Source organism: Erinaceus europaeus, chromosome 6, assembly GCF_950295315.1.
Source record: "Erinaceus europaeus chromosome 6, mEriEur2.1, whole genome shotgun sequence".
Taxonomy (NCBI): Eukaryota; Metazoa; Chordata; class Mammalia; order Eulipotyphla; family Erinaceidae; genus Erinaceus; species Erinaceus europaeus.
In genome coordinates this window covers 28,266,426-28,338,514 of record NC_080167.1, presented here as the reverse complement: position 1 = coordinate 28,338,514, position 72,089 = coordinate 28,266,426, and positions in this window count along the sequence as shown.

The window sequence follows — 72,089 nt, the reverse complement described above, 5'->3', positions numbered from 1 at the left end:
GGCTGGAAAAAGGACCAGAAAGCTGGATCAGGGAAGAGAGTAGCTCCCAAATATGGGAAAGGTGTACAAATATTGTTATCTGTAAATCCCATCGATTTGATGTGATCTGAGGCCCATATTTAGCTTAGGAGCCTATGTGACCTCTGCATCCCTGTAGATCCAACCTCAGCTCCAAGAGTTTTGGTGTGGACATAGAGTTTAGTCACTGGATCAGTGGAGATAGAAAATAGGTGATGTAAGAGTACTAAAGAATGTGTTAGAAAGATAAGAGGTGGAGCCAAGATGACGACTTGGAGGCAGCTGCTGGCATGAGTTCCAACAAGCAGTGGACTCTGACCTAGGATTCGCTGGACAGGGTAGGATACCGGGCCACCAGCAGGATCGTGAATAAGGGGTCCTAAGTGTGACACAGAGGAGGTGTCCTATAGCTCACTTTTGGGTTAGAAAATGGAGGAAAAAGAAAGGAAATCTTTTGATTATTTCTGAAGCTCACCCCTCCCCTCCTCACAGAACCAAACCCTAGGGGCTGGACAGCTACTCTTAGCAGGCTTCCAGCTGAGCTATTTTCTTTACCAAGATTCCTGGCTCACCAGGATTGTCATTCCAATTGTTTTCCTTTTTGATTTCCTTCTCCCTTTTTTTCTCTAAGTGGCTGGAACTCTGTTTGAGTAACAAAATATCTGACCAATCAGATCCTCACCACTGCCTGAGAAAGACTACCTGGAGTTTTTTTCTTTGCTCAGGCTGCCTGAGCCAATCTGTAGCCATCAAAGCTGCAGACTGCTAGGGTTTTTTTACTCTATTCTATTTTATTATTACTATTATGTATAGACATGTCCGTTTTCCTCCCTCCTTCTTCAGGTTGACCAAAATTAACTGTTACTGTTTTTTTACATTGTTAGGTGACTTGGTGTCCTATCCATTATGAAAGGAACTTGTTTCACTCTACTACTTCCCTCCACTTGCCTCTCCTTTCCCCCTCATCCTATCTAATTAAAAAAAAAAAAAACTCTTTCTTTTCACTGTTCTTTTTTTTTCTTGTTCTTGTCTTCTTTTCTTCCTTCCTCCTTCTTTTGCTTTCTGAATTCACTGATACTCATTTGTGAATTATTCTGGGGAAGAAATCTGACTCAGAGTGGACTCTCTGTGAGTGTCCCTCTTCTCTACTTGCCTCCCTCCTCTTTATATCCCTATAATTTTCAGTGGACAGTAAATATGCATAATTGTCTATTCTTGCTTTCCCTTTTCTCCTTTCTCGTTCTTTTTCTTTTGGATTTAGTTGCTATTTTTTCTTGGACTGGAGGTGTTGTTTGGCTAACTGGTATTGTTTGAACTGCATCAATCCTTGCTTCAGTTACTATTGTTGTAATTTCTGAGGTTGGTGACTGCGTATGTCATAAAGGTGTTTAGTACAGAGTGGCTTGTACTCAAAACACAACAACCAAAGAATGACAGAACAGAAAAATAAAAAACATGTCAATAAAAAAATGGTTAAATTAAGAGCAAATAAAACTGCTACCACAATGAATCAAGACAGGATCCCAAAAGAAACTCAAAATCAGTCAGAAATAATCATAGATAAGAAAAGCATGCAAGCAATAGTAAACCTAATAATCACAGAAATGAAGACAACTATGGGCTCAGAATTAGGGAAACAACAGATGAGACTCTCAAGAAAAATACTAGCTACCTCGAGGCAGTTAGAGAACTGAAAGCCGAAATAGCTGAACTAAAAGGTCAATTAGCAGAACAAGCTAATACTATACCAGAACTGAAGAAAGAAGCTGAGGGAAGGGAAAGCAGACTAACAGAAGCAGAAAACAGAATTAGCCAGACAAAGGATGAGCTACAGAAAGCAAAGGAAGAAGTAAAAGAGCTCAAAAAGAGATTGAGATACACAGAAAACAACAGAGACATATGGAATGATCTCAAAAGAAGTAACATTCATATAACTGGCCTGCCAGAGGAAGAATGAGAGGAAGGGGAAGTAAACATTCTAGAGGAAATAAGAAAAGAAAACTTCCCAGACCTAAACAATAGAAAGGACTTTAAGATTCAAGAGTCCCAGAGGGTCCCAAACAAAATCAAACCAGACCTGAAGACACCAAGATACATCATAGTTACAATGAAAAGAAATAAGGATAAAGAAAGGATCCTACAGGCTGCAAAAGAAAAACAAAAAGTCACATACAGGGGAAAACCCACAAGATTATAAGCAGAATTCTCCACTCAAACTTAAAAGCCTGAAGAGAATGGCAAGATATCTATCGAGCCCTGAATGAAAAAGGGTTTCACCCAAGGATAATATATCCTGCTAGACTTTCATTCAAACTAGATGGAGGGATCAAAACCTTCTCAGACAGAGAACAGTTAAAGGAGGCAACCATCACCAAGCCTGCCCTGAAAGAGATTCTAAAAGATCTCTTATAAACAAGAACATCACCATAATACTTGCCATATATCAGAGCAAATAAAAAAATTGTTGAATAATGGCACTACAATACATTAAATCCATATCAATAAATGTCAATGGCTTAAACTCACCCATCAAAAGGCACAGAGTGGGAGTATGGATCAGAAAACACAACCCAAACCATATGCTGCCTTCAAGAATCCCATCTGACCCAACAAGACAAACACAGACTTAAAGTGAAAGGATGGAAAAGTACCATACAGGCTAATGGACCACAACAAAGGCAGGGACAGCCATTTTCATCTCTGACACAATAGATTTTAAATTAAATAAAGTAATAAAAGATATGCAAGGCCATTACATAATGATTAGAAGATCAATCAACCAAGAAGATTTAACTATTAACATCTATGCACCCCATGAGGGACCATATAAATACATCAAATACCTACTGAAAGAAATACAAAAATACATCAATAGTAATACAATAATAGTGGGAGACTTTAACACCCCACTCTTATACTTAGATCAACGAAGCAGAGAATCAATAAAGAAACAAGAGAATTAAATGAAGATATGGACAGACTAGAGCTCCTGGACATTTTCAGAGGTCTTCACCACAAAAAACTCGAATACATATTCTTTTCAAATCTACACAGCAAATACTTAAGGATAGACTACATGTTAGGCCACAAAGACAGCATCAAAAAATTCAAGAGCACTGAAATCAATTCGGGTATCTTCTCAGACCACACTGGAGTAAAGCTAACATTTAACAACAAACAGAAAGTTACTAAAAGTCACAGAATTTGGAAACTAAACAACACACTGCTTAGGAACCTCTGGGTCAGAGAGACACTCAAGCAAGAAATTCAAATGTTCCTGGAAACAAATGAAAATGAAGACACAAGCTATGAAAATATTTGAGACACAGCTAAAGCAATGTTGAGAGGGAAACTCATAGCCATACAATCACATATTAAAGAACAAAAAAAGCTCAAATAAACGACCTTACTGCACACCTTAAGGACTTAGAGGAAGAGGAACAAAGGAACCCTAAAGCAATCAGAAGGACAGAAATCACTAAAATTAGAGCAGAAATAAACAACATAGGAAAGCTATCATGGGAGGGGATGGCATACAGTGTTCTGGTGGTGGGAATTGTGCAAAGCTGTACCCCTCTTATCCTATGGTTTTGTCAATGTTTCCTTTTTATAAATAAAAAATTAAAGAAAGAAAAGAGACAAAAACACAAAAAAAGATACTTCATATTGAGATTAGACAGAAAATGCAAACATTAGGAATGGTATTTAGAGTATGTGAATGTGTGACTGCATGGGGTAGATCAGTGGTGAGGAGAACAGCCCTATGGGAAAAAAAGTTCAATAAATGGGAGGCCAGAGTATAGGAAAGACCAATCTATGTGGCATTGGTATTGCCAGGACTTATGACACAAGCAGAGGTGGTGAAACAATAGGTTGAGTCTAAAATCTCTGACAAATGGAAAGAGGTGGCAAGACAAGATTATCAAAGCAAAAGGGGTAGGCATGTTTTCTGTGATGTAATTTCCAAAATCAGAGTCATTTAGAGAGGAGAGAGGTAGAATGGTGTGAGAACCTCCAAGGGGAAGAAAGATAGCACACACACTGTTAATGGTTAAGCACACATATTACAGTGCATAAAGTACTCAGGTTCAAGCCATTAGGGGGAAAGCTTCATGAGTAGTGAAGCAGGCCTGCTGGTGTCTCTCTGTCTCTCTCCCTTTCTACCCTCCCCCCATTTCTTTCTGTCTCTATACAATAACAAATAAGTAAAAATTAGACCACTACAGTCATTTGGGAAATGTACCAAAGAAATGTGCAACCCTGACCCATTTCAATTCTTTCAGGAAATGTATAGATACCAGGTGAGAGGTAACGCTACCTGGAGTCTTACAGAGCTTAAGTTTCTTCCTTTCTCCCATAGTAGAAATGAAAGCAAGGGATGAGAGCAATGCCAGGATGGTCCAGGGCAGTAAGCCCTCTCAATTACCATTTATAGAAATGGAATTTAGGAACCTGTTTTGGGGAGAAACTTAAAAACATTACTGAGGACCTTGAAATTGTGTCTACCTTGTGTCAGTAATTTCTCTTCTAGGAAATTATCATAAATGTTTAAACAAATCTATTGAAAAAGATACAAGTATAGAACAAGCATTTTAATTTAATTAATATATCAAAATAAATGAAAATAAAAATGGGTGGTCCAGGAGGTAATGAAGTGGATAAAGCACTGGACTCTCAAGCATGAGGTCCTGAGTTCAATACCCAGTAGTACATGTAAAGAGCGATGTCTGGTTCTTTTTCTCTCTCCTATCTTTATCATGAATAAATAAATAAATTCTTTAAAAAAGAAAGAAAAGAAAAAAGGAACTTAAGCAATAACTTGTGGCACATTTATACTTTTTTTTTTAAATTTTTTATTTAAGAAAGGATTAATGAACAAAAACATAAGGTAGAAGGGGTACAACTCCACACAATTCCCACCACCCAATCTCCATAAACCCACCCCCTCCCATGATAGCTTTCCTATTCTCTAGCCCTCTGGGAGCATGGACCCAGGGTCGTTGAGGGTTGCAGAAGGTAGAAGGTCTGGTTTCTGTAATTGCTTCCCCGCTGAACATGGACGTTGACTGGTCGGTCCATATTCCCAGTCTGCCTCTCTCTTTCCCTAGTAAGGTGTGTCTCTGGGGAAGCGGAGCTCCAGGACATATTGGTGGGGTCTTCAATCCAGGGAAGCCTGGCCAGCATCCTGGTGGCATCTGGAACCTGGTGATTGAAAAGAGAGTTAACATACGAAGACAATTTGTTGAGCAATCATGGATCCCAAGCTTGGAATAGTGGAAAGGAAGTGTTAGGGAGGTACTCACTGCAAACTCTAGTGTACTTCTGCTTTCAGGTATATATTTTGCAGTAGTTTATGGATACGTGTGCATATAAGCTCTCTCTCACAGAAACTGGTGTATATCTAGGTTATGGGACTTTGTTAGAAAGTGAACTACCTGAGATGAAATTAGCGTGTACTATAAAAGGAAAGGTCTCACCCGAGTAATGAAGCTGAAGGGTTGTCATTCCACACGTGAAGTCTCTGGACACAGTCTGAGGTGAAGCATGTTGAGGTGGCAATCGTTGTGTTGGTTAGGTTGTGATCGGCGGATGCAATATTATTTGGTTTGGATTGGGAGATGCATATGGAAAAGTGGGCCCTATCCAAGGGTTCCAGGACTGGGGGAAGTAGGGGCTCTATAGTGGAGATGTGAGGTTCCTGCTGTCTTAGGGTTCAAAAAGACAATCGATAGTTAATGTTATCATCACATTATTTGTTAATTGGGTTAACTTTGAAAAGTCCCTTTGATATGGTTTGCTGTACAGTATCCAGTATCTTGTACATTTATACTTTGAAACGACATGAAGGTGTATAAAGATTGTGTTTTGCAAGAATGGCAATAAAATGGAAATTCTTGCTATACAGACTAAGAAAAAGCAAGATTTTAATTCTTTATATAAATCTATATTTCATACTTATTTAACTTAGAAAGTATACTTTACATATATTATGTATATTGAAATATAAACTTCAATGACAAATGCATAGAAAAATGAATACATTTTAAATTAATAAACTTTTTTGATATAGTAAACTTAGGGCTATTTTTCATTTCTTTATATCTTTCTGTACTTTCTATTAAATGATAACAGTCTATATATTACATGTTAAAAAAGAAAGCCAAGACTTTTTAAGTATTGGATACAAATTATTCCTGCAGGTTAGTCCAGGAGATGACTCAATGGTAGACTGTCTGTCACACAGGCAGGAGGCCCTGGGTTCCTTTCCAAGAACTGCATTAAAAAAAGTAATTATTCAAACAAATGTGCCTTTAAAAAATTGAATTGCAAATGATAAGCTGCACTGTCTCCACCTCATCCTGATGTGTAGTAGGGATTACAGTGTCCTTCCAGTCTAAATACTTTGTTCGATTGAATTAGGAATAAGCTGGAATTCTAGAAAGGCAAAGAAAAACAGAGATAACCTCCCCTTCCCTGGCCAAAAAAAAAAAAAAAGGAAGCAAAAGAAAAAGTGCATATCATTTGCAAGACAGAGATCAGTGTTTTGTTTTGTTCTGCATCTGCTTTGGGAAGAATGCCCAAAATTTTTTAGGGGAGTCAAAGCATTTCATGTCCTGTCCTCCCATTCCCACCCTGGTTAGCTTTATTCCCCCCAAAAGAATAAAGAATACTCAATGAAAACTATTAAAATGCTTGGCAAAACTACACAGATAAAAGCAGAGGCCAATTAAGTATAAATAGCACATACCAAAACTGTCTTTTTGACCCACCACTAATATCTACCCAGCCTCAGATTTAAATGTTTGGATGAAAATGACAGAGCAGGCAAAAGCTAGTCAGCCAGTTACAGAGGGGGAGACCACAAGAGCATTCACATCTGTCTGAAGAGTTGTATGTAGTTCGGAGAGATGGGAGAGATGAGAGCTAGTTGACCATCTCTCTAAACTTGGAGGTCATTTTTCTTTCCATTTGGTCTTTTCTTTGTCCACTGTCACTTTTTTCCTGCAAAAACAAGAAGGTTCACTTCTTTCTTTAGATTTTGAAGTCATTGGTCCTTTTTTCCTTTTTTCATTTGAAGTTTATCTGCTTTATATTTGGGGGGTGAATAAACCAATAACCATTAAGAAAAGGCAGCCTGACTATTTATGGAGAACAAATGCTGTGGGGTGATGTAAGCCCAAAGGCTCACATTCTGACCTTGGCATTTAGTATGAGAATCTTACTTTATTTTATCTTCCTAGGCTTCAGTCTCTCTGTCTGGGTAGTGCTGAAGTGTGGTAGTGTCTGATGAATACTCAATGAAATGTGTGGAGAGAAATAAATGAAAGAATGTGCTACTCTTCCTGTAGACTCTATGCAGTTAATAATGATGATCTCCCTTATTTGCTGTATACGCTACTCGAGGAAAAATTGGGCAAAATACTTTGCAATGTCCCTTGACACCATGCCGCCACCACCAAAATCATTGTATATACAAAGATGGTTAGGGTAGGAATGTACTTTGAGTTACTCTTGCTTTTCCACTAAGGGTGAGAGTAGTAGTTACTATAGTTCATTTATACAATGAAGGGATTTGGAGTCTAACAACATGTAGTTAATTTAAGATGATATTTGATTAGGAGATAGCCACTTGATAGAATATCTCCTTATTTATGAAAAAAAAAAAGGTTTTAAAAATGCATCTTAAAACCTCCATTTCACCCAAATAGTGTGGATTAGATTATCAGAAATCTCTTACTACATAACAGCACACACACAGAATACTGAGTACCCTATATTCCAATCATTCAGATGCAGAAGATTCCATCAATATTTTACAACATACATTTACTTTTCTTTCTTTAAAATTTGAATCTTTACCCTTGCTGAAATATTTTATTGTGTTCCAGATATTTTCATCACTTCATACTTCTTAGTCATATACGCATCTAAAATATGAATATTTTAAATGGCATATTAAAGATGTATACATTAAATAATTTAATTAAGAGATCTATAATGTTAACCTTAAATTGCAAATATTAACATGAATCATTAATTCATTTTTATCTCTTAGACAAAAAGGCCTAGGAAGAACACAAACCCAGTCCTATAGAAGAGATCCAAAAGGCCAACAAACATGAGAAAATGCTCCAAGTCATTGATTGTCAGAGAAATGCAAATAAAGACAACAATGAGATACCACTTCACTCCTGTAAGAATGTCATCAGAAAAGGTAGCAGCAACAAATGCTGGAGAGGTTGTGGGGACAAAGGAATCCTCCTGTACTGCTGGTGGGAATGTCAATTGGTCCAACTCTTGTGGAGAGCAGTCTGAAGAACTCTCAGAAGGCTAGAAATGGGCCTATTTTATGACCCTGTAATTTCTCTCCTGGGGATATATCACAAGGAACTAAATATACCCATCCAAAAATATTTGTGTATACCTATGTTCATAGCAGCACAATTTGTAATACCCAAAACCTGCAAGCAACACAAATCTTTATTTTCATTTTTTCTGGTGTTTGAAGATGTTCTAAGATTATCCTAGATAGTCCTTGTTTAGTACCTGTAAATCAGCTGTTTCTTTTTATATTATGTATTATATAATATGTAATATATATATATATATATATATATATATATATATATATATATATCCACCACCACAACCTGCCCAGCACTGTTAAACTCTGTCTTAGGTGGTGCAGAGGATTATACCTGGGACTTTGGAGCCTCAGGGTATGAAAGCCTCTTTGCATAACCACTATGCTACTTCTTCTGTGTTAAAAATGAGTAGATACGGGCCCTAGGTCAGATCAATGAGTTCACAGCTAACAGTATTGATATACTTTCCTCATATTTGGGAGTTACTTTCTGCCCTGATCCAGCTTTCTAGTCCTATTCTCAACTATGACACTATCTTCCTTTTTTTTTTTTTATTGATGTTGTTGTTGTTGGATAGGACTGGAGAGAGGAGGGGAAGAGAAAGATAGACACCTGCAGACCTGCTTCACCACTTATGAAGTGACTCCCTTGCAGTTAGGGAGCCAGGGGCTCGAACCGGGATCCTTACGCCAGTCCTTGTGCTTTGCACCACCTGTGTTTAACCCACTGCGCTACTGCCCGACTCACAAAGAGCTTTTTTTTTTTTTTCCCCAGTGAATCACCAGCTTCTGGGAAGGACAGGTTTTGAACCTGAAAATTCTGTCTGTCTGTCTCCAAGTCCACAGGCAGAGTCACTACTCCAGCCAGACCTTGTGCGACACTATCTTTTTAGGCAATACTTTTAGACTACCTGTGTTAGCGATCAGGCTCAGGGAAAAATTACTAATGTTATGGGTCCCTTGGAATAAACCGAAAATAGACTTCCTAGCTTCTTCTCACATGAAGATCCTTAGTTCCATCTGCTCTATTCTTACCTTTAGGTTCCTGATTATTAAACAACTTGGTCTGCTTTATGTCTCAATGCTTTTCAGCCACCAAGTTGCAGATGCTATCATGATGTCAGTCTGACTTCCGTGGGCAGACAGCCTCACCAGTGTGTCCTGTAACCTTACCTCCCTATCAGGGAAGTACAGAAACAGGGTAGGGGAATGAACAGACCTGCCAACGTCCACGTTCAGTGGAGAAACTATTACAGAAGTCAGACATTCCACCTTCTGTACCCCATAAGGAATTTTTGGTCCATACTCCCAGAGAGGAAACCTATGGGGAAACTTACAATCGAAGGAGTAGGATCTGGAACTCTGGTGGTGTGAACTGTATGGAATTGTGTCACTTATTTATTTTAATGTATTTATTTATAAAATGAAAACACTGACAAGACCATAGGATAAGAAGGATACAATTCCCACCACCAGAGTTCTGTATCCCCTCCCTTCCTCTGATAGCTTTCCTATTCTTTAACTCCATGAGAATATGGACACAGGGTCATTATGGAGTGCAGAAAGTGTAATTGCTTCCCCACTGAACATGGGAGTTGACAGGTCGATGCATAGTTCCAGTCTGTCTCTCTCTTTCCCTGGTGGTGCAGGGCTCTGAGGGAGCGGAGCGCCAGGACATATTGGTGGGATCATCTGTCCAGGGAAATCCAGTTGGCATCATGATAGCATCTGGAACCTGGTGGCTGAAAAAGAGTTAACATATAAAGCCATACAAATTGTGAATTGTATCACTTTTATCCTGCAATCTTTTCAATCATTATTAAATTACTAATAAAAATACTGTGTTAGATCTTGTTTGTTTATATCATTTAAGCTACTGTTTTTTAAGATATTTTTATTTATTTTCTCTTTTGTTGCTCCTTTTATTGTTGTAGTTATTATTGTTGTTGTTATTGATGTCATCGTTGTTATATAGGACAGAGAGAAATGGAGAGAGGAGGAGAAGGCAGAGAGGGGAAGAGAAAGACACCTGCAGACCTGCTTCACCGCCTGTGAAGCCACTCCACTGCAAGTGTGGAGCCGGGGCTCGAACCTGGATCCTAATGCCCATTCTTGGGCTTCGCGCCATGTTCGCTTAACTCGCTGCTCTACCACTCGACTCCCTGTTTTATTTTATTTTATTTTATTTTATTTTATTTTATTTTATTTTATTTTATTTTATTTTATTTTGTCTCAAGGGTCATCACTTGCTGAGGCTTGGTGCCTGCACAAATCCACTGCTCTTGGAGGCCATTTTTCCCATTTTGTTGTCTTTATTGTTGTTATTGCTGTTGTTGTTGTTGGACAGGACAGAGGCAAATGGAGAGAGGAAGGGAAGACAGAAAGGGGGAGAGAGAAAGATAAACAGCAGCAGATCTGTCCCACCACTTGTGAGGCGACACCCTTGCAGGTGGGAAGTGGGGGGCTGAAAGAGGAACCTTATGCCTGTCTTTGTGCTTCACGCCATACGCGCTTAACCCGCTATGTTACTGCCTTGCCCTCTTATTTAAAATTCTTAGTTTAACAATATGCAACAATTTAGTGAAGGTCTACCTTGCATTAGGTACTTCTATATGAGCACATAAGCACTTCGTGTATGTTTTAAACTTAAAAAAAAATTTTCTGGGAGTCGGGTGGTAGCACAGCGGGTTAAGCACAGGTGGCGCAAAACCCAAGAACCTCCATAAGGATCGTGGTTTGAGCCCCCGGCTCCCCTCACAGGCTCACATGCTGTGAAGCAGGTCTGCAGGTGTCTATCTTTCTCTCCTCCTCTCTGTCTTTCCCTTCTCTCTCCATTTCTCTCTGTCTTATCCAACAACAATAACTACAACAATAAAGCAGCAAGAGCAACAAAAAGGAAGAAATAAATAGATAAATATTTTTAAAAATTCTTTATGCTATATATTTGCATCTGTTTCTTACTGTAATTAATAGATATTATAAACATTAAGATTCAGCTATGCTGAGTGTACATGTGGACTGCTGCATAGTATTTCATCAGATACCCATGTTAATCCTCCCTACTATCTTGAACTTATCAATTTCTACTACCTTGAACTTATCAATTTCACTAATAATACTGGTATACTTATCATTCAGCATATCCCTTTATAATCAGAGTTTGTTAAGTGCCCAGATGTCGGACTCATGAGATAGTTACAAGTTGTTCATTTGACTCTTTTATACTCCTACCAGTATTTCTCCAGTTCACAACAATCATTGCTATTTTCAGCTTAGTATCCCCTCAATCTAAAAGATGAAAATGCTATCTCACTGTTGCTTTAGTTACTACTTCTCTGATTTCTTATGTGATTGGTTATTATTTGAATTTCCACTAGTGTGAATTGTATCTTCATGTCCATTACCTATTTTTCTATTAGGTCTCTTGCTTTTTATTATTTTTTGAAAATATCAATTAGCAAAATATATCCCAAATGAGTATATTCAATATAAGTCCAGTTAAGCACAGGTGGCGCAAAGCTCAAGGACCTGCACAAGGATCCTGGTTTGAGCCCATAGCTCCCCATCTGCAGGGGAGAAGCTAGAAGCTTCACAGGTGGTGAAGCAGGTCTACAGGTGTCTGTTTTTCTCTCCCCTCTCTGTCTTCTCCTCTTTTCTCCATTTCTCTCTGTCCTATCCAACAATGACAACATCAATAATAACTACAACAATAAAAAAACAACAAGGGCACCAAAAGGGAATAAATAAATAAATATTTAAAAAATTTAAAAATATAAGTCCAGTCTAAAGCCTCGTGTGAGTCTTTGCCTTTTTATAGAGAGATTCTATATGCTGTTTATTCTATTCAGAGTGCAAGCTGCTGGAGGGAAGAGGCTGCTATTGCTTTTCAATTTCCCATAGAACTTGACTGGGAACCCTAATCAGAGCAGATCTTCAGAAGTTGATTGAATCTGTGTGTGAGCCACAGCTTGGAGTAAGCAGGATGCCTGCTCACTGTGTAAAAGGCAGTGAGCAGGCATGCTGATGGTGTTGTACTGCCAAGGATAGAAGAGGAATGGATAGATAGCAAGAGTTTTATTTTGAAGGACTGGGGCAAGTACCTTTTGTATTCTCATTTCTAAAAATAGAAGTAAATGAGTAAGTAGGAGTAAGTATGTCCTGAAGTCACACCTCAGAGCCTTACCCCACTACGGAACATTAGATCCAAGTTGGGAGTATAGTCCGACCTGCCAATGCCCATGTCCAGAGGAGAAGCATTTACAGAAGTAAGAACTCCCGAAAAAGAATTCCAAAAAGAATTTTGGTCCATACTCTTAATGGGATAAAGAATAGGGAAGTTTCTGGTGGATGGGGATAATCACAGAACACTGGTGCTGGGAACTGTATGGAATTATACCCCCATCATCTTAAAATCTTATAAATCATGATTAAATCATGAATTATATATATATATATATATATATATATATATATATATATATATATATATTTACCTTTTTCAGTTAACACCTAGCATTGGCAAGATAACTCACCTGGATAGTGCTTTGCCATGCACAAGACCCAAGTTCAAATCTAGCCCCTGGGTTCAAATCACACTGGAGGAAACTTCAGTGCTGTGGTGCCTTTACCATTTTTCTCTGTCTCCCTCTGTCTACCTGAAAAACATCAGCTTGAAGCAGTGAAGTTCTAGCAATGACAAATTAATAAAAAGGAAATAATCCACCTGAATATTCTTCTTTCCCACGGTTCTGACTATTCATGCTAAGTTCAGTCTTGAAATTCCTGTGCACTGTAGTCAATGACTATCTTAGACATTCTTACTTGGAGTCTTCCTTGAGATAAAGAGGATGATATTTCCTCTTAGAAACAGCAGGCAGCAGGGAGAACACAGGAAGAGATTGTCCTTGCTCAGCACCTGCCACCCAGATTGTATGCTAACTTGTCTGAAGCTCCATCTTTATTCTACTTGTTGCTTAATTGGACTCAGCATGATTACAGAAGACTTCAAAGTTAAGTGCTGCAAAGAGGCAGCAATTCTGTTTGTGCTGAGTGAAGATATGGGTTTTCACTTAGCTAGCATGCCAGGCTGAATATGCTGGGCTGAATTTCTTTTATCACACTATTGGTAAAATCTACATAGCCCTGAGATAATAGGAGTCACTTTAAATTATATTTATTTACTTAAAGATATATGTCTGCATTTCCCAGCTAGACTGCAAATAGCTTAAGGATATAAACCCTAGATTATACTTCTTTATTTCTAGTGGAAAGCTATGGCTATAATTAAGCATTCAATTATTTGTTACATGTACAAATGGCTGAGCTAATTAGAATGAGTAATCAAAGTTGGGTAGTCAATCTCCTGTCCCAAACTCCTTAGAGTTGTATACAAACACCTGTTTTAGTAGGCATAATGACCTAGTATTTGGAGGATTGTTGAGTCAATCAGGAGCACAATAATTTTGGAGATATGCAGAAGAAGATAGAATACAGAAGAGAAAAGGATATTAAATTTCAAAAATATAAAAGAGCTCAGATTATTATTGATTGTGGTTTTGGGATACTCAGAACCCTTGGTTATCTCCATACTGGATAATTTGGCTCCACCTTTCCCAGGTCTAATGCTAATTCTTGCTATCTTAATTGGCAGCAAATATAACCCCTGGAGAGTCAGGTCCTGCAGGTTATAATTTATTACTCTCCTGAGGGATAGGAGATTGAACCAACCAGTTTATGGACTGGTCAGCAATCAAAAGTCTCTCATGGATTTTGACTGAAGAGACACAGAGGACAGAGTAAGCAGTCCTGAGGAGTTGATTATTATTGTAATATGGCACTCAACCAGGTGCGCTACCACCCAGTCTCTGAACAGACTTCTAATATTTGCCACCAAGTGAATAAAGCTAGAGCAAAGAGACCACTGCCCAGATAGCTGTGAGGAATGTAGCTGGAAAGTCATGGAGACATAAAAGTGACTGCCTTTTGGGTGGGTCATGAGAGCCGGGAAGTCATTCTGTAGAGGCCAAGAACAAGGGTTCTGGAAGTTATAGAAGAATCTATCAGACCCTATGAAAATTATGTAATGAGTTTCTAGTTTTCTTTTCTTTTCTTTTTTTTTTTTTTTTTTTTTTTACCAGAGCACTGCTCAGCTCTAGTTTATGGAGTATGGGGGATTGAACCTGGGACCTGAGAGCCTCAGGCATGAAAGTCTCTTTGCATAACCATTATGCTATATCCTCACCCTGAGTTTCTAGTTTTTATAAGTTTCCACTAGTCCTCTTTTAACTAGTTTCCATGAGGTTTCTATGTAAGAAAATTTTGTTAATTTTGTTAGCATGGATTTTGACTATGAACAGGGCTTAGGGCTTAATTTTCCTTATGGGTCTATTGTACAATAAACTCCTTTTTATTATATGGTTCACCACCTTCCTTGTCCCATTTTTCATGTGAGACAGTGTTAAAGATAAATCTCATCATGTTAAAGGTAAAGCTCATTGTGGTATCTGATATTCTTCCAAAACATCTCACATATTGGAATATGTTTGGACTTTTGATTATCAAATAGTATGCAGAAGAAAAAAAATGAAAGCAGTGACTTCACATATCTTCTTTATAATAAGTAATCTATGTGATTGTTATCTCTCAGATTGAATGAATTGTCTAGAAATTTCATTTACAGATGGCCTTGAAGCCCACTCATTCATTTAGTAGTGTCATCAGAAGTTAGTTGGGCGGTGGCACAGCAGGTTCAGCACATGTGGTGCAAAGCACAAGGACTGGTATAAGGATCCCAGTTCAAGCCCCCCTGGCTCCCCACCTGCAGGGGAGTCGCTTCACAGGCGGTGAAGCAGGTCTGTAGATGTCTGTCTTTCTCTCCCTGTCTCTGTCTTCCCTTCCTCTCTCCATTTCTTTCTGTCCTATCCAACAACGACGACATTAATAACAACAACAATAATAACTACAACAATAAAACAAGGGCAACAAAAGGAAATAAATAAATATTAAAAAAAAAGAAGTTAGTTGTAGATTATGAGTGTTTTTTCCAGGATCTGCAGAAAAATGGGCAGTTGGCACAAGAGTCTTGATTTATTGTTCTCTGTTATAGTAGCCATCTAACCTACAAGTTGTTCATGTATCAAAGGACACAAAGTCAACGACTGCCACCTCTCCAGATTCAAAGGAGGTCTCGAAACTTTACATCAGGCTCAACCTGACGCTGTTGACTGGCTACGGAAGAAGGGCAAACGCTAGAAGAAGAAAAGGACACACAAAAATGGACTCATATGTTTGACTGACTGAAACACTCAGGGACAACTGATCGTGCATGGTCAGACGTATTGCATGAAAAGCCAGTGGAAATTAGATTCCTCAGTTTGTTATTTGTTAGCAGCACAGACATAAGGTCTTGGTAGGAAAGGATGTAATAATTTTGGTTGAAATGAGTATTTGGCTTATATTTGGATTCTAATTATGCAAGACTATCCCTGTCCTTCATTACTACAGATAAACTATACATCAGCTTAGAGTTCAACTTGGTAACTGGGTGAAAACAAAGAATGAATCTTCAAGGAAATAATTTGGACTGAATGTATTCATAGTTTATCTATGCTTCAAAAAGACAGGAAGGTAGAAAGCAAGACTAAGTATTCCAGTCACATTGCTACATAGAAGGCAACAGGGACATGGGATAGATTTTTTTTTAATTTTTATTTATAAAAAGGAAACACTGACAAAACCATAGGATAAGAAGGGTATAACTCCACACAATTCCCACCACCAGAACTCCACATCCCATACCCTCCCCTGATAGCTTTCTTATTCTTTATATAGGCTATTTCTTATACACAACATGCTTTGAGGAAAATATACACTTCTGCACATGACACTCAGAGTAACAAGAAAAAAAAAAAGGAGCAGATATCTGTATAGCTGTGACCTTGTCACCTACTGCAACAACTCATTGAAAAATTTACAGCTTTTCAACCTGAGCATCTATAATGCACTTGTGAAAAGTCCCAGATCTTTGTGTCTGTTTTTTTTTTCCAACTACACTTACTCCAAATCCCCAATCTAAAATTTAAACATTCCTTGAACCCTCCACTTCTTCTCCATTCACCTCATTCTACTAGCTCCCGTGTGACTTTATTTTATTCCTTTCCCAACCATTTGCCATCAATCTGCTTCAGGTGATCAGCAAGTCCCCACCCCTGGAGGAATCCACCCATCCACTTCAGTTTCTTCTTTTGGAAAATGGGTCTGATTATCGCTCCCTTACCGGTTTGGTCTAAGGTTGCAGTGCATTGTGTGAGGCAAACGTCATAACCACTATACTATGGAAGCTGTTGTCATTGTGTGTGTTCAGTGTGTAGTGCAGTGTCTGTTAGTCATTCTCAATAAATGGAAACTACTATACTCTGCAATCTCTTCTCTACTGTGTCTTCTTTGCTACTTATAAATTTATTATTTTTGCTATGTTGTGGGGGACCTAACATAACCTAATCTATGTTGGGGGGAATCTCACTGTGATTCCCAGTGTTTCCTTCATTTCTGTCACTTGTACTCAATAGGCTACTAGATCTGGTTGATTCTGTCTCAGAAAGTTACCTTCTCAGCATATTCACAGCCTCAAAGCTAGTTTTCTTCCCCCCACTCACATCTCTAATCATGACCATCACATATTTGTCTATTGTCTTCTTTTTGGTTTCTTTTGATTCATCCTTTACATCTAATCTGCTTAAGTACCTTCAATGACTCTTTCACTTCAAGGACAATGTCTAAGTGCCTTAATCTGCAGATGGGGCACACCAGTGACCTTACACTTACTTCCTCACTGATGGCCAGGTCTATAACACACACGATGGATTTCTGACATCCAAACTGTGACCTATACATGACAGAGCCTTCAGGGCTCCTTGCCCTTGTCACCCTCCTTTTGATCATTGTCCTCTCATTAGTAACTTCTCATCATGCTTTAAGAGCTCATCAGATGTCACCACCCTCTTCCTCAGGGGCCCTCAGCACTATGACACACTCTGTGGCTTACTTGAAGGTGTGTCTGCCTCTCTCACAACAGCAGGCTCTGGTGGCAGTGATATTAACGATGACAGGCACCTTAGTACCTTGGCATGGAGCCAGACTCATGATAGGTGGCCAAATATTGCATGAGGTACAAGTAATTAAATGAGAGAAAAAAATGCTTTGTGAACCTCTGAACCCAGAAGCTAAAGAACCATCAGAGAAGAGAAGGACATTCCAGAGAAACAGGCCCATTCCCTTCCTGTGTTATGCTTCCAAATAGACTTGAGAGCTAGAGAAAGTCTAGAAGCTAAGTAATGAAATTGTATGCTGGAATGGAGCAGTGTTTTTGACCAGAGGCTGCAAATAAGGTGTAAGTTTTGTTTGGCTGGTGCTCCTGAGCTCACTAAAATGACAGACCTCATGCAGACGAAAGCTTTTGCCATAGTTTACAGTGAGTCACTGGTATGTTTTTATCACCAGGGCTATTCAGGGCAAAGTGAGACACACACACACACACACACACACACACACACACACACACACACACAGAGAGAGAGAGAGAGAGAGAGAGAGAGAGAGAGAGAAGAATGTCACACTAGACCTTGAGAGTGTTGCCAACTAAGAACAAGGGCAGGTTGGAAGAGAGAGGCACTGGCCTAAGAAATAGCCCATTCAGCTTTGCAGATACTTCTTGGTGGGCTAAGCCCTGAAGCCCTGATGGGTGGATGTTTCCCAAGACAAACCCATCTCAGAGCCTTTGGAAATCTAGACCACTGAGGTCTGACCCATAGGCAAGCTAGCAAAACAAAGCAGCACCAAAGAGCAAATGTTGTGACTTGCAGCAAAGACCAAAAGGAGGTATGGCAATGGTAATGATAATAAAGTTGGCTCCAGAAGCTCTGAGAGAAGGAGGCCCATCCACATGGAACAGGACAGATGGGCAATAAAGAAGGAGGGGTCACCCACATGGCTGTGGGGGAGGGAACACCAAAGGCTTGCAAGACCTCATCGGGGATTCTAGGTGACACTCTTAACTTGTGACAGCTGACCCAGAGGTGGCACCAACAGAAGCTAATGGATGACTCAGAGGCATTATTTATTATTATTTCTGCCCTCCCTCACAGTGGTTTATAGAAAGCACTTTGTCAAGACTTCCAGGCTCAGCCATGTACAAATGACATAAGGCAGATTCTCAGGGGAGCCTCTCTCTGACGCAGAGCTGCAGGCTAGAAGGCCACATGCCAGCAAGAGAGAGTGAAGGGTCAGCTGAGCAGCAAGAAAGCCAGAATGGTGCCTGACATTTTGGTTCCAATCAGATTAAGCAGGCAGCTCAGAAACTGGGTGACTGGAAAGGATTAAGTCAGTTGGACCCTGCAGCCCAACTGCTGAAAAGGAATAAGAATTATTCAAGGTGACTCAGTCTGGGTTGGTTTAAGAATATCAGTCTGCCCTCTATCCATTGATGGCTATCACCTATTGCCAGAGACAAGGCAAGAAAGGATGATGTGCACCAACAAATTCTAGCTTCTAGAATTTCTTTTCTTTCTAGAATATTTCCCTTTATTATGTATTTTTTCCTTTATTGTGTATTTGTTTTGTCTCATTAGCTCTTCTCTTTTTGTATTCCTGATGCTCAGAGCCTTTCAGACTTAGTACCCCCAAAGAATGAGCAGTCTTACTATGACTTAGGATTTTGTCTCCCTAAATTGAACATACATATTAATATGCTACTATAGTCCTATATTTCTTTTGCACAGAGTTTACTAAGACTTTCCAAGAACCAAGGAAGTCAGAAGAGGGGTTTTATGATAGCTTGTAAGCTGATTATGAATAAGACCATTGAGTAACCATGGGGTTTCTCAGGCTATAAATACCTCTGTGGTGAGTTTAATAGGTCAGTGAAATTCTGAGGACACAAATATCTTTAAGAGGACAAGTCCATGCTAAAGGAAGCTGAAGCCAGGACATGCTTTCCTTTCAGCACTGTTGATTAAGCTACTCATGGTATAGCTGACCCATTCTCTCTATGCCTATATGGTTTCACAATGACTAACAAATCATCTCTAGCAGTCATTCTGGAACATCTGGGACCTGAAGCAGCTACAACAGCAATGAATAAGGGTGTGTAGCTAAAATATGGAGATGTGAATGGAAGAGACAAAGTAATAGAAGCCAGAGTATCAAGGCCAATCTGAGATTGCTAGCATGATCCAACTACTTACTCTTCCTTCATTTTCTTCTTCCTCTTCTTCCTTTTCCTCCTTTTCTACCCCGTATCTTTCCCATTCCCCTTCCTTTTCTCCTTCTCTTCCTTCTCCTTTTCCTTCCCCCTCCCCTCCTCCTCCTTCTTTTGCCAAGTTCCTTCTTTAGAAACTATTTTCTTCTATATGAGCCAGATGCATATAGTGTCTTTCACAGCACTGATATTAGGACAGGAACTAAACACATGACTACTTGTGTTACGATAAACACTTTAGGAGCGGTCTTTGGGAGACAGAATCAAACTGATGTAGTCTGGTTGATATATTGCTGGTGTAGGGAAGTCTAGTAATCTCTCAGCAATAAGGCTTGAATAGAGACAAGGCCAGGAGGAAAGGGAACAGAACTTGAGCTCATGGTACCAAAGGGACACAGCCTTAAGGATAGCAGTGTTCCAAACACATGATAGCATAATAAAGAAAATAATAAGTAGGGAAACCAGTAAAAAAGTCCAAGAAACTTCTTTGGAAAAAAACTAATGAGCATCAGACAAGATTATACAAGGGCTATTCATACTTGGCTGGAGAGTTGGCTCTGGGGAGAGTTCATGTCAAACAGTCCCTGGATCTGTGCTCATAGAATGATGAAATATTTCTGATTCCGGAGCTACTCATGAGCCAAGCAGAACACCAAGGTCCCCTTGATCCAAGTAAACAGCAAAGAAGGACTCCTAAACTCCTGGCTCTTACATGCAAGAAAGTTGTTTGTTCATGACTTCATGTTGGCTAAATCACATTTCTCATGACATTTTGAATAGGTCTTCTGAATTTTCTAGGCAGTAGTCATCCCAGCTGGGTTAAGAGGAGGTAACAGAAAAAGTAGAGAATTCTGGACACTGGGAAGAATGAAAAGATAGGCTTCATCAGAGAAACCAGGACTTTCCTGTTTTGAGGGCATATAATCACAATGTCTGTATTCATATTGAAATCTAGCTTCCTGCCCTGACTCAACATCCCCTCCTCCCCTCTGTATTTTTACAGGACCATGTATGGCCTTGAATCATTTTTTAAATATTTCTTGTATATGCTACCAGTTTAAGAATCCAGTATGTCTTCTAGTGGAATTATAAGTTAAGCAAATAATTGTCAAACTCTGTTCTCAGGAAACTTTTAAGTCCAGTGGGGTCGGGGGAACAGGCAAGTAAATAGCAACATTACTATGAAAGAATCAGCTTTGGGGTAGATTTAGTCAGTAAGGTTTGTAAGAGTAGAAATGCAGTAGGGTATTTCTCCCAGAGATTATGGATATAGATTTACACTTAAAATCATAAAAGTCAAATGGAGAATTATTGTGGAAAAATCACACAGAAATCTGAAACTCTGAATTCAAAGTAGCTAGAAATGGAAAATCAAATGAGGGCACAGGACAGGAATGAGGAAGCAGGGAGCTAAGAACAATGAAATGGGGTCTGGAGATTTTGCTTAAAATAGCTGCTATTCACAGCTTTGGTAGGGGGCAGCTAGGACAAAGCATGTGTGTGTATGTGTGTGTGTGTATGTGTGTGTGTGTGTATACTGGACTTAAAGGATCAAGGACAAAGTGACAAGAGGGAAAAATTTAAAAGATTATTGAAAAAGTTACAATCAAATTCAAGTTATAATTAGGTATAAATTTAGATATAAAGCAGCTGAAATACTTCTGAGATTCTAGTGTAAAGCCTGCATGCATGATGATGACATAAGTTGTCATACAGATTAGAAGAGAAATAGGCTTGAGAAGGAACAGAATATATTCATTTGGGTGTGTTGAATTTAAAGGTCCAAGTGACAGCTAGGTAGACTCATTGCTTCCTACATAGTTAGAGTACAGTCTTTGTAAGCCAGGATTTGTTGCCAGGGAATGTAAAGGATCACCCATAGAAGGTGAGCAGTGGATCCCAAGAACAAAATTTCATCTACCTCCGAAGAGCAGGAATGGGTTTGAGAGTCATTGAACATCATGTTTGTTTGTTTTTGCAGAGCCTAAACTCCAGGGGTAGAGGAACAGTTGGGAGAGTGGGTGATGTAAGCAGTAAATACTACTTCTTTGAAAATGAATGTTGATGGCGAAGGAAAGGTATGATATAGAGCTCTAGTTTCAAAAGAATTTTTAAAGTGAAATATCTCTGACAGGTGTAAAGGACACATAAATAGAATCAAGAAGAAGACAAGATTGAAGCTTCAAAATAGAGAGAGAAACTCAGAGAGCTGAAGGTCTCAAAGGGAGGTAGAAAAGGGGGCAGGAAGAGGACAGCCTTTTCAGAGTCAGGACAATTCATCTGCTGAGGTAAAGGGGAATCTTTAAGAATACATAAGGAGCTAGATATAGTGATGTAGCTGTTGGAAAACAAAACATCATCCTGCTCTCAGGGTCTCAGCAGTGTGTGTGTGTGTGTGTGTGTGTGTATGTGTGTGTGTGTGTGTGTGTGTGTGTGTGTATGAGAGAGAGAGAGAGAGAGAGAGAGAGAGAGAGAGAGAGAGAGAGAGAATATATACTTTCCTGCTCTCAGGGTCTCAGCAGTGTGTGTGTGTGTGTGTGTGTGTGTGTGTGTGTGTGTGTGTGTGTGTGTGTGTGTATGTGTGTGTGTGTGTGTGTGTGTGTGAGAGAGAGAGAGAGAGAGAGAGAGAGAGAGAGAATATATACTTTCTTGCATAGTAGGCAGTTTTCTCTGCATATAACAAGCAAGCATTTTCCTCTCCATTATGTGTCTTTGAAAGCAAGGGCTCTGGTTTGACTTCTTTTGTCATCCCAGTAGCACCAAGTATAGAAATTAATTGAGTCTGGAATAAATCTGGCTCTGTCCACTGTTGACTACCTTTTTATCTCAGATTCTCTAGGCAAGATGCATGTTTCATTATTTGTTTGTTGCCACCAAGATTACTACTGGAGATCAGTGCCTGCACCACTCCACTGCTCCCACATCAAATCCTATGTTTCTAGCGAGCATAGTTCAGGACTCATTCATCTTTATATGAATAAAGCAACTAGAGTAGATACAGAGTATATATTTGTTCTTGAATGAATGATTAGATCCCTTTTTCATAGGTTATTTTTTAAATTAGTGATTTAATACTAGTTTATAAGATTGTAGTGGTATAGTTCCACATTGCACCCCACCACCCTAACAATAACCACCAAATTTTTCTCAAAGTCTTAGTGAAGATTTTGTCACTTTTTGTTGCAAGTTCTTGTGTTGAAATTCTCTAGATTCCATAATCTAAATGTCCATCAACAGATGGTAAGGAAGTTATGGGACATATGTATTCAATCAAATACCATATCAGAATAAAAAGAAGATGATACTGTGTCCTTTGAGAATTAATCATGGAACTGGAAGTGATTATGCTTAGTGAACCTAGTAAAGAAATGTTTGTTGGCTAGGCAGTGGTACACCTGGTTAAATGCTCACATTATAGTATGCAGGAACCCAGGTTCAAACCCCTGGTCCCCACCTGCAGGGGGAAATCTTCTCTGTCGCTATCCAATAATAAATAAATAAAATTTTTTTAAAAGTGTTTTGTTTTTGTCTTGATGACCCTTTTGTAATTTCCTTCTAAGGAAACTGGCTTTATTAATGAGCTTTTACCAGAAACAGTGTAAAGGGAGAGCAGGGCCCATGAGGTTCTGAATTCTTTACCAGAGCTAGACTTCAGGTACAGAAAGGCCCAGAAACCCTGTCCCAGCCCCACAGGGTGCTGCTGCCTGGTGGGGAGGAGGAGAAGTAGAGGCAGAAGGATGCAGGATGCCAGCAGCTTTCCCATGGGCTCAGTCTGTGCTTTCAGCTCAGCCCCAGGCAAGTTATGACTGCTTTAAGTCGCTGACAACATCAAGAAAGTGCCCTTGAATCTTGCCCTAGGGATTCACTCTAGAGGTTTAGCTCAAAGTGCTTAAGGAATAAAGCTTTTTCCTTTGTAGTTCATTCCCACAATGACTCAAATTCTCTTCAATTCTGCAAATATTTCAGTTTTGGTTGGGTCAACATGCACCCATATATTGAAGTCTTGAAGACTTAAGAGTCCCAGATTCAAGTGGTTTGCAATGTAAGTCAAGATAATACATGATTAAAATAGTGATAAATGTATGAGTAGTGTGTCACATATTCATTCAACATATTCTAGTCCTTGTCTTCACCATCCCCATCTTTTAGGAAGGAAGTAGAAAGAAGTGATGTGAATCAATGAATTAAGTAAAACAATGACTCACTAAGTACCGTCATGAAACAATGACTGGAACCTCTTAGAGAGGCATAAGGAATGGACATTTTGAGGAGGTGACCTCTCAGCTGAGACCTGGAAGATGAATAGTGAGAATTCCAGGGAAAGGCCATGAGTGCACTGTGTGAAGGCTCTGAGGTAAGAGGGAAGACCTCAGGCAGTTCCAAGAACTTGACCCATGGTGCCAGAAGGAAGGGGAGGGGTCACCAGTGAGTCAGCAGTATGTTAGAATCAGACTGTGAACTCCAAGGTATGTGATTTTCATTCTAGGCTCAGAGGCAAAGTGAAGTGGTGTCATACCATGAAATCTGTCTGGGGATAGTTGTTCTGGTCCTGTGTGGAGAATGGGTTGAAGGAAGCATAGAAGTTGCCAAATGAATGGGTTGTATGTCAGGAAAGATCATATTCAAAAAAGACAGTTTGTCTCAAGCTCACGTGTGACTAGTTTGCCAAGTGGCAAGAGAACAGAATACTAAAGTCAGCGTGATTGCAAATGCACAGTGGGGTGGAAGATGAGTGGCCATGGAGAGGGTCTGAGGAGCAAATAGAACAGGGCTCATCCTGGGGGGATAAGAAGGGGTTGAGTCATCAGGTCCAGGGAGGCCAGGGGCTGCTCTCAGGGTTTCTCAAATAGTGGCAGAAACTAAACAAAAAAGACTGAAGAGAGTGACTTTTGCCACTTGAATCTGGGAGAAACCAAGGGTCCATGGCAGACAGAAGGGGGAACAAATGACTCCACCCCCAGGCTACAGGGCTCTGGGGCTTCTGTCTCTTCAGCCTAGGCTCACTGTGGTCTTCTAACCTTTCTTCTGAACACCCATGTCCTATTTAAAAAATTTTTTATTTTATTTACTTATTTATTTTTGGATAGAGTCAGAAAGAAATTGAGAGGGAAGGGGGAGGTAAAGAGGGAGAAAGAGAGAGACCTGTAGCACTACTTTACCACTTGCAAAGCTTTTCCTCTGAGAGTGAGAACTGGAGACTTGAACCCAACTCTTTGAACATGGTAACATGAGCACTCTACTGGGTGCTCCACTACCCAACTTCATCATGTCCTATCTCAATGCAGATTTAAGAGTTAGTGTGTATTTGCTTTGGCTGTGATTTCTACCTTCTACCTTGCCAGCACCTGTGCTGTGTCAACATGGACCTTCAAGCAGTGGAGTCAGCCTGAGTCTAAACTGGGATCATGGAGTTTTCCCTTCTCAATCCCACACACCATCACCTATTTTCTCCCTGTGCTTTGTGTGCTGATAGCAGCTGGTTGCAGGAAATTTCCTGATATTGAAAGCTTTGCTGGCATAAGCCAACTACTCTGTTTTTCTGCAAAGTGTGAGTAGTAGCCTGTGGTTGAAAACCTGAATGTAATGTGCAGGTTAAAAAAAAAATGGCCGGGGGGAGAGGGGAGGACAGGATGGAACACAGTCTTTTGGTGGTAGGAATGGTGTTCATGTACACTTCTATTAATTCATAGTCATAAATCTATTTAGTTAATATGAAGAGAAAAATTGATTGGATGTCTCAAAATTTTTAAAGCACAGACTGAGTCTTTGATATGTTGACTCTCTTAAAAGCTTAGACCATGGAGAACAGAAGCAACTGGTGGCACAGCTATATACAAATAATGTCAAAGTACATAAATTATGCTAATGTTGTGTATGATACAGAAAATCCTAACAAAGAGATTTTTCAAAGTTAACCCAATTGCCTAATAATATGATTATAGCAATAACTATGTATTGCTTTCTTAAAAGACAGCAGGAACCTCCTGCTTCCTCTATATAGCCTATAGTTCCCCCAATCATGGAACCTCTAGGGGGGCTCACTTTCCTGCATGCTTCTCTCAAGTCATACCAAATGATGTTGCATCTGCCAATTCCAACCTAATCAAAGCAACAAGTACCACTTCAGCATGGTTCACTTCAGACTGTGTCTAGAGATGTCAGGCATGGATTGTCAGCCCTTCTGCCTCATTACTCAGGTGAGATCTTTCCTTTCATAGGATTCTCTAATTCCATTCCAGTTGGTTCACTTCCTAATAAAGTCCCAAAACCTAGATATAGACCAGGTCCCATGAGATAGAGCATATATTGATATGTATCCATAAATTAGGGCAAAATATATACCTGTAAGCAAAAGTACACAATAGTCTGCAGTGAGTTCATAATGAAATAGTGTCTGCTTAGACTTAGATACCCTCCTCACCTACTTCCTATTACACTTCCCTCACTTACTCCAAAGCTAACCTTATCAAAGCAAGTACTACAAAAGCTGAATAAGGGCAAGAGACTGGCATACTTTACTTTTTTCATATTTTTTCTATTTATTTATTTATTTTTATTTCTTTATTGGGGATTAATGTTTTACAGTTGACAGTAAGTACAATAGCTTGTACTTGCATAACATTTCTCAGTTTTCCACATAGCAATACAACCCCCACTAGGTCTTCTGCCATCATGTTCCAGGACCTAAACTCTCCATCTCCCACCACTCACCCCAGAGTCTTTTACTTTGGTGTAATACACCAACTCTAGTCAAAGTGCTGCTTATTGTTTTCTCTTCTTCATTTTTTTTCATACCTAAGACTGGCATACTTTACCAATGACTCGTTAGCCACTATCAGGCCACCCCATCAGCTGGGGCCCTATTCAAGGAGTCCTGAGATTCCCAAACAGACACGATGGGCCTACACCTTGAATGAATCCCTCTCTGCAATATTATCAGTTATCTCTATCAGGAACAACACAATAGACCCCTTTGTGGGCCCCCAAAGGATCTTGTCCTCAACTTGGATCAACAACGGTAGAGAATGCTCAATCTTCTGAAAGGAGGATGGGCAACATACTCTATGCTACACCTGAGGAAGATGGGTCCTGAAATTGGGGCAGCTTGGAATGTTCCTACTCATGACCACAGAATGTGACCTCAGATCTACAGGGATGCAGAGGTCACATAGGCTCCTAAACTGAATATGGGCCCCAGATCACATAAAATCAATGGAGTTGTCAACAATATTTATACACCTTTCCCATTTGGGGGAGCTACTTTCTTTTCTGATCCAGCTTTCTGGTCCTTTTTCTAGCTAGTGACATCTTCTCCCCAGACAATAACTTGGATCCACCTGCACATCAGATTTCAGGCTCAGGGAAAAAAACAAAAACAATAACAACAAACAACAACAACAAAACTAGCATAGTCATGGACCCTTTGGAATATAACTAAAATAGGTCTACTAGCTATCCACAAAATGGAGACCCCCCCCCTCCAACTCTTCATCTGCACTACCCCAGCCTTTAGGCTCATGATTATGCAACAACTTATTTAGTTTTATATGTTAACTCTCTTTTCAGCCACCAGGTTCCAGATGCTAGCATGATGCCAACCAGACTTCCCTGAACAGACAACCCCACCAGTGTGTCCTGGAGCCCCACTTCACCAGAGCCCACCCCACAAGGAAAGAGAGAGACAGGCTGGGAGTATGGATCGACCTGCCTGTCAATGTCATTGTTCAGCGGGAAGCAATTACAGAAGCCAGACCTTTCACCTTCTGCACCCCACAATGACCCTGGGTCCATATTCCCAGAAGGATAAATAATAAAAAAGCTATCAAGAGAGGGGATGGGATACGGAGTTCTGGTGGTGGAAATTGTGTGGAATTGTACCACTCTTACCCTGTGTTTTTTGTTGGCGTTTCCTTTTTATATAAAAAAATTAAATAAAAAGAAGTTATGGGACATAGGCTCAGTAAAGCATTGCTCAACAGTTTAAAAAAGAGGCTGCTGTGCCTTTTGGGACAGAATGAAGAGAACTAGAGGTGATTATGCTTAGTGAAGTTAGGGAAAACATGAAAGACAACTACGGGATGGTTTCATTCATATGTGGTATCAGAAAATTGAAACTCTTGCATCATCCTATCACTTGCCACCTTTGATTATCCTTTATACTTAAATAAAACCATGTTGCTATTTGAAAAAAAAAAAAAAAAAAGAATGGCCTCCTATGCTTGTGAGTAAAGCTCCAAGCCAGAGATGGAAAGGAAGAAGGTCACAGGCCCTGGGGAGGGTGGGGAGGGAATCACCGAGCTATAAGGCTGCCACTACTGCTCCACTGTGGTGACAGTGAGGTGTGGGACTATCAGAGTAAAAGACACCACCTTGAGGACCTGGAGCATTCACCCCGAACCTCTGAGGACCTCCCATCCAAGATGGACCAGAACAATAGCTCTCATTTCAAATGTCACATAGTGACTGTTTTGTGCTCACCATATTTGTTGGACATCATAGTCAATTTTCAGGCTGTATCCAGTGCCTATCAGGAGGCTGGGCAGTGGTGTACTTGGCTAAACACGTTACCATGAACAAGGACCTAGGTTCAATCCCCTAGTCCCCTCCTGCAACAGGGAAGCTTCACAAATGGTAAAACAGTGCTGCAGGTGTCTCTTTCCTTTTCTCTCTCTCTCTCTCTCTCTCTCCCCTTTACCTACCAATTTCTCTATCTTGGCCCAATAAATAAATAAATATTTTAAAAAGGACTACCATGCTGCCTTCTATTTGATTTTTTGCTAACTCCCAGCATTTTATCTTGTACAGAAAAGGTAAGTGATTACCTCCTGAGGGTGACTAACTGAATCATAGAATTATCTTTCTGGTGACTGAAAACCTGTGTTTCTAATGTTACTTTGTTACAGCTGGTTGAGGGTCACACCAGGGATTCAGCTTAACAGTAGGAGAAGAGCAGCATTTGACAAGGGGTGAGATGCCACTGTACCACAGAGCTGTCTCCAAATTGAGTCTGTGAAGCCAGGCCACAGCACATCTAGGACATCAAATTGGCACATACCCAACTGCATAGTTTTTTTTTTTGTGTGTGTGCTTTCAATTTCCAGGTCTGATTTAAAGACTGATTCTAATGAATAATAGTCATGGCAAAAGGCTAGGGAAAGAGTACAGTTGAGATCACACATTTTTAACAGTACCTGTCAAAGTTTTATCTCATCACTGGGTCCAGTTTAATCAATAGTTAGGAGTTTGGCTAATTACTAATGAATTATTTATAAGTTTTTGTAAGAAATATGGTATGAGATATAAATGGAAAGAATAAGGATGGAATGTTAAAGTAACTAATGAGACTTGAGACTCTTTCCCTCAGCTTATGGCAGCTCCATTTCCCAGTGATTAAAGCAATACTCTAAGTCTTTCTTGACTTCCTCTTCCTTTTCATCCTACCCCCTTTAGTTTCCTATTAAATTCTAATGATTTTAGCTTGGTTTCTTTCTTGTCTTCCTTCTCTTACTCCTTCTCTCCTGACCCCCTCCTCCTCCTTGTAAAGCTGAGGAAAGGATAGTACCTACCTCATGGAGTCGAGAAGAGGATGAAATTATATAGTAAACAGCACACTCAGTAAATGTTAGCAGTATTACCAGAGAAACTCAAGTATCCACCACTGGGTAGTGGAAAATTGAACTCTTCTAACATTAGGACAAGTGGAAAAACTTGTAGACTCAGAATCTTTCAGTCACTGAGTTCCAATGGGAAAAAAGCAAAGGGGGATGAGGGGCAGAGAAGGAGCAAACAAGCTGAGTTAGGAATTTGGAAATCCAAAGATAACAAAGACCTTCGAACTTTCTGGTTTGGAGCTTTCCAGAGCTAGATCAGGTGATGGGTAGGTTTGAGGAGAGACTTAATTCCCAAAACCTTGATCTTGGTATTCTTTAACTAGTAAAGAAGTGAGGAGACGACCATAAAGTACATCTCTGTGGACCACCTTCCTCTCCAGGAGATGGGGGACTAACACAGGTTGGAATACACTAGACTTGAAGTTTTTCATAAGTTCTATGTCAAATAATTGACTTAGAAAGACTTTTTTTCTTGCCATCAGGGTTACTGTTGGGACTGCATTCCTCAACTCTTAGGTTATGTTTTGTCTGTGTCTGTCTGTCTGCCTCTATCTCTTTCTCTCTCTGATAGAAGGTGGAAGATAGAGAGGAAAAGAAAGACATGAAGAGAAAGAGAGATACCACATCACTGTGTGATAGCAAGTGAAGTCTTTCCCGTGCAGGTGTTCTCATTTGGCAACCAGGGATTTGAACCCAGGACCTTATACATGGTAAAGTATGTGCTCTACTGGGTGAGCTATCTTCTAGCCTGAGAAAGATTTTCAAGTATAGTTTTATTTGAAGGAGCTCAAATATGAATTACTTAGAAAAATAAATGTAAACATTCTTTATCTCAATGTTATGGAAAATATACTTGTGTGTTGCTGATGTAATATTCCTCCATGAGGTTAGTTTCTGGAACCATCCGTTCCACCCCGGTTCCATGGCTGCCAGTTCTTAGCAACATCGCCCCGCCAGATATTCGTCGGGATGCGGCATCATCTAAGTTCATTTCCCACGTCTACGCTCGACTGGACCTGCCAATATATGTGGATATCTTCGCCCACCCTGTCCAACGCTTGACGTCTCGTCACCCAATCTGGTCCCCTATGCCTACACTGAACTTCTCTGTTCCAGACTCTTGGAAACAGAGCTGGCAGTCAGCTGAGGTAAAGAACAAACACCTCATCACAGACCCCTGCAAGCATCAACCCGGCTTTGACCTAGCACGTTATGATTGGGCCCTCCTCAATCGCTATCGAACAGGCCATGGCCGGTGCGCCGCTATGTTCCATCGCTGGGGAGCCAGAGACGACCCGAACTGCCCCTGCGGCTCCAGACAGACTATGACCCACATAGTCAACGGCTGCCACCTCTCCAGATTCAAAGGAGGTCTCGAAACTTTACATCAGGCTCAACCTGACGCTGTTGACTGGCTACGGAAGAAGGGCAAATGCTAGAAGAAGAATGAAAATTCTTAAGTAATAGGTTTTGTAGTGATATTTGTCCATACACAATTTTTTTTCAATCTGGTATAAAAGCTACTTACTCTGTGAAGTTCTGAGGTACATGTTTTCCTCATCAAACATGGGTCCTTATTCTTGAACCAGTTGAGAATGAATATATATCTCTCCCTTCCCTCTCAATTTCTCTCTGTCCTATCAAATAAAATAGCAAAAGAGAAGAAGAAGAAGAAGAAGAAGAAGAAGAAGAAGAAGAAGAAGAAGAAGAAGAAGAAGAAGAAGAAGAAGAAGAAGAAGAAGAAATGGGGAAAGAAAGAAGAAAATAACATAATAAGCAAATCAGGATGGTGGGCCCATTTGAATATAAGCCTCTTGGTTGTAAATAATGTATGGGTAAATTGTAATTAACATGTTACGAAATTCTATTCATGGCAGATCTCTTGGTAGCTTCCCAGCCTCTTGGCATCACTCATGCCCTTGAGAAGACAATACTCCCTCTTTCTTCCCTCTAATTCTGTTTTGGAACTGATAATACCTAATTCAGGAATGGGTTCTCAGGTAAAAAAAAAAAAAAAAGCAAAACCCAGAGAAATGTTCTTCTGAAAGTAACAATATGCGCCCCTGAAACGTCATGCAGCTTTGGCACCTGCATGTTCTGTTCTACAACATCCTGTTTCCCTCTCTCTGTCTGCACAGGGTTCCAGTAATTAAAACAAAGCATTCAGGCTTCCATCTTTGTGGGAAACATTTCAGTCTCTATTCTGTGCTCCTTGAATATGCCTCAATGCAAGACCAGCTGTTATGGAAACTATTATCAATCTGAACTCATCTGTATTTTACGCACTGATGTATTGTTAGGGTGCAAGCATAGAACCTTAATGCTATGTAGATTTGTTCAAACATGGACACACAGCTATCTCTTCTCCCAGAGTTATAGTCATTGATCCAGAGGTTCTCAATCCAGGCTGCACATTACAATCATCTGGGGAGCTTTATAGAAAGCACTATTGCTAACTTCCTTCTCTAAAGACTCTGATTTAACTGGCAGTGGGAGGAAGGGAGACAGGCATAGATATTATTTAAAAGCTCCCTAAGTGATGCCACTCAGTGTGTCAGAGGTATGAAAATAAAGACCAAATAATTTGGTCCTTCAGAAAGCTTCTGCAGCTTTCACAGGGATATTAGGGCATAAACTAGGCCATCAAGACAAAATAGAGATTCATAGTCATCTCACTACAAAGTACTTTTTATGGGGACTGGGTGGTGGTGCACTTGGTTGAGCACACATGTCACCAGAGTACTTCTTACAGCCTGAGTATAGTTTACAATAAGGGTTTTGGAAGCCAAGAGGCTGGTCTATTCTAAGGAACAAGAGTTGGTGATTGGTAACAGAGAGTGAGTCCACACAAACCAAGAGGACTGCCAGTGAGTGCTAGGAGCTCCCCACAATTGGCATTTAGCTAGCTATTTCCAAAATCTTTGTCATAGTTATCCCACCTCAAAGAAGAGAAACCCAGCATGCCACTCCAGAAGAACCTTAGTAAAGGGTGTGGAGAAAGAGTGTGGTTTGTGAACTGATAAAACCCTAATAGTTGTCCAGCATCTGCCCCTATCCATAGCAATTTGACTATATAGGGCATGTCTCTGTCATGACTTCCTACACAAAGTGATTCAGTCAAGTCATCTGAAGAACAGAGGAAAAGTATCTATTTCTAATGCCTCAAGGTTTTATCAACACGATTTTCCAGAAAAGGTGTCATGTAGTAGGATAATCAGTCACTGCTTAATTTCCACCAGCTTCCACAGGGACAAGGAAATTAGATGCTGGATCTTCTGATAAGATCAAGAACCCATATTTGACACACCAAAACCAAACTTCCAGGAGACAAAGCAGGCCAGTTTGTTTTTTTTAAAGAAACAATTAACAAGAAGTGTCCCAACTCCACACACAGAAGGTGTGCTCTATAATGCAGACCCTATACTATGAGTGAACAACCACAACAAAGTTTCCTATGTGTTTTTTTTTTCCTAGTCTCTTCTCCGTCTTTAGAAATATCTGTGGCATCCCCTTAAGCATTCACTAGTTTTAGTATTTTTTTTGTTCTTGTGTTACCTAGCTGCAATATTTCTTGCACATTCGAAGTCCATTTTAATTTTGTGTACTTACTTAGTGGTAAATAATGGTCTATAACCTGAAAGCAATACCTTCTTTACTTATGGATACTTAAAGGTTGACTCAGTCAACCTTTACTTCTTCAGACTAAACAATGTAGCTTTAATTTCCATATGATTCCTAGGTGGTTGCAAAAATACCCATTTCAGTGCCTTAGAAGTATACGAGCGGGAGTCAGTGGTAGCTCAATGGGTTAAGCGCACATGGCGCAAAGCACAGGGACCTGCGTAAGGATCCCAGTTCGAGCCCCAGGCTCCCCACCTGTAGGGGAGTCGCTTCACAAGCGGTGAAGCAGGTCTGCAGGTGTCTGTCTTTCTCTCCTCCTCTCTGTCTTCCCCTCCTCTCTCTATTTCTCTCTGTCCTATCCAACAATGATGATATTAATAACAACAACAATAATAACTACAACAATAAAACAAAGGCAACAAAGAGGGAATAAATAAATAAATTTATTTTAAAAAAAAGAAGTATACGAGCAGTGATCATTTTAAATCATAGTCAATTGCCTGATTTTTCACTTGAATAAAATTGAGGTACCATTTAGTTCCCAAATATAATTTGGCTTCAAGATTCATAGCAGCAGCTCTCATCAAAAGCAATCTTCCCCACCATCCCCCAGAACCTACTTCTTTTTTTAAAATTTTTTTATTAATTTTATTTTTGAGAGAGATGTAGAGAGAGACACACATAGAGAAACACCAGAGCACTGCTCAGCTCTGGCTTATGGTGGTGCAGGGGATTGAACCTGGGACTTAGGAGTCTCAGGCATGAGAGTCTGTTTGCATAACCATTATGCTGTCTCCTCTGCCCTACCTACTTCTTTCTTAAGTCCACAATTCTGTATTTTAAAGTGATGAGTCAAGAACAAAATATCACGAAACTTGCCATTATATTGGAAAACTGCACTGGGACTCTTTGGAAACTAGAGATAATAAACTATACATTTCTTTAATACTGTAAAAAAAAAAAGGTAGGGTACACATTAGAGTAGAACAGCAAGGGTACCTGATGCAGCAAGTATCTGTGGTGCCATGTTACACAGGCTGATACTTGACTCTTTCACTGCCCTAAACGCTCATCATCAACTGGAGCAGGTGTAGAAGTTTGGGCAAGTTAAATCATGTGAGCCCACTCTAGGAATGCGAAAAGCCCTAACACATACACCAAACCTCTTTGTTAAATTCAGTCATAAGAAACATTATCACCTAGGACAACCTTATCATATGAGACTAAATACAGATTTTGTAGATGACCCTCAGTAGCTGGAGTTCCATTCCCCTTGTTCTCCTATAACATAGTTTTTGTTATGGTTTCAGCTGGCCATTTTCAGGTGACACATGTGGAAAACACTGATGGTTATTCCTGCACCCACACTACATGATAGTAAGAAAGAAAATGGAATATGAATGAAATGTGGGGTATTCCAGGACAAGGAACATGGGGGTTATCTGCCAAGCTGACTGAGTAATAGAGCAAGAATACAGGGAAGAAAAAGTGTGTTTGGGTGAGTTTGTGAGTAGATCTTTAAAGGTTTGGATTTAGAGCTCTATAGGTGTGAATCAATATACTGAAGGAAGTGGGAGGAATTCATTCTCTGGCTTTTTCAAGAAATGATAAAAGAACCTCTGACCCAGTATGGAGGATTTTTTTTTAAAAAGCACATTCACATAGAAGATCCCATTTTACTCTTAATGTATTTTATTCGTTTATTTTAATGAAAGAAACACAGAGAGAAAAGTACAAGAAAAGACCAGATGACTGCTTAACCCTGGCTTATAGTAGAGCTGGGATCAAACCTGGAACCTCAGAGCATAGTAATAAAAGACTCTGTTATGCTGTCTCCACTATGTCAATACATTTTTCTTTTTATACAATTTCAAAACCAACAGTGAAGAATCCAGTGGCAAATTCAGCTGAATCAATATTATGACTTCAGTGAAGTCAGAAAACAGAAAAGAATGCACAGAGAAATGGAATCTCAAGGCCCTCAGTGTCCTCATTATGTGCCCACATGCCTGATTGTTAAGGAGAGGTGAGTGACAAAATGTGGCTCATAAAATGGAACTGTGGGTGACCATGCCTTTGAGAGGGTTACAGAGGAAGAGGGGGAAAAAAATCAGACAACCAAAGGGTTACAAAATAACACAGGCAGACTGAGTATGATGTTCAAATGGGACAGGAAGCAAAAGGGAAAACATTTTCAGCACTTCTGGAAAAGGTCAGAGAAACTTCATGAATGGAGAGAGAAATTTTGAAGAGCCAATTGAGACTGTGGGTGGACCAGGAAGTGGGTATGTGTGAACTGTAGGCATTTTAGTAAGACCGGAGCTCTGAGTCTGAGCTCACAGGTTCCTTTGTATTTTGTGCTGAGTTGTCTGTATGCTTGTGGTGGCTTAGATAGGAGTGACATGATCACATTGCTTAGCTCATATATCATATATGTAACAAAGGTATACCCAGGGACAATATGGAGGTCAGCTGGAGGTGAAGTGATGACCAAATTTGCTACAGACACTCTCGGAATACAATAACAAAAATAAATTAAGGATGGGAGATGATGACACACTGAGTTTCAAGGGACTGGAGGTTGTCCAAATGGAAATGCCCAACTGAGCTAGGGGAAAAAAATCCAAAGTTCTGTGAAGAGGTCTCTGCTGGAGACTCTACTGATCATTCAGATAGACATGGTGCTGAGAATGTTGGTTAGGTTAGGGTTATTAAGAAAGGACATGGAGCTGAAAGAAAAGAGAGGGCCTAAGAAACTGAGGGCACCAACATCACTGGGTACATGAGGGTTCTCTGAAAGAATGACAAGCAGTAGAGTGTTGCATCGTGGACAGCAGGAGAAGAAGAAAGTTTCAGTGTAAGTGGAATGCAGCAGTGTCAAATATTTCAGAAGAACAAAAAGAGACCCTTTCTAATGTAGGCATTTAGGTTTGCATTCATCATCTTTGTGGACAGCGGTCACAAAGAAACATTTTTAGGTAAGTGAAGAAGCCAGATTTCCCTGAAATAACAAAGGGATAAACAGAGACTGGGTGGTGAGAGTAAGAAATATATGACTTAAGAAAAAATAAAAGGTAAAATAGAAAGTATCAAGAACACTGTGTGGACATTTAGTTCTTTTATCTACAGGTTATAACACCTCAATCATGCAACAGATCTTAGAACTCCTTCAGTATGATGAACAGTTTGCTCAGCACTGGTAGTATAAGGGTTAATGAGACAAGAGTCTGAGCTTTCATGCATGAAATTTCTGGTTCAATACGCAGAAACTTACATACTGGGAGTTGTTCTATGGCTTGTCTCTCTCTACTTTGTGGGACATTCTCATTCATATATAACAAAGCATTTTTTAAAATTATGATAGAGACACAGAGAGAGAGAGAAGGAGGAGGAGGAGAAGGAAGAAGAGGGGAAGAAGGAGGAGGAGGAAGAGAAGGAGGAGAAAGAGGAGGAGGAGGAAGAGGAGGAGGAGGAACAGGAGGAGGAAGAGGAGGAGGAGGAAGAAGAGGAGGAGGAAGAGGAGGAGGAGAAAGAGGAGGAGGAGGAAGAGGAGGAGGAAGAGGAGGACGAGGAAGAAGAGGAGGAGGAAGAGGAGGAGGAAGAGGAGGAGGAGGAAGAAGAGGAGGAGGAAGAAGAGGAGAAGAAGGAGGAGGAGGAAGAGGAGGAGGAGGAAGAAGAGGAGAAGAAGGAGGAGGAGGAAGAGGAGGAGGAGGAAGAGGAGGAGGAGGAGAGGGAGAAGGAGAAGAAGGAGGAGGAGAAGGAGGAGGAGGAGGAGAAGAAGAAGAAAAAGCTGTTGCTCATTAAGATTTCCTCTGCAGGTGGCAACTGGGGGCTTAAAACTGGGCCTTTGCACACACAGTTTGCACTCCACCAAGCTCCAATAAAGTAAGTCTTTAAAATTCACATTTGGGAATGGCAAGACACTTTGCTTGGGTAGTGTTCTTTCTTTGTCATGTGTATGACCCATGTTCAAACCAGGAACTCATCATATCAAAGCAGGCACAAATGCTGTGGCCTCTTAGTCTCCCTCTTTGTCTTTTGATCTAAAAAACGTCAGTCTGGAGTAGTGAAGTACTGGTGAAAAAGAAATCCAGAGTCTGTGTGTTCATCTGTGCTTTCACAGAACCACACTTAACATGTGTCATGATCTGGAGGAAAAAGATACAGTCATCGTTCTCAAGGAGTTTAGTATATGTTGAGATGTAGTTTATGTTGAGACTATTATAGTCAAAGGGATTGACAGTTTAGTAGAAGGCCCTTGTACTTTGGACATCCAGAAAAAAGAAAAGAATTACAATTGAAGATTGAAGAAAGGTCTTCACTAGAAAGTGACATTTGATTCAAATCTAGGACAGCGGCAAAACAAGCTAATGGGATTTTAGAAATGATCATTCTAGGCAAAGGACGTGGTATTTTAAGGAGAAGCATTAGAGGAAACCTCTGGAGACACTACCTTAACATAAAGCAGTAAGCATAATGTGTGAAGTCAGATTTATTGGAAAATGTCCTTGGGCCTAGTCCTTTATGTCCTCTCAAATCACCCAGATCAAAACTCCTTTAACACTGTTGGGCAGATAGTAGGCACCACACCATGGAAACAGTAATCACATTTGATAGTCCTGATGGCTCCTTGATTAGGGTAGTTGAGCAAGCCAGCCCTTTGTTTTTGTGTATGTACATGTATATGTATTCTTGATGAGTCTGTATTTTTTTCCCACCAATGAGTCTTATTCTTATGACCTCTTTCTCAGTGCTTCTTCGGCAATGCTATTGTATTGGTATCAACGAAAACAAAGCAGACCCGTTAGCTCACATTAGTTAGAGATAATTGAGTTCACCTGCAGTGTACTCATGCTTTAGGGTCTTGTTGAGATTCTATCAGAAAGATCAAATATTCTCTCCTATGCCTTAATTTAGGTGTTCGTGTTTTGAAAGCTATGTATTGTGCAGAAACATTGTGTAAAGACCGTGTCTTGTTACAAAACATAGGAAAGCAAGGTTTAAACATAGTTAGATACATTTTTAAAAAAATCATACCCTAACTTTCAAGTAAGGAGAGGAAGTTTAATTTAAACAAATGAATGATTAGCATTGACTATCAAACATATAAGCAAAAATGCAATTTTAAAATGTAATCATTTTTCCCATTTCAAAACACTGAATCCCGAGCCCCACTCTCTATACAAAAGTAGCAGTGAGTTAAGATTCTGGCCTATTTTTGCAGCCACTTTTTTGGCAAAGAACAGGACAGAACGTGCAGTAATCAAATCAGCCCCTTAGCTGGTCTAAAACATCAAATGGGCCTGGACATGATGGTGAATTTTCAGGGACATACAAACTTGGCCTGTATTCTTCAGAGCATGAGGCTGGCATCTCTTTGCATCAGTAAATACGCTTTTGAAAAGCCCAAATAAACCATAAGGAAATCCTGCATTCTAAAACAAAAAGGTATACAAGCAACTAAAGACACACACATACACACCACCACTGTCCTGCTGGCCAGGATATAAGCCGTTGCCTTGGGAGAAAGATAACATAAAAGATGCCACAATTGTAGGGCCAAGACTGCAAGTTCCATGAAAACAATACAAAAAAATAAATAAAAAGTAAGAAGTAAAAAAGAAATGTTCTGTGTGCTTTCAGTTAAGCTTGGGGGTTGGAGGCGTATCAAAAGAACAACTACTTATTCAAGAAAAGGAGGCACAAGGGAGGAAAATGAGAAAGTACACCAGGACTAAGTTAAGGTTTTCAGGAAAAACTTGAGGATGAGATGTGGGGGCTGGGGTAATGGGGTCTAGCTGAAAGACAAGGCAGAATGATTTAATGCCAGTCAGAGAAGCTAAGGAGAATAGGGTGTGCTATTATTATTATTATTATTTTAATTTATTTTTTCCCTTTTGTTGCCCTTGTTTTATTGTTGTAGTTATTGTTGTTATTGATGTTGTTTTTGTTGGATAGGACAGAGAGAAATGGAGAGAGGAGGGAAGACAGAGAGGGGGAGAGAAAGACACCTGCAGACCTGCTTCACTGCTTGTGAAGTGACTTCCCTGTAGTTGGGGAGCTGGGGACTTGAACTGAGATCCTTACACCAATCCTTGAGCTTTGTGCCACCTGAGCTTAACCCGCTGTGCTACCGCCTGACTCCCAGGGTGTAATTTTTATAAATATAGTTGCTCTTTATTGTTGTACAGGGAGGAGGCATGTGGATAAAGAAAAAGACCATCGAATGAATGAGGGCAGAGTTGAAAGCTAAAGGACTCCAAATTGTTGAGCTTTTAAAAGGCATTTTAAAAATTATCTCAAATGAGAAAAAGAGAGATAAGGGGCAAAGACTATAGAGAAATAATGATGTTGTCAAGAAACTATTGATACGAAGGGGCTAAGGTAGTATTTAGGTAAATTAAATATATGCAGAGAAAAGGTAGGAATCACACACATCCCAGGGTATTTAGTAGAATCAACTAAAAAATTTGCAACATTGAAAAGGCAACTATTCTTTTAATGCCATCCAACATATGCAGAGTACTAAGAACAGGTGAATTCACATTATATTTTATCTCATCCTAATCCCATGCATAATCAATGCATTAAAAGTTCTCAGAGTCACATATTAGTTTCATCTGATCTTTAACTCTCCTACTAGCAACAAATGTCTTTTAGGGATTAAATAGAAATAGAATCACATCTCCAATTTAAAAAAAAAAAAAAAGAAGAAAGTAAGCATTGGGTTATCACAGGAATTGTCGAAGATCAAATACCAAGTTGATGACTAAGTGTATGACCTATTTTCTAGACTTCAGACATCTTTCAAAAGAAGAAAGAGCACAGAAGGTGACCTGGGTCTCAAAGGTTAATGGACACTTGCCTTTGGGGGCACAGGCTAGGGGCAGGGGATATCTCATAGTTTAGTTGTAACCACTCACACTGGGAGCCATTTCAGAAACAGATTTTATCTGCATTCATTCTGTGACCATAGCCTTGACTGGCTTTTATTCCAACCATATTCCTGTTCTGAGACAGCACTAAAATTACTCCCCCCCCACCCCCAAACAACAACAACAACAACATTCTTTCACTCACTGCCCTTAGAAAATTTTCAGAAGTACTCCTACTATCCTTTGTGGATTACAAAATAGGCCTGAACCTTTGCATGGCCAGAGCTGCATAGTCAAGCAAGAGGACCAATATGCATTTACCAGTTTCTACACCTAGATCAGAACAAGGGAGAAGCTGACTTCAGCAAGCAGTAACCAAAGACATATTTTGGGAAGGCAAAGGAAGTGGAGGTGGTTAGTAGACACCTCTATATACTTTTTCAGTGTCTCTTGCCAAATCATCCTGTCCTGAGCTGATAGGCAACAGATACAGGACTATTTTATATTCTAGTCTGTCTCCAGGGGCACCTTTTTTCTTTTCTTTTTTCCCCTCAGATAAATACAAAGGAGTGGGGGTGGGGGTGGGGGTGGGGGCACAGCACCAAAGCCTCCTTCAGGATGCTGGGGTTCTGCTTAAACTTGTGTCTTGCACATGGCAAAGTAGATGCACTACACAAATGTGTCATTTCACTGGCCTTTCCTTCATCTTCTGCCTCTTTAAATTGGACAGCACACCCAAGGCCTCCATACCTGCCCACACCTGTTCCTCTGTCTCAGGCACCTGATCTCAAGTGTTGTCAGGGTCATTGTTTTGATTTTGCCTGCTTGGTTGTGCTGCTGGATCAGTGATTGTGAGCACAGAACACACTGTGCCAAAGAACAGCCTTTCCTAGACTGACTCAGCTGGAGATAGGAAGACAAGGGGTATGTGGCATTTGGTGGAGCCTTTAGTTGTCCCTCACATAATATTAACTGAAAATGGATCTGTGTTGACCTGGTTCGAAGGAGGTCACCCAGGCTAAATTTGAAAGACAGAGGCACTGTGTCAACAAAGGGAAGTGATAAGCGGTGTGCCATTTCTCTGAGCTAATGTGCCCGTTTGTGTACCACAGGGCTCAGTCTGCTATCTCTCAGCAGATCTGTGTTTTTATGACAGCCATCTCCATAGCAACCAGGTGTCCAGACACTAAATGGCTTGAAAGGATATTAAATCTCAGTCTGGTGAGAGAAGCCCACTCTGACTGTTGTTTCCTGGGAGTCATTGCATGTTTAAGGCTGGGGGGTTGGGCCTGGGAGATGAGTGGAGGTCTTCCTTAGGGCCCATTTAGGTGTGAAGGATAGCTGTGTCAAGAGAGGAGATATTTTTTATATAATATTAATACCTCAGAAGAAAGAGTAAATAGCTGATAGATTCAACTTGCATGGCATGAGTGGAAAAGTGCTGCAAAATGTTTGTGACTGTGGGAGAAATAACTGAGTAAGGATTGTTCTGGAAAACCCCGGAAAGTTGGTACATCCGGAAACCAATATCCCAAAAGGGGAAAATAGAAGAGATTTATAACACAGGAAGTGTTGAAAGAGATTGAACAGAGACAGACTATGATTAAGGGGGCATGGGGGTGGGTGGTAGCACACCCCTTCCCAGGTTCTCATTCCCACTTAGAGGGGGTAAGCTTTACAAGTGGTGAAACAGTGCTGCAGATCTCTCTCTCTCTCTGTATTTCCAACCCCCTAAATCTCTATCCTATATAATATGATAAAAATAAAATAAAATAATATAAGACTTTAAAAAATATCATGATTAAGATTAACACAGATGAAACCCCCATGGATTGTACAAATGAGACCAGAGAGCTGATTCAAGGAAGAACAACAGGGAGATGGTAATACAGCATTTTCTCATGGTAGCTCTTGGTTGCCACATACAGCACAGTCCCAAGTCACATGGGGTTCTGCCCCAAGGTGAGCCTGGCCAATTCTAAAGCCTGCTGTACCTGGAGCTGTTGTTGATTTGAAGTGAGGCCAAGGAGAGTAGGATCATTACGTTCCAGGCAGAACCTGAAGGAAGGCACAGATGATGAAATGGAACAATGAGAAATTGCACTTGGCACTCCAGAGAGAAATCTCTCAAGTGACATCTAAATAGTGGCAAATGGCCTTTTGGAGGGAACTCCCATGGGCATCATAATCCAAAATTTACTAGGTAGGATGGACTGTTTGGAAGGTAACACATGGGTATAAAAAAGAAGGCTGCCACCACCCCTATTCTTTTATCTGTAATCATTCCAAAAACTCTCTGGCCATGGAGTTGAATTTTAAATGTGTAACCTGACTATTGCATGAAGATCCTTGGCTCCCCCAAGGCTAGTGTTGCCTGCTGTATACAGCTGCCTTTTCCCCAAGGAAAGCTAGGGGTTAAGTGTGTAACTGTCAGCTTGTCTGGCAATGAAAGGAAAGGAAACCACATTCTCTGTGAATGAAGGAAGAAGCAGGAGGAAGGTAGGTTTTTCTTTTGCATTTTTTTAAAACCATGAGTAAGATCCACAATATGTTTGAGATTATTTAGCAAATTCTCTGAAGGGTCCTGGAGTCACTACCAACAGATGCTGGATGTAGAAACCACATTCTTCCCACTCCCTTCTCCCCTTGACCCCAGAGATAGCAGGACGGGCATTGTGAGGGTCTCTTGTTTAGTTAACCATTAACAATTCAGAAAAGTCCAGACAGACCCCTACACAATGAATCTAGTCCCCAGAATGCTATTAGAAAATCCTATTTCTGGTCTGTTATGAAACAGAGGTTTTGATGTGCTGCCAGGTTTATGGGAAACTCTGGAAACAGAACACTTGCTGCTCTGAGAAGCTGAGGCCAGTGGGTGTTACATAAAGCTTTCTTAGCAACTCAGGTTTATCACAGAATGTGAGGCTGCAGTGGAAAAAAAAAAATCAAACAAGTTAATGCAAAACATGAGCCAACCCACTATCCCCATTTGCTCTGAGGTCAGCTAACAGATTCACTGGAGGGAGTTTAACCCCTAGTGCCCCAGCAGCCCTGCACTGTGGTGGGGCTTGAGCAGCTCAAGTTTTGAAAGGCACCTTCACACAGACCTCATGGATGCCAAGCAGCTCTTTTGCCTCCGAACCAATTGCTCATTGAAATTCACACAGACACATCTTCCCCCCTTCTCTGGCCTGCTCCCAGATTCTCTGGGCACTGCAGGAATAAAAGGGAATAAGGTCACATCGTGGAGTTGCTGCCAAGTTGAAATGCATCTAATGGCGCGACTGTGTGTCTGAAGTAAATGGATAAGAATCTTATTTCTAAACTCTTGGATCCAAAATTATGCAGATTAAGATTGAAATCATTTCTGATGGTGGCTGCCAACTTTCATGGGGTTTCTGAAAAGCATATGTTCAGTCAATTGTTTCGAATTTTGCAGGGCTGGGGTGAGGGGGTTAAGCTGGAAGAGGAGACTTGATATCAGAAACCTCACAGAATACTATTTTGAAGCTGCAAAACGAGGCTAACAGCCTATCAGGATCTACTTACACATAATAGACCAAACTGCAGGGCTACAACTAAGAGGAGAAAAAGATTGCTAGGCCCCCAGAGGATGAGTCTAACATATTGGTCTGAGCTAGGATAGGGGGATGTGTTTTGAAGGAAGAGGTTTGAGTTTGAACTCACTTGGAGAAAGAAAAGGCAATTGGAAGCTGGGTTTCCTGGTGGACAGTCCTTGACAAACCAGCCTGGGAAGTGTGTGTGTGTGTGTGTGTGTGTGTGTGTGTGTGTGTCGTAGGGGGTCTCTTTGTGAAGCTATTGGGCTTCACATCACCAGTAATCTGAGGGAGGATGATTATTTCATTTGGGAAGGAAAAGAATGGTAGTTGGGAATTTTGTTATTGTTGCTGTTTGTTTTTTTTTTTGTTTATTTTTTACCAGAACACTTTTCAGTTCTGGCTTATGGTTGTGCTGGTGATTGAACCTTGGAGTCTCGGGCATGATAGTCTTTTGCATAACCAATATGCTCCCCCCAGCCTTATAAGAATGGTTTTTATAAGGTCCCAGAGTCCCATGCCCATGCCAAAGCACCCATCCTGCTGGTGAATAGCTTCTTCCAGCAATCAGATGGCACTGGCCTATCTTTAATGAAGAGAGTGCAAGGCTGTGAAAAAGATAAGAGTTTCCTGTTTGCCTTAAAACAAACTCCAAGGCATCAGTTGAATCTGAAGTTGACTTCACCCTGTAGGAGGTGAATTTCTACTCAGCTGTCCTTGAGAAGTCACAAAAATTCGGGGTAAGATTTGCCTTGAAAAGATACCACTTTTATTAAAAACGAAAGCTAAAGAGAAGGAGTACACAAAAGAAGGCAACAGACAAGCTCAAGAACAACAGCAGATCTTATTCTGCCACAAGAAGGGGAGTCTTTTGCAGAAAACTTTCCCCCACCCCAGGATTCCTGCACCATCCAAAGGGGTGCCTGCTTGGAAATGTCAAATGCTGGCGAGCAGCTGGTTGTGGAAGGCCGTCTGCAGCCAGCATGGCTACAGGAGCCAATTTCAATTGAAACGAGATCAATACTATTCCTTCTTCTCTTGCTGGCTCCCGAGTGATTCATGAATCTGAAAACTAGTTCATGAATCAGAGTGAGGTGTGTGTAGGGGGGTGGGTGGGGAGGTGGCAGGGGGAACATTTGTGCAGTCGGCAAACCTCGATTCCTTTCATGAACCCAGCCATTAGTTGCATAATGCTTGCCTGCCTGCTAGTTTAAACCAGTCCTGTCGGAAGCAGCTTTCAGCATCTACTTATTCACCTATTTTCCTTCTGGAAGGGGAAAGAATGACACTGTGTCCTGATTGTATGTCTGTGTCAATGGGAATTTTCATGTCCTTTGTCTTTGTGGCTGTGGGTATGTATGCATGTGTCTGCATGCGTATAATGGTCTTTGTAGGCATATCTTGTGTTTGTGTGTGTGTGTGTGTGTGTGTGTCTGTGTGTGTGTGTGTGTGTGTGTGTGTGTGTGTGTGTGTGTGTGTGTGTCTGTGAGTGTACAGACAACATGTGACCAGCTGCGGGCCCTTTAAACCTGAATGGGGGCCAGGTTTATTTCTCAGTGGAGCTTCATAAGGAAGCACGAGATGGAACAGTTGGAAACCACAGCCCTTTGAGTGCTGATTACAGCCTGCTAAGGAAAATGAGATTTTTATCTCACAGGAATTCAGTTATAAAAATAAAATACAACGTCTGGCTTGATTCAGCTAAATGCACAAGCACCAGGGCGTTTTTAATTGAACAGAGAAGGATGGACAAGAAGAATGACCTAAAACATTGCATTTAAAGAAAGTCAGGCAGAGAGGGGGGCGGCTACAGGAAGGAAGTAGGAGTGGAGATTTTGTGTGTGTGTGTGTGTGTGTGTGAGAGAGAGAGAGAGAGAGAGAGAGAGAGAGAGAGAAGGGACAAGAACAGAGGGGGTGAGGGAGGTGGAGAGGGAGAGAGAGAGGAAAAGGGGGGAGAACAGAGAGGGGGTGAGGGTGGTGGAAGGGGGGGGAGAAGAGAAAAAAAAAACACCCTGCTGGCAAATGAATGCAGCAGGGATGATGTCATTGGAACAGTTGGAGGAGAGAGGAGAAAAACAACTCAGAGCTGTGCTAATCCTGTTTGCTGCCCTGAAGGGAATGGAAGGCAGCCAAGGCAGGGAGTTCTGGGAAACCATATAAGGGTGCCAAACAAGCTTTGCCGCCAACATTAGGAACTGACAGCTTTGTTCTTTGTAGCTTGGCTGCCCGCCAGAGGCCTCATTTCAGCTCTGCGGCATGATTACCCTGGACAGACGCCAGCCCCGCGCTGAGAGCTCCTTTTCTTCTCTCCCAGCTTTTTTCCCCCCCTTTCCCTTTGCCAAACATGCAGCAGTTACCATGGCAGTCGAAAGTAAAGTTTAAAAAAAACACAGCCAAGTAGAGAGGCACGCCTTGATCCAGATGTGCCACATGAGCAGATATAAAAAAAGGCAGGGAACCTATTCATCAGGCCTTTGACTGAAGAAGAAAACACTGGAGTGCTGGCTGTCGAGCTGGAGCTCAGAGAGGTGACTCCAGGATAAACAGAGAGGACCGTGACAGGGACATGGCCTGGCTTGTTTACAGAGGGCCTCTGAGGCAGGCCGGCTCCCAGGCCTTGTTTTCCTCCCTGCTCTCTCTTTTCCTGAGGCATTGTGCAGTGTGTAATGTGAAACGGAAAATGTCATGATTTCCACTGGGAATGTGGCCACAGTTTAGAGAAAGCTCCAGAAACCTGGGTCCAGAAAGCACCAAAGGGAACAGGAAGGAGAAAAGTGCTGGTGGACTATCACAGCAGTGCCTGGTCGAACACAGTGAGCAAGGGCTGAACTTGGCTAAGGCTGAAGGACTCTAACTGCCAAGCCAAGCAATGGTTCTGGGGTGCAACCCTGGAGTTTTTGCTGCCATATGAACCTAACTTGGAGGTTCTGGAACCCAAGGGGTAGGGGCAATCTTTCTGCTGTTTACAGGAGCATCAGTGGTTTCCCTTTATAAAGGGACTCGAAGATGAGTCCTTTCTGCTATTTTTGATCAGGTTCATTTTTCACCTGCTTGGAAAGTGGAACATCTCCTGGGAGGTGACACGTGGTGATCAAAGGCAAGTCTTGCTGGCAGGTTTCTGAGGCAAAGGTTACTTAGAAATGGAGACTCAGTTGCCAGCTTTCTGCCCCCCCCCCCCTGCAAAATCTGACACTCCTGACCCTCAGGGTTCAGCAAGATTCTCAGAAAGGCCTCTCCTGGTTCTAGAAATTGCTGCAGCAGGGCTGACTTGGCTGTTTCCTGGCCCCTCAAGTTGGAAGATGAAAAGGCCAAAGCAAGGGTTGCTCAGATGAGACCTGTGGAGATCTTCCTGTAGAACAAACTGACTGATGGCTACCTTCAGACAGACCACAGTCTGAAAGGGACCACTTTGTCCTTAAAGAGCCTCCTGTGTCCAGACACAGAAATGAGGTTGCTGGGGAGGAAAGAGTATAGTGGTGGAGAGAAACATTGGCAGCAGAAGATGGATTCTGCCTCTGACTTTTTTTATTTTTATTTTTTACTTTTTTATTTATAAAAAAGAAGCATTGACCAAACCACAGGCCTCTGCCTTTTATCACAGGTCTGCCTGCCTTTCTTCAGAAATCTCAGGCCCCATTGAAGATGGAGTTCATTCACCTCTTTGGGGATATTTCTGAGACAGAGAGCTGCCCATTCCAAGGGCTGTTGTCCTGGTCCATCCCTGCAGGCAGACCCCCTGGTATCTCACTGCTTCCCTGTACACATCCTCTCTCCAATGTCCCAAATACCTGGGATGTCACCCCCCCAACACCCCCTCACACACACACACACACACACACTAAAGATATGGCCTTGAGCTGGAGTGAGGAGGAAAGTTCTTTTCCACGGTACCCCTTCAGACTTGGGGCCCCAAAAGGATTGCAGAGCCCAGGTGAGTGGGAAGGGAAGGCTAGCAAAGCACTCAGTTCTGCCTCTGGTCAGGAAGACAGAGCAAATGGGAACATGTTGCTAGACAGAATTGCTCTGAGTTCACTTCAGTTTCTTAAGGGTTAGAGAAAAGGGAGGCTTGGGTTTGGGAGTGGAACTGTGATGATGCTGTTTCTTCTCAGTTGGTGACTCAAAACCAGAGGCAAGCAGAGCTGGGACCCAGGTCCTGGGGTCAGCTAGGAAGTGTATGTGTGTTTGAGTGTGTGTAGTGGAAGGTAGGTGGTATGGAGGGAGGTGCCCACTGTGGAGCTCATACTCCATTCAAGGTTTGGCTGAGCCACATCCCCAGGTCCTGAGTTGAGTCCAGTGATGGAAAGGCTTAAGGGTGACTTTCTAGAAATAGCACTGAGCCCCATAGACATGTATCTGTTTTGACATGTTGGAGACCTGGCATCACAGCATGTCTGAGCTTCTGAAGCCCCTTGGCCTTTGGTTCCTGTTTGCTCAGCAACTGCCTGGAAACCAAGCTCTGCCTTTTCCTCCTTGGATAAGGTGGAAATCTGACCCTGGGGGCCTTGTTTTCAAAGCTCCTGTGTTCTCCAGCAGCTTGTAAATAGAGATGGGTAAATGGGAAGAAGAACAGACTATTTCCTTGGGGGAAGCATCAGCTCTTGCTGGTTTTGTGGGCCACATGGCTGGTCACCTGACCCAACAGAGGTGAATCTGCTTCCCTCATGGGGATCCTCTTTCCCCAGGATCCATGAATGTGACGTAGCATGTATGAAACAGCAGAAAAACCATTCCCCCTCACTTACAGATTAATGTAGGTTTCCTATTAGGTTTGTCAGGCAGACAGAAAAGGAATATCCTATGGGACTTTTCTTTCCTGAGAAACTCAGAGAAAGCAAAACCAGATCTGTTTGGAGATGGGGAATGGGGGAGTGGTAAATGGTTTTCAGCAGCACCGGAGACCAAAAGCAAGAAAATAGGTTACCTGCACAAGTTCTTCTGTCACCTTCCATTTCTGGTGCTGGTTTTTCCCCTTCATTAAGAAGTTCAATTTAATTTCTTGCTTCACCTGCATGGTGAAAATAATTACATGCAGACATTAAACCTGCACTAAAAAATCAATATACAGAGAGACTCTGTCTTTGCTTTGGTCATCACAAGACTTTACAGCCATAAATAGAAAGCATTTAAAAGACTTCTCTTTGTAGACAGACTAATGAAACTCCCCACTAATCCTACAGATGGAGAGAAGTTTTTCTGAACATCAGTGAAAGTCAAGGATCTAAGATTCACATAAGGAGGGTGGTCTGAATGATGGCACACTTAATAGACCACACATGCTATCATGCTCAAGGACCCCAGTTTAAGCCCCTGATATCCACCTGCAGCAGGTAAGCCTCATGAGTGGTGCAGCAGCACTGCAAGTGTCTCTCCTTCTCTAGGTCTCTCCTTTTTTTATCTGTCTCTCACATTCTATAAAAAATAAAATAAAATAAAAGACTGCCAGAGCCACGCAGGTATCAAGTCCCAGTGATAACCCTGGTGAAAAAAAAAAAAAAAAAAGGAAGGAAGAAGGAAAGAAAGGAAGGGAGAGTGAGAGAGAGAGAAATTCAGATAAGTTTTCAACATGAATTTGATGGAGTCAAGGACTTACTTGCTTAAAGACAGTGATCACCATAATAAAATACTCTAAGGTTGGCAAGTCTGAAAGTCTGAACTAGAGAGAGACATAAATATAATGTGTGGCATTACCAGATCCAGTGTCCTGCAGCCCACTGCCCCTCCATCCCCACACTTCCAGCCCCCTCTATACAGCTGCTTCCTATAGGTAGTGTTCTCTGGAATCCAGGACTCTGGGGGATCAGGATAGGAAGGTTTGCATGTGGATGGAAATACAATGTTCATCCTCATAAATGGCTTCATAGCTCTACCTGGAGAAGTTTGGAGAGTTAGAAGACTGACCCAGGAGTGGAGAGGTGCTAGCAAAATCAGTCCCTTCATGTGTTTGTAAGTCCCCAGATCATTTTGCAAAATCAGCTGACCCTAAGAAGCCTTCTCTAATTTATTCCTAGCTGGAATAATAAGAAAAACTACATTCAGGAAGTCAGTCTTGAGCCTTTTAAAATAAAACCTGGAGGTTAGCACAGTGTTCAGATGTTTGTGACAGCACTTACTAAGGTCTCTCATCTCCCTGGTATAGGTATCACAAGGTAGACTAGTGGACACACACACACACACACACACACACACACACACGAGTCTTTGGGGAGTCATATTTAAAATTGTGCCATACAGTCATCTCTGAGATTAGTCAACAGGTTTATCAATTTTTTTATCTCTAAATCTTGTTTGGCTAGTGCAACCAGTCTTCCCATTGCAAGATGGAAAGAGGAAGGGCTCTATCACCTTTGTGTGCAAGGTCACACGACACTTATCCTGAGCATGTAAACTCACAATATCCTGCAAGGACACAAGGCCAGTTTCAGACATTCCCACCTCTGGGATGAGGACCACTCATATAGGATGATGGAGTCCTTCAGGTTCTTGACAGTTCTCTTGCAGGCCCTGGAGGCTGCTTCTGGAGAATGCCCTACTGAAGCTACAGTGCACATTTCAAACAACGCCAGGCTCCAGCTCCTTCCTGGAGGCAGAATGCCAGTAGAAATATCTCATGTGATCACAAGTCTAGAGTGGATTCTCAGACTGTTTCCTGGTCCTCTCATACTGATTCGAGAAGGTGTCAGTTAAAGCAGGAATGTTCTTTCTTTCCATCTTGTCATTTTATCAGTACATGAATCTTTGATGATGTCACACAGAGTGTTTCTCTCTGGGACAAGGGCTAAGGGAAGGAGTGATGTTGCCCTGACTTATCTGCAGAGGGGAACCCTAAGGATCTGGAGACTTAGATGCAAGGCCCAGGAGCCTTACAGGATTCTCTCCCAGGAGCTGGGACTGCTAGTTTGGTACCAGGGTCTGAGTCTTCCAGGTCCAGGACCAACAGGAATATGGTGGCCTTGGCCAAGTCACATCCTTCTCCAATAGTTTCAGTTTCCCCATTTGGGATAGTTAGGTAAATAATATATCTATAGCTTTCAATGTTTCTACAACTGAGTGGAAGCTATGAGAAACAAAATTATAAAAAAAACCAATTTGAGCCAGATAAATACTGATGATGGCAGATCAATACTGCCAGATAAATAGTGATGATGGCAGATTTCAGTTTTGGTCAAGTTCTAGACATGTGCAGAGATATCTCAAGTTACAATCAATCAATCATCATCATCATAATGCATAAGTTCTCTGCATGTCTTGTTCTGTAAGACAAGGGCTGCATGTCAGACTTCTCCTCTATCCTCTGGAGAACTTTGCAGGACATAATCTCTTTCTGGAAGTACCAAAAAAAAATCCCTTCTTAGTGGGCTGAACATTAAGGAAAAAATGAAATTCAAGAGGTACATGGCCTTAGCTGCACTTTATAGGAACTCTGGGAAATATGTTTAATTAGGAATTCCAGCTCCTTGGGCAAATCAAAGCTCAACTTTAAAGATGACAGAAACTGCAGGTGGTCCAGGTTCCCTTGGATCCATCCAAATAGTTGTGATCCAATGGCTCACCTCATCACCCACCATCCCAGCAAGGAATGGGGGGGGGCATGAAAGCAGACAAGAAAATAACCATTCGGTCATGTTGCTTAACCATAGCGATAATCTGGAGTATTTTATTCTGCTTAGTGTGGCTTTTCTTATAGTGGCATGTGCATTCACATCACTCAAGTGCAGTAACAGTGGAGAGCCTTTTGTTTTGTTTTGTTTCTTAAGATAGTGGGGAAAATCTCTAACATTCAGCCAGAATGTATCTTTGTGACTGGTGTAGATGTTTAGCCAAGCGATACTGAATATAATCAAGCAAAGGTAAACATGTTTATTATCTACATCTTATAACTATATGAGATAACATAAAACTGCAGGAAGTCTCAAGCAGGAAGAATGAAAGCGGCCTATTCAGCCATGGCCTGCCCTCTCCTGCCTGCTCCAGGAACACCCTTCCACAGAGGAGAAAAGGCCAGTTGTGAAACACACACTCTGTCCCTACACCTTGTCAGCGCTGAGCTGGGCTGTGCTCCTGCTTCCTAAGTCACATATCACCTTCACGTCTGTGCTGGCTCAGCTGGATTCTAAGTCAGGCAGGGGAAGTGGTTCCAGTGGAAATCACAAGCTGGTGTTGACTACAAGGATTTGCTCCAACTGGTGCATGTTTGTTGAACATTAACTTTGCACAGAACCTTTTGGAGGAGAAGGTGACCATAGGGAGGTCACAAGTGAGCAGAAGTCAAGAAAAGTGATGATGACAGCATAGCTTGATTCTGATTTGTGGGTAGTCTATGATGAAGGAGGAGGTGGCCTAGTCTCCTGGGGAGGATTCTGACTGGGATCCATCAGACTCAAATGAGCAGAGCCCTAGAATCTGTCAACAGCACCCTGAAAGGTGTTGTCTGTGTGTTCTGCATGACTGTCTTTGTAAGTCTTCTCTGCCTGATTCCACGTTCCTGTGACTCAGCTCCCCAAGAAAGCAATGGAGTGAGGAGGAAGAGGAGGGAATGTCCATGACACATTCAAACCCATAGATAGTGGTCCAGGGCTCATAGGGAACAAGCCATATTCCCTTCCTATGGGAGGGAATGGAGGAGTTAGCTAAGTGAGGTCTGGGAGTGAGAGTCAATCTGAAGGTAAGAGAAACTATCTCACACAAGAAGCTGTGGGCCTCTACAGATCATGGAAAATGGTCTTCTTCACATATGCAACCTTGGGAGAATTGCTATAATTTACAGTGGAGGGACTGAGGATCCAGAACTCTGGTGGTAGGAATGATGTGAAGTTGTACCTCTGTTATTTTGCAATTTTGTAATTTTGTATATCAATATTAAATAATTAATTTAAAAGGTGGGGGGGTTCTTGTCACTGGGAGATGAACTGAAGCATGGTTCTCCCAACGGGGCAGTTCTCCTAGCAAGACAGACTCAATAATTACCAAACAGCATGCCTCTTAGAGCCCAGTATACAACCCCAGAGAGCTCAGAGGTGTTCTTCTCAGAAAGGGCATGGAAAGCCAGACTTGCTTCTCTTGGAGATGAACAGGCTCTGGAATTGATATTTAGGAAAAGTCAGGGTCTTTATAAAGCAATGAAGAAATGATATATTTCAAAGCAAGCAACTACCTGGAGCAAAGAACAAATCATGAAACCTTTGCAACATATACACATTTCCAGAACACTCTCTCAACTACCATCTCAATCAAAGGAAGGACATTTCACCACACACTGTTCCTCATATTCAAAACCAGGAACGTGAAGATGAAAAAGAAGGAATCTCCAGAAATAGTGTTAGTAGCATAGCTCACCTGGATAGTGCATCTGCTTTGTGAGACACACAACCTGGCTTCAAGCCCAGGGGAAACTTCCTGTGCTATAATTTCTTTCCCTCTCTTCCTCTGTATGTTTGTCATTGTATCTCTCTTCTCTTTATAGCTGAAAAAGTTGACCTGGAGCAGTGAAGCCTCCGCGGCAAGGAAAAACAAAGAAAGAAAAAGAAGGAGGAGAAGGAAGGTGGGGTAGGAGGAGGAGAAGGAAGGAGGGGGGTAGGAGGAGGAGAAGATGGAGAAAAGAAGAGAAGAGAACAGAAGAGGAGGGGAGGAAAGGGAAGGGGAGGGGAGGGGAAGGGAAGGGAAGGGAAGGGAAGGGAAGGGAAGGGAAGGGAAGGGAAGGGAAGGGAAGGGAAGGGAAGGGAAGGGGGAAGGGGAAGGGGAAGGGGAAGGGGAGAGGAGAGGAGAGGAGAGGAGAGGAGAGGAGAGGAGAGGAGAGGAGAGGAGAGGAGAGGAGAGGAAAGGAAAGGAAAGGAAAGGAAAGGAAAGGAAAGGAAAGGAAAGGAAAGGAAAGGAAAGGAAAGGAAAGGAAAGGAAAGGAAGAAACTGGACAGAACCAAAAGAAAAAAAAAGCCTTCAGTTTTTCACTTCAGACCTAGCTCTGATGGTTGGTAATGAAGGCAAAAAGACTCTGGTAAGTAAATCCTTTGACAGCCTCACTGGTCTGATTCTTTGACCATCACAGGGGAGCAGAGAACAAGAGCAGCTAGGAAAAACTAGTGCAGTATTCCACTGGCACTGACTCATGCTTTTATAGTGACCCAGGCCTGCAGCCTTAACTGGTGACAAATAATGAACAGTCAACACTCATTCTTTCTGGCATGTTTTCCAAGGAAGAAGAGTAAGAACCAATGTATATGTATTTTAAACTGCATGATTCATCCAGCGCCTTAGACCGCTCGGCCACGCTACCAGGACACGAAACTGCATGATTCATTAGGACTCACACAAATATTTCAAAACTCAACTGATAATTAGAATCAACAGTCACAAAGTCAGAAGAGCAGTGACACAGACATGAATTTCACACTGTAAATGGAAAGGCGGGAAATAGTTCAGTGAGTAGAGTGTAGGACTTGCACAAGTGAGACTCCTAGTTCAATACCCAGAATTATGTGTGCCAAATGCTCTGGCTTCTCTCTCTCTCTTTCTCATGTGGCATTGCCTTTCTCTATTGCACATGAAATGAATAAAATGTTTTTTTTTTTTACTTTTTTATTTCTCTGTTGGGTAATTAATGGTTTACAGTCAACAGTAAAATACAGCAGTTTGTACATGTGTAACATGTACATTTTTCAGTTTTCCACATAAAAATTCAACCCCCTGTAGGTCCTCCTCTGCCATCATGTTCCAGGATCTGAACCCTCCCCTCCACCCCAGAGCCTTTTACTTTGGTACAATATACCAGCTATTTTTATTATTATTATTATTATTATTATTATTATTGATTTAATCATGATTGACAAAGTTGTGGGATAAGAAGGGTACAATTTCCACCACCAGAGTCCTGTATCCTATCCCTTCCATTGGAAGCTTCCCTATTCTTTATCTTTCTGGGAGTATGGACCAAAATCTTCAAAATCTTTATGGGGTACAAAAGGTGGGAGGTCTGGCTTCAGTAATTGCTTCTCTGCATGGGCATTGATTGACAGGAAGATCCATAACCTCAGCCTATTTCTATAACAAATGTTCTTTTTAAAATATTTTTATTATATTTATTTTCCCTTTTGTTTTTTTATTGTTGTTGTAGTTATTATTGTTGTTATTGATCTCATCGTTGTTGGATAGGACAGAGAGAAATGGAGAGAGGAGGGGAAGACAGAGAGGAGGAGAGAAAGATAGACACCTGCTGACCTGCTTCACCGCCTGTGAAGCAACTCCCCTGCAGATGGGGAGCCAGGGGCTCGAACTGGGATCCTTAGGCCGGTCCTTGCGCTTGGCACCACTTGCACTTAACCCGCTGCGCTACTGCCCAGCTCTCCAGTAAATGGTTTGTTTTTTTTTTAATAAAAAAATAGGGCCCAGGAAATAGAAAAACAGTGGCACAAATGATTTTGATGCCTGAGGCTTGGAGATTCTAGGTTCAGTCCCCAGCACCACCATAAGCCAGAGTTGAGCAGTGCTCTGGTCCAAAAATAAATAGATAATAAATAAATAAATATGAGAAAGCAATCTCTAGGTTCCTGTTGAGAAGTTGGAATGTGTATGTATGAGGATGTCAGGACAGGAAGAGACTCTGACTTGCACTTGATCCCAGCATCCTACCTAGTCATGTGCAGGAGTTTGGCAGTGCTGGGCTGAGGCTTTGTTGGGTGTCACCTCTCAAGTTGTTCTCTTCTCTACTCTGATTTATCCCTTTCCATTGTGTTCCTGCACCGTTAGGTTTCTTGATCTCTCAGACTATTTCTTAGTTCCAGGCCTCCCTGTGGAACTCAGCTTCTCTGAGTCCTGGAATACATGGAAGAGATAATTCCAAAGATGACCTCCCTGGGATCTCTACCCCTCTGTACCTGAATAATCTGGGGCTACAGCTCCTCTAGCAGTATGGCAGGCTTCACCTGACAGGCTTTAATCAGCACCCACCCCATTCTACACATCTCTTCTGGCTCAGGGACAATGGAGAATACAGACAGCCTGCTCCCAAGTGACTCCTAGTCTAGCAGTCAGAGACCGAGAATAAAATCATAGCCACCTGCCATCTCTGCTGCCTCCTCAGGCCATACACAGATCCTGGCTGCCTTCTGGCTCCTGACTGAGGGCTCTACTTTTTGACTTCTTTCAGCCCCTCCCCCAACACAGTGGTACCAACACCTGGCGCTGGCCCTGCAACCAGATCTCAGCCAGGCCTGACATGCTTGGTGGGCAACTAGGCTGACCCAAGCCAGAAGAGCTCTAGGTTAACACTAGAAATAAAGACTCACCATGTAAAGGAAGAGGCAACAGAATGTGCTTTTCTGTGTGGATTTCAAGAGGCTGAAACTTTTTACATTTTTAAAATAAGTCAATGCTGCCACTTAGTGAGCACCCATTTTGTGCTCACACTGGAAAGGACTTAGCATCCTCTGATCTGACCACTGTCAGGAGGTATGGGAGTTACTCCCATCTTACAAATGAGGATGTTGAGCTCAGGTAAACATAGAATCACATCAGGAGGACACCTCTAGTATTGTGTCTACAAAGCCCAGATCCTCTCTCTTACTGTTGTAGCTTGAGCAAGTGACTGCCTGTGTAGCTGGAGGATGTGTGACTATTTCAGAATATTTTAGCTCTCTGCTCCAAAAAAAGGAATTAAGGCACCCTGGGAGATGATACAATGGATAAGGTGTTGGGCTTTCAAGTCTGAGATTCTGAGTTTGATCCCCAGCACTGCATATGCAAGAGTGGTGCTCTGTTTTCTCTCTCTCTCTCTCTCTCCCTCCACACACATAATCAAATAAATCTTTGAAAAAAAGAGAAAGACTAAGAGAAGGAAATTTCCCTTCAGCATGGCCTGGAAATCAGCCATTATAAGCCTGGTGCATTCATTTGTCCTGGTTTCTGTGTTGGTGGGCTTTTGAATCTGTGGTAGTGGTGGTGGGAGTGTATCTCTTTTTTTTTTTTTCACATTTCCCTTAGATTCTCCTCATCTCAGGGGAAGGACTGAACTGTTTATTTCTTATTTCCGGTTCCAGAGCTTAGCTGGCTCTGTGCTTTGTACCCAGGGAACGCTCAATGAATGTTATTGACGGGCTGACTCAGGCTCCGTCTGCCCACATGAGCCATTTTGAGCAGCTTTGACTGAAATACGGATGGAGTCAATTAAAGCCAAATAAGCAGTCTGGTTGATTCTCTCCTCCCTCCCTACCCCCGATCCATTCCACATGCTGCCTGGAAAGACTGGTCCTCCTCCCCTACTGATTTTCTCCACCAAGGAAGACAAGAAGCTGCGGAGCACCCCAGTTCTCTTGAGCCAGCACTCCTTCCACCTTTGGAAGCTGTCAGACAGATTCCTGATTCTGCACAGTGAGCTGCTTGAGGCTCAGGAGGGGTGTTTTTTCCTTCCACTCTTACTGTCTTCACCTGACAAATATATTGAACGCCTGCTTCTTGCTGGGCAGAAAGTGACAAGCACAACCTAGCTTCCATTCTCTCATCCTTGCAAATGACAGGGGAGAAAATGATCTCTAAAATAAAAAGAAAAGGGGTCTGTGATTATTTATTCTATATATAGACATTTAAAAAAAGTATAGGCAGTCATTGGTAAAGTAAACTAAGAAATAAATAGCTTAAAGTATCCTGGCAAGTGCCTTCTAAGTCCAGAAGACCTACTTTTTTAAGGCTGGCCTCAAATGGCTGCTTGTGATACACAGAATTCAACAAAAGCAGAGCTGGAGGCAGGAGCAAAGAAGCAGAATGGTTCCTCCCTGGACTGGCCTCTTCTTAGTCCACCTGAGCACACTTATCCTTTGCCCATATGTTCAATGACCCATTTGGGCCTTGAGGTAGAAGACGAGGGACAAGTTACAAAAAAGAAAGGAGAAGATGGTGAAAGAAGTCTGAGACCTGATAGAAATGTTATGGACACATAACAGATGGGGTTGGATATATTCTGGAGCACCCCACCCAGAGCCCCACCAACCCATCTGAAGTGCAATGGAGTTTGCAAAAGCTTGCAAGCTAATTCCTTTAACTTCTTTTAAAATTTTTTTCGCGTTATCTTTATTTACTTATTGGATAGAGACAGCCAGAAATTGAGAGGGAAGGGAGTGATAGAGAGGGAGAGAGATAGAGACACCTGCAGCACTGCTTTGCCACTCACAGGGCTTTCCCCCTGCAGGTAGGAACTGGGGGCTTGAACCTGAGCACTGTAACATGTGCGTTCAACCAGGTGCACCACCACCCAGCCTCCATTCCTTTAACCTCTAAGAAAATTCTCTCAGTAAAGATCAGTTTCTATGACTGGTTCTCAGTCTTCCCTCAAGCCCTCAACTGTAGGTTTCTCTGAGGCAAAGCCTTCCACTACCATGCTTCCATAGGTGTAGAGCCAAATCTACAGAAAGGCAAACTTTGGTGGGAGAGATATCCCCCCAGGAAAAAAAAGAAAAATAAATAAAACAACTCTTCTTTTCTTCTGGAAACTGTCAGCTTCAAGATGGCGTTACTCATGGGCTGCTTTCCATTTACAGATAAAAAGAGAGAGAGGAGAGGGGAGAAAAGAGAGGGAGAGGGAGAGAGACACAGATGTGAATTACTTGGTAATTCTGAGTGGCTCCCCTACTGAGCCTGTTGCCTTGGCAACACATTCTGGTTGTGGACCACTTTGGGAGTGGGTGCAAAAACTCACAAGCAAACATCATGAAAACCCACAGTGTGCATGTGGGCCTGGGCTTTTTGTGCTTCTGGATGCTCTCTTTGTACAGATGCATTTTTACCCTCGCCACCTGGCTCTACCCCTACATATTTAGCAGCAGTGGAGCAGACCCAGGAACCTCACACTTTCCCCATCTTCTTTGCCCTACTTCTATGTTTCTATCATTCAGAGTGCCTCTCTAAGACTGTGTTCCCAAAATAAAGCAGAAGGGTGTTGGCTGTTTCCTCCCAACACATTTTATTATACTTGCATATTCAGGCTTGCTGTATTGCATCTATAGCATGGATTGACTAAATGTTCTGAGTCTGTCACGTTTATATTTTGCTGTGGGTGCTCAGAACACTTCTTTTTATTCTGTGCCTTCAAATGACAGACTACTCCAAAATGTAGAAAGCCATGAGAAGGAAGAGTTCTGTTCTGTAATGCTAAGAGTCTGGACAAGTTTATTTTGTGAGGAAAAGGGGAGGTCGACTCTTCATACTCACAGATCTTAGACATGAAAAGACCAGAGTTAAAGCCTGGTCTTCAAGTCCAATTAAGAAGTTGTTAATTTCCTCTTTTTATTTTTATGATAAATCCACCTCTCCTGATGACTATTCCTTTTTTTTTTTTCTTATAGAGACAGAGAGGAATGATGTGGAGAGAGAAAATGATGTATTTGCTGCACTGCTCCACCACTCATGAAGATCCCCTTCCCCCACCCTGCAGGTGGAGATTAGTGGCTTGAACCTAGGTCCTTATGCTTGGTAATATTTGCATTATACTGGGGCTCCAACACTGAGCTCCACCGATTTCCTCCTGAGTACCTCTAAGTAGGATTACCTGACTACTTCAGAAGAAGGCCTATTAACTATTTATGAATTTCCTTTTGAAGACCACAAAAGTGCTTCTTATCTCTTGGGCTGAATTGTTTTCTCATGTCATCTAATCCCCCTGTGATATAATGCATGAACGCCAAGTGGATATAAGTCACCTACACTTCATTTAACTCTTGCACATTCCATTGAGGAGGGTACTATGAAGCCCACTTCACAGGTGAGAAAAGTGAGGTTTAAAGCAATAGTAGATCTGAGATTAGGCCTTACCGTATCAAAATGTTCTGCTGCCCCTGAGTGTCTCCTAGAGTAATGATGATGAAGCCAGTTTAAACAACCTCAAGGGGATTAGAAAGACAGGAAACTGATCCTTTCTGCCAGCTCCTCAGAGCCACAGTTTAGGTTGTGGCGGTGGAGTTCAATGTAATTGAGCAAATTATTGCTGTGACAAGAACATGACTTCTCACCACGTCCCTCTGACTAAACAAAGGAACAGCATGGTGAGACAAAAGGGAAACATGTCAGATACAAAAGACCATCCGCCCTCATTTATGGCCTGATTTAGAAGTTGGGCTTAAGCAGGTTAGCCTTAGAGGTTATTACCATGTTACAGCAGGTATTGACATATATATTACCAATAACAATACCACTAGATAAGCTTTATAGAATGTTATATACACCAACTTCTACCTTTGATTCTTTATAGCCATGATTTTATAAACTGAATCCAAAAGTTAAAGTGGTTTGCCCAATGTCCCACAGCCTATGAGTGGCTAGGCCAGGCTTTAGTCCCGGCCCACCCGTTTTCCAACCTATACTCTTTGCAATACCACATATGGTCTCCCCAAGTCACTGGGTCATTGAGAAATATTTGTTCAATATCTACTATGATAGGCACTGTTGTGGGTACTTGGGACCACATTAATAAATAAATAAAGCAGACATTATAAGCTTTGTGAGTGTATGTGCAAGGTGCTATAGAAAAAAGAAACAAAGAGAGACAGAGAAAAAGGAGAGAGAGAGGAGAGAGAGAGAGAGAAAGCAAAAAGGGTGTGTGATATGAGAAAGCAAGAGTTTTGGGGCAAGTCAAGTGGAGTTGGTGCTATAGGTAAACCAAGTGGAGGTCAGGGTGGGCCCACTGAGCTGTTCTACCCAACCCTTGGTGTGAATTAGCCAGAACCTGTCAGGGGAGAAAACTCCAGATAGATAGAACAAGCAGGACAAGAACACTACACTGGGAAGAGGTCTGGTGTGCTGGAGGAATAGCAGGAATGGCTGATAATATGAATTGGGATAGAGAGACAAATGGAAACAGCAGTGATAGTTCTGGCTATTCTCTGGGCAACCTGCAGGGTTCTATGGGCTTCTGAGTGGGTGCAGTGCTACCTACTTATGCTGCAAGGGATATTTCTGGTGGTATGTGGAGGGCAGAGTGTAGGGATAAGGATAGAACCAAGAATACATATTGGTGATTGCCACTGTCTCTATGAAATGATAGGGGCTCAGTGTGACTTCAATGGAACTAGTAAGCAGTGATCAATTCCAAATCCATTTAGAGGAAGTAAATAGGATTTCTTAACAACTGGAATATAGGGTGTAAGAGAAGAGAAAGGGAGAAGGGACAGGAAAAAGACTCAGTAGTAGAGCTTGTGTCTCTTGTGGGTGAGGTTTGAGCTAGCTGTCAGGCATGAGCAGCAAAGAAAATCTTGTGGTAGAGCAGTACTTGTCACCCTCTCTTTCTCTTATCCTAAAAAAAGGAGTAAGGAACAGGGGTATATAGCATGATAGTTATGCAGAGACTCTAGTGCCCGAGATGCCAAAGTCCCAGGTTCAATCCCCTGCACCATAAGCTAGAGCTGAGCCATGCTTAGGTGAAAGAAAGAAAGAAAGAAAGAAAGAAAGAAAGAAAGAAAGAAAGAAAGAAAGGAAGAAAGAAAGGAAGGGAGAAAGGAAGGAAGAGAGAAAGGGAGAAAGGAAGGAAGAGAGAAAGGGAGAAAGGAGTGAATGAAAGAAGAAAGGAAGTAAGAAGGAAGGAAGGAAGGAAGGAAGGAAGGAAGGAAGGAAGGAAGGAAAGAAGGAAGAATAGAAAGAAACGCAAGTTGGATAGGGGAGGTTGCTTAATGGTAATTCCCATGTATGAGACCTTGAGAACAACATTAGAAAGGAACAGGTGGGAGGAGAAAGAGATGAAGGAAGAAGAGGAAAAGAGAAAGGAAAGAAGGAAGGAAGGAGGAAGGAAGAAAGGAAGAAAGAAGGAAAAGCCAAGGATGACTCCAAGGTTTGGAAATGACTAGAAGAAGGAAAAAAATGACTGAAAGAAGCATCTAGAACTGAGACAGAAAACTGGGGGTGAAGCAGGTGTGGGTGGGGAGGGAGCCGGGTGTGGGTGAGACACTCAGTCTTAGACATGTTGAGTTTGAGGGCTCTATTAGCTTGGCAGAGATGTCAAGAAAGTCTTTGGATATATTTTGAACGTGGGAAACATTTTAGAACATCTATAAATAAGTATGACTTTTAAGATTTCAGGTGTAAGCTTCATTCATCAGGGGAACAAAAACAGATATTAAACTTCTTTTTTCCTTTAACACACTTCATGGATTAAGAGCCATAGTATTCAGCACAATAGAAATTCCTGACCTTAGCAGGCAGGAAAAAGGAGGGAAGTAACCCAGAGGCATGAAAGGAAACTGGGCTAAGTTTAGTAAATTTTGTGCCAGATAATGAAGAGAAGACTGAATGTACTTAGAGAAACCTTATGTCTGAGGAATAACATAAATATGAAATAAGTATTTATCTGATGGAAAAGTAAAATTTTGCATATAAATAGGGAAATAAAAACCTAATTAGCTTTATATTATATCAACAACAACAAAGATGTATGGAACTTGACAAGTAACAAGAAGTTAACCAGAGATTCAAAAGGTAAATTCTTGGTCAGAAGGAATAGGCTTCTACCTGCTCCACACACCAAATTTACCCTGCAGTAGTGCCAAATTGACAAGGAATGAATATACAGTGAAATGCATATTTTGGAGTGTTCGCACTTGTGATTTTACTGCTCCAGGCTGCTTTCTAATTCAGAGAAAGAGAGAGAGAATAGCACTGGAGTGCTATTCTCTCCCCAACCCCTGCTTTTGCCATGGCACCTCCGCATAGAGATATAGAGATAGGGCTCAGAACTGGGCTGTGCAAGGCTTGTACTCTCCCAGTTAGCTCTCACCCAGGGCCCCAATCTCTTGACTAATTCATACAAAGATCAATAAAAGAACTGAATTGCCATGTGGTGATGGGAGCTGCATTTTGTCTAAGTCACAGCTTACAGTGCTGTCATTCTCCCCTGCTTGTGCTCTTGGATAGCTCTACTTTTTGATGCATGGAAATGAATCTCATCAATTTCGATTTGGGGAAATCACCAGTCTGGGCTGTGAAGTTTCAAGTATAAAATAATCATAGAGACACTGAGAACAAACAGCACCATCTCAGCCTGTACAGAGCTCAAAAAGTTCATCTCCAAAGCCAAGAATAGCACTTCTTGGCTAGGCAGAGCTGAAACTTCACTGTGACAGGCACAATTTGAAGGCCTGTTGGAGAAAATGGTGTGCCTTGTCATGGAACTCGCTGGAGACATTTTCAGTGCTCATGTCTCTCTCTCTCTCTCTCCCTCTCTCTCTCTCTCTCTTGCTTGATGCTGTTTATAAAGCCTCTCATTGTTATTACTGACAGTGATTATGACTAAGTGCTAGGGTCTGTGTACTTTGAGTGAAACAAAGACAGCCCAGGTCCTCATGGGAATTAGGAATCTTTTTTTGGAGCAGAGGGAGGAGAAGAATGACAAGGCAATATCCCCACCTTTCATATACATCAGAGAAATAGTTCTGTACTTACAGGCAACAGTCTTAGTTCTATAGACAAGCTTAGAACTCGAACACAGGCTTACAGGCTCCTGAACACCAGAGGGACACTACTGATAGAGAGTGATGGCTATGTACAGACACATGTGCACACATAAACACACAGAGAACATTCTACTGAGTATCATATTCTCATGGATGATGCCCCCATGGCCAATATTTGCTAACCAATCAAAACTGCTTGGTTTGATAAACATGACGTACCTCGGCTTTAGAGGCTCCAAACTGAACCATCTATTTGCACATCTGTTTCCTCCCCAGACTGGGAATCCCTTAAAGACATCCACAGGGCTCTGCAACTTCCTATCTGCAGCTGGAGGCTCTCAATTGGGACCCAATAAACATTCACTGACTGACAAGCTGAGACATGGGTTTTGTCCTGGGGTTCATCCTGGGCCCCAAAGTCTGCACGCAGGCTCAAAATTTCCTTTCCCAGGCTAGTGCTTTTTCCAAATGGTAGATGAAAGCTGGCACTCCAAGCACTGCAGGATCCACACAGAATATTCCCCTCTAAGCTCTTCTCATAGAAGGGAATAAGCTCAGCATCTTCCCCTGCTGGAACCAGGCTTTGGTGCCTCTGCTGAAAAGGTACAGTTAGCCCGCCATACAGAGAGAGCACTGCTCCCTCTGTCATCCATCCATTTAGAGAATCACAGTCATGACTGTCCCCCACCTGCCCAAATCCCCACCCCCAAGCCTCAGGATAAATGTCACAGAAGAGAGAGAACACTACTGCACTGGCCCATTGCATTCTACTCATTCTGCTGAGGGTCATGCTTTGAAAATATCTCTGATTTTGTTTTTGTAGCTTGTTAACCTTTTCCTTCCCAAAACAATGCCCTTGTTTGCTTTGGCTCCTTTCTGGGACTGAGTACGGGTCTGAGTTGGATGCACAAAAGCATTTTTCCCTTAATCTCATTACAAGGGCTCCTCAGTCTTGAATTCTTCCCAGGGCTCAGTTGTTGTGAAGTGATTTCCTCTTGGAATCGGTTTCCCTTTGTGAAGCTGGGAGAGCCAGTATGTTTGGTTTTGTAGGGAAATGGGGAGAGAAAAGCAAAGACAAAGGCAAAGAGAAAGAAAATAGCAATACTGTAATGCTTTGGGGAATTCTAATATAAAATGGACTTAACCTAAAATTTCTGCAGCTTAGAGTAATGACAGCTGCATTCTAATTTGAATTAGAAAGATTATTATGCTGAAGCCATTCTTTTTACTGTTGTTTCTTATCTACCTTAAGTTTATAAAATGGGTTGTCAAAGCTTTCTCAGATGATTTTTTTATGTGTTTAGAGTTGCTTCTTTTACTCTTTGAACATTATCCACCTGAGTGGTCACTCTTGATTCGGTTTTCACAAACTTGTGACATTTCCAACATGTTTTTAATGTAATCAGCTTTTTGTTCATTTTTTTCTATCCTTAAAATAAAATATTTCTTTACCCTTTAAGTGGTATCTGAAAATGCAAAGCAGAGCGGAGGGTGAGAGGACTCTGGACAATGAATGGTGAGAAAACTAACAAAAACAACAGCAACAAAACCCAGTCACTGTAAGCCTGAACCATTCAAATGACCAGGAAAAAGGATGAATGACTGCTTCTCTTATTTCAGATTATATGATCTATTGTATATTGTATACAGATTGCAAACATGCTATTCCATGGGGTGGAAAAACATAGCTTCTCCCTTTCAGACTCACATATTGCTTTCCATGTTAAACAGATAAATAACGTAACTTACCCTACCGAGACAATGCAGGCAAGGGTTAGAACTAGTGATTTTTATCAGCTTTTATTGGGAACTGAATTCTGGTTCTTTCTCTTATTAGGGAGTTACTTGCCCTTTTAGGATGAGACTAATAACAGTACCTACTGCATGGGCTGCTATATAACTTCTTTCTTTTCCCCTTAAACATTAATCTGGACATAAACTGATAGAAAGGAAATAAAAGCTGCCATCCCCACTTTCATTAGCTTAGAATCTAGTGAAACTTACAAATACAAGGGGATACAGGCAAATGCTTTACAGCATCTCCCATGTGCTTACACATTCTCTCCTACCAGTGCTTTATTATATTTTCATGTAAAAATGTGTGTGGGTAATAGACGAATTCTGGAAGCCTTTGAGCCCTGGTCCTCTAGCAGCTTATCAATCACCATTAATCTTAGAGGCTCCCATCCTCCATGCTCCTTTGCTGGAGAGGAGTGACTCATCCCAAATCAAACTGCTGACAGTTAATTGAATTCCAGGGCTAACGTTTCTTCCAACCTATCCAGCAATTCTTTACAGCTCTGAGCTCAAGATTGCTTTAAGCAAGACTGCAACGTGTGTGTGTGTGTGTGTGTGTGTGTGTGAGAGAGAGAGATGGAGGGAGACAAGGTGCATTTTAAAACTTTATTTCTCTGTGACATTCAGGTTTAGAATTTACACTATCAATCCAGAAAAAAATGACATTTTGATTTCCACAATTATCATGGATTTTATAAATATTATGGTTGGAGATTACTATTGCAGTCCCTACTGTGCACATGGGAGATGTTGTCACACATTTGCATGTATCCTCTTATATTTGTAAGTTTCACTTGATTCTAACACATATAATTCTAATACAGACAATTATTATGGTTCAAGGTTACTATTGCAGCCCTCCAAGTTCACAGTACACCATTTTATCTGTACTTTCAACCTACAGTATAATCAACCAGCAGCTGGGTTCTCTTTTAATAAGCCTTTATCTTCCTAGCAATGACGATGAGCAGTCGTTATTTGCTGACTGCCTAGACACAGTTTAGAATGGGAGAAAAGAAAGCATGAGTAAAGAATTTTATTGAGGAGATGCAGAGTTGTGGTGCACCTCGTTGAATGTACATCTTAAAAACTGGGTTCAAACCTTTGATCCCCACTTGCTGAGGGGAAGCTTCACAAGTAACAAAGCAGTGCTACAGATCTCTCTCTCTCCCCCTCTCCACTTCCCTTTCTCCTCTAGAATTCTGTATCTACCCAGTAAATAATAATAATATGGTGATACTAAATTTTAAAATCTTAAAAAGAATTTTATTGAGAAGGGGCCAGGTGGCTGACCTGATTGAGTGCACATGTTATAATGCACTAGAACCAGCGTTTGAGACCCCAGTCCCCATCTGCAAAGGGGAAAGCTTCACAAGTGATGAAGCAGTGTTGCAGGTGTCTCTTTGCCTCTTTCCCTCTCTATCACCACTTCCCTCTCAATTTTGACTGTGTATATCCAATACATAATAAAGATAATAAAAGAAGAATTTTATTGAGAAAATATCTGTTTTTAGAGTGCCCCTACAACAAGTGTATTATATCAAGATGGCGACTATGCAAAGAAGAACCAGACAATTATTTATATTTGGAGCATCAAGTGTTGGGTGATTAGATTGATAGGTCTGTGGACAGAAGTCAGGTTGTCATGCATTAAGGAGAAAGCAAGTGGTAAATAAAGGGAGGTGGCATAAATGATTCCACTGAATAGTTTATAGTTTAGCATACTGTTTTACAGATCACACACGGGGGGCGGGGGAGGGAAAGGGTGAGGGAGGAGGAGAGAGAGACACATAGCAAAAGCAAATAAAAATTTGGGAAGTTACCAAATTAAACAGACATCCAAGGAAAGGGTCCCCAATGTGGACGTCATAGTCCCCTCCAAATGGTCCTCTGGAGGCTGTTTTTAGGACATGTTTTCTCATGACTAGTTATTGACACATTCTCTCATGAATTACCTGAGACAAAACGATGACATAGATGAACTCTTCCCACCTGTACTCTCTTAAAGTTCTTTGTTTCCAGATAGATCCTTGTCCAGAGACCCAGCCTAGGTTGACAGCAAGTCACATCAGGCAGCAGACAGAATCCTAGGACTAATACAGGCTTAGAACTTCCTTCCCCACACCTTTGCAGAAACCACTGAGGCTTCTCTCCCAGTTCTTAGTGTAGATCACTCTTTTTCTGGGTATGGTGAAGAGAATGGGTAAGAACAAATGTCTATACTGGCAGAAAGTTTAGTGATCCACAGACCCTTCTCTTGTTAAAGAAGAAAAATCTGACTCCCATATGTTCATAGTAAAACTGAATCAAATCACATCCCTACACTGACTTTTCTAAACCCCACTCACACCTCCACTAAGCCTAACAGTATAAAAGATGGGGTAGGAGAGAGCCTGAGGCCAGCTGATTTATCTTGGCAACACTTACCTTCTAGATTCTTCTAGCCAACAGAATTCCACCTCCTTATTTTCCCATAATAGGTTGGAGAATTTCATTCAAGAGATGCAAATTTAAGTCCTGGCTAATTAATGAAATTTACTTTGCAAGTATTCTTCTTAAACAAGTCTGATTTACTAGACTTGCCACAGAGTAGGTTTTCATATCTCATTGTATAACATTATTCTATCTACCCCTGCCCCCAAAATAGATATCTATACCCCTCACCCACCACCAAATTGTCCCTCTCCACCATAGGGGATTGTCCTCCAACCCTCTTTCATTCCCTCCCCATATCCCTCTTTTTGAATCTATTGAAATAGACCTTAGTTTCTTAAGGTTTCTCCCTGTGTTTTCCTTTGTTTAAATCCCATCTATGAGGAAACACATTCAGAATTCATCCTTCTTTTTCTGGCTTATTTCACTTAACACAATTCCTCCAGTTCCATCCATGCTATAGTAAAAGATTTCATAGTTGAGTCATATTCTAATGTACTCATTGTTGGTTTTTTTTTTTTAATGAAGAGGCAAGACAGAGAGAACAGAGAACTGATCTACCATCTATAGAGTTCCACTCATTATGTCTTTTCTGCTTTCATGTGGTGAGAAAATGGCACTCAGAGCATCACACATGGAATGCAGGTGAGGTTCTTCTTAATTTGTTTTTAATTTAGGATTTCTGGAGGCGTGGCTATGGAGTAACAGCAGCCTTGCTTTGCTCTCCCTAGTCAACTTGACAAACAACAAAAATCACCTGAAAACACAACAAAATATCACCAGGATTTCTTCAGAAACACACCAAGCCACAGGTGAGTATAGACATGTTATTTGTAGATGGAAAGAGGGTGAGAGAGAGATTCTCAGGACTAAAAAGCACTAGTCAGGGATGGCTGGTGCCAAATTGGGAGATCAGTAGCTGAGGTGCACCACTTCTGGGACTGAGTTAAAGCAACAACTGTTTAAAAAAAAACCTCACCAATTTACAACTATAATTTCTTAAGTTTTCAATGCCGTTACCCCACAGAGGCTGGAACAATAGCAGGGAAACCCTATATAGATAACAAAGACACTAAACCAGACTGGCAACTCAGGATAAAAATCTCTCCTACCCACAACTGTGACTTCATAAGTAACTCATTTGGCTACAAGTGAGTACAGGCAAGCCTGATCAAGAGTGAGGGAAAAGGTCTCAAAACTTAAAAAGCTATGCTTAGTGGCTTTTTAAGTTTTGAGACCTAAGCAGGTGCCATTTTGATAGTTACAAAACAGAGCACATGGCTGGAAGAAGGAAGGTAGGACATTTTTGAAGCTATATATTTCGATTTTTCTTTGTGGATACTCAAACACTAATTAAAAGGGACATATACACCCCTATGTTTATAGCTGCATTAAAATGATACATAATAGCCAAAGAATGGAAGCAGCCTAAATGCCCATCATGCTTATCTAAATAATTGATGGAATATATATTCCACAGCATACTTCTCTGTGACCAAAAAGGCAAATTGTGTCCTTTGACACAAAATGGATGGAACTGGAGGTAATTATGCTTTGCATAAGTAAAGAGATAAAAAACACTACCAGATAGTTTCACTCATGTGAAATCGATAGATGTGATTCACATGAACTTGCAAAAAAGAAAAAAGAAAAAAGAAAGAAAAAAACAGAAGCAAGCAACTGTTGCTAAGACTTGTGAGAACTATGGTGGTTATTTTTGAAAGGTGAGAGGGTGGAGATACAGAACTTTGATGGTGGATATGGTGTGGAAGTATACATTATAATTTTACAATTTTGCAACATACTATTAATAACAACAAAAAACTCTAAGCTATATATAATTTAAAAACTAAAAAAAAACACAAGCTAATGACATGAATATGAAATTACTGGAAAAGTATAAAATTCTCAAAATCATGCTATTTTTGATAATAATTTGACTGCATTTTAATCCATTCAGAACAAACAACCAACTCAGTTTCAATGGCTGTTAAAAAAAGGGGGGGGGCTCACTCTGACATTTGCATTCTGGATCCTTTGTGCCTCACTATTGTTACCTGCTGTACAAAAAGACCACAGTTGGAAATTGGAGTTGAGTCCTGACACTCACGTTTACCTTGGTGTGGCTTAGTCAAATTACTTATCCCTTGAGCCCTTGAGGTTCAGTTGGTCCTCTGTTACTTTGTCTGATATAAGAATTCAGAGGTGGGGGTTGCCTTGAGAAAGAAAGATGCTGAACTGTAATAACACAACTCTCGTTATTACATATGTGTTTGATGTGTATGTAGCATGCCTTTGAACTTGCTACTGGTTTCCAAATGTGACATTCTCAGGCCTCTGTAGTCTAAGCCTGTCCTCTTTTCCCACCCCATGTCTCATACTCTTCTCAAACATACAAACCCACTGCTTCCACCTGTGCCCAGAGCTGCTTCTGCAGCTTTGGTCACCTTTCCTCTACTTCTGGAGATGGTTTTCTTTCTCCATCCTGCAATTCCAGCTCTGTGACTTTATTGGACCCAGTGTGGCTGGCCCACAGAGGTCTCCCCAAACCTTGCTTTTCTACTAAGATTTGCTTGTTTGCTTCTCCTCTCTGAGGATTTCTGAGATTCTTTTTATCTTTTTTAAATTTATTTTTTTTATTAGATAGATACTAAGAGAAATTGTGAGGGGAGGGGAGAAATAGATGGAAAGAGACAGAGAGACACATGTAGTTCTGCTTCACCACTTTTCAAGCTTTCCCCTTGCAGGTAGGGACCAGGGGCTTGAACCTGAGACCTCGTGTACTGTAATGTGTGTGCTTAACCAGGTATGCCATCGCATGGCCCTGATTTCTCTGAGATTCTCAGCTAAAGGTACTACTTCAAAGTTTCTGTGACTCTTCTTCTGATTTTCATTTGTAACACATTTCACTTTACCCTTTGTTTTAGACATGCATGGGCATGTCTTCTCTTGTCCAAAATAAGTACTTGCTCGATAAATGAGTGGCTGGATGGATGACTGTGTTGACGTGGAGTCATTAATTCATGTTTGTAGCTGTCTCCATAATTAGATGACAAGATCTAAACAGAGAAAAAATATATCAGAAATATATCAGAACAGAATAAACAGAAATATATCCACAAATATATTTCAATTAACTAATACATTTGAAGATTCAATCTGTCATAGCACTAGAAAAAAAATCGTATTTTAAAGGTGGGGACAGAGAATGCGAGACACATCTCTATCTTTAAATTCTCAATCTTGTTGGAAAGGCCAAACAAACAAACAAACAAAAAATCATGAAGGACTGGAGAGTTTTGTCACCAGATAGGACACATGCCTTGCTGTATCTGTGGTCCAGATCTGAACCTTAACACTACATATGTGTTGCCATAGCACCAAAGGAAGCTCCATTGCTGTAGTGCCTTCCTCTCTGACTTTGTTTCTGTTTTTCCAACAGAATGAAAAAGTAGGCCCATGAGTGGTAAGAATCCTGATTCAACCCCCCCCCCCCGTCCCCCAGTTTCCACTTGTAGGGGAAGAACTCTATGAGTGGTAAAATAGGGCTCTAGGTTCTCTCTTCTTCATACACTCTCTGTCTTCTCCTCCACTCTCAACTTCTCTGTCCTAACAAGTAAAAAGAAGGAAAAAAGTGTGCTTATGTGTGTGTGTGTGGGGGGGGCACTACTAGGAATAGTGGATTCATTATTGTACAGGTACCAGATCCCAGTAATTACACTGGTTGCAACAAGGGGAAAAAAATCCAAATAGCAGTCCAAGGTAACAATGGAAAAAGTAGAGCAAATTAGGAGCCCTAGTAAAATGTAATTATATAGACAATAACAGTGTTGTGTTATAAGTTCAAAGAAAAATGCCATCCCTTCAGTGCATGGTGGGATTCAGGAAGAACTTTGAGGTTAGGTGAAAGCAAGGAGGAGTATGCAGCAGGCAGTGGCACCTTAACCCTCTTTTTAGTGTTGGCGATTCCAAATTATATTCCTCCATGAGGATAATTTCTGGAACCATCCATTCCACCCCGGTTCCATGGCTGCCAGTTCTTAGCAACATCGCCCCACCAGATATTCGTCGGGATGCGGCATCATCTAAGTTCATTTCCCACGTCTACGCTCAACCGGACCTGCCAATATACGTGGATATCTTCGCCCACCCTGTTCAACGCTTGATGTCTCGTCATCCAATCTGGTCCCCTACGCCTACACTGAACTTCTCTGTTCCAGTCTCTTGGAAACAGAGCTGGCAGTCAGCTGAGGTCAAGAACAAACACCTCATCACAGACCCCTGCAAGCGTCAACCCGGCTTTGACCTAGCACGTTATGATCGGGCCCTCCTCAATCGCTATCGAACAGGCCATGGCCGGTGCGCCGCTATGTTCCATCGCTGGGGAGCCAGAGACGACCCGAACTGCCCCCCTGCGGCTACAGACAGACTATGACCCACATAGTCAACGACTGCCACCTCTCCAGATTCAAAGGAGGTCTCGAAACTTTACATCAGGCTCAACCTGATACTGTTGACTGGCTACGGAAGAAGGGCAAACGCTAGAAGAAGAAGTGTTGGCTATGCTCCTGATAGACAAAAGAAAGTCTTTAATTTTTTAAAAAATAGATAAGCTCAGAAGGATGAGTTCTTTTACCCTTCTGTTCAAGCCAGGTCTTCTGTCCCATCTCTTTACTCAAGATGGCCCCTCTGCCTGGAGTGCCCTTGTTTCCCATTTGTGCCCAGGAGAAATGCTTTCAGTCCTCAAGATACAACTCATCTCCCTAGGGAGTCTTAAAAACCCAGTCCCTCCAGACAGGATTATCAGTCCCTGGATCAGGCTCCCATTGTGATGCATTCACTGGGCTTCCCTCTTGCTTTCCTGTTCTATCAGTTATCAGTCTTCACTATCTATAGCAAACTTGTTAAGTAACTATTGACCCTTCTAAATGAAGTCTTATATTTTTTAGCATGTGGAAGAGGCAATGTCACATATTCAGAACAGAGGTAAGAGCCAGTCTGTTTTTGCTTTCACTCTGACCCTTGTGACTTGGTGGGGTATTAGGCCCTCCAACTGTCCATCTTTTCAGGGTGACTGAATTGTGTGTATTCTTGGCCCTCAGATGACCCATTAACCTGGAAGAACAGTTCTCTAGAAACGTTC